At 34.3% G+C, this 72,089-nt stretch overlaps 1 protein-coding gene across 1 annotated transcript; it reads right to left on the reverse strand.

Moving 5' to 3' along the window:
- Positions 1–39,953: 39,953 nt before the first annotated feature.
- Positions 39,954–48,155, reverse strand: LOC120068038 (WAT1-related protein At1g25270-like). Its single transcript, XM_039019709.2, has 7 exons — positions 47,870–48,155; positions 47,715–47,777; positions 47,065–47,181; positions 42,598–42,841; positions 41,621–41,779; positions 41,321–41,472; positions 39,954–40,342 (listed from the first exon to the last, which is right to left on the reverse strand). Exons 1-7 carry the CDS (start codon positions 48,070–48,072, stop codon positions 40,129–40,131), a joined length of 1,152 nt encoding a protein of 383 aa, XP_038875637.2. The 5' UTR covers positions 48,073–48,155; the 3' UTR covers positions 39,954–40,128.
- Between the last annotated feature and the right edge of the window lie 23,934 nt (positions 48,156–72,089).

Consider the following 72,089-nt stretch of genomic DNA (forward strand, 5'->3'; position numbering starts at 1 on the left):
TCTTGATTTCATCAACACTTTACTCGAATCTGTCGCATAGGAATTTTTCTTAAACAAAACAACATCCAACTTATTTATTTGTGTCACCGCAAAGGAATCAATTTTACTGTCGCATAGTAACTCAGTAGTCTCTATGTTCGACTCTTGACTTACCAGGAAACCTCGTGAAATTTATACTTGGGTTTTATTAGGAAAACTTGCATGTGCAATGCAAAAATCATCATCGCAATTTCATACCATTATTTCTCACATTTACAATGCATCATATGGATCTAGGGATTTGATTCTTATTGGATACACGGATTCTGACATTCAGACTGGTAGAGACTCTCGCAAGTCCACTTCAGGGTCAGTCTTTACTCTTAACAAAGGAGCTGTAGTATGGCAAAGCAATAAGCAGAGGTGCATCACCGAGTTCACTATGAAGGCGGAGTACATAGCGGCTTGTGAAGCTGCTAAGGAGGTCGTCTGGCTCAGAAAGTTTTTGACAGAACTGGAAGTTGTTCCAGATATGTTTAGGCCCATTACCCTCTATTGTGATAATAGTGGGACAATGGTGAACTCCAAGGAGCCTAGGAGTCACAAGCACAACAAACAATAGAAAAGAAGTATCATCTGATCCGCGAGATAGTGCGTCGAGGGGACGTGATCGTCACGAAGATCGATTCAGAGCACAATGTTGTTGACCCGTTTATGAAGACTCTCACGGCTACAGTTTTTAAGAGTCACCTTCAAAGCATGGGTCTACAGGATTGCCCGCGGATGGACTAAGGCAAGTGGGAGATTTTCTTGTACTGGACTTTTATGTCATAGTTTATTATTTTGTACACCCCACTTCGCTTTAGGACAAATGGGAGATTGTTGGGTTTGATGTCCTAAAGTCTCGTGTCCTGTAGTTTGTAAAAAGTTTGTACGAACGCATGTGATGTACAATATGTAGAAATGTAAGCAACAACGGAAACACAAGGATCATCTAAGCATTCAAATTCATTAATTTTGGCAAAATATAAAGCATGCTCTTGCAGAAAACAAGTGAGTTTCAAGACATACCTCTTATAGAACTTCTTCAAAGCTCCTTCTCCAGATGCTATCTTCTCCAAATCTTATTGCAGACACCTCAAGATCTTCCTCACTATTCTCTTGATGCTCTAGATTGAGTTATGGGACTCAAAACAAACTTGAATCAAGGGATGAAGGACAAATGCTCACTGCAGCAACCTTGTTGAATAACCCTTTCTTCAACCCGAATTTTCTCTAAAATTCTTTATAAATTGCATGCCCAATTTTCACTTTAATCTCTTCATTTTATTGCAGATCAATATACAAAGGAGAGAGTTGCATGAGTTGCAGCTCATGCTTGGAGAAGACAGGGCAAAGTTGGATGCATTCTTGTGTGAGCTAGTGAAGAGATGGATAATGGAAAATCAACATTTTCCATTTTAGTGTTTTTTTTTCTTCTTTTCAATTTTATCATAAAATCAAATTTTGATTTTAAAACTGAAAAAATAAAATTAATTTCATAAATTAATTTTAAATAAAATTTAATTAATTTAATATAAAATAATAAATTAATTTTAACACATATCCATCTTTATATATTTAAATCATATTTAAATATATAAATTCTCCCATTTTGTTTAATTCTCAAATTAAACATGTAATTATATCTCATATAATTACTAATTTCCTTAATTCTAATTTGAACAATTCAAATTAACTTATCACGCTATTCTAGAGCTAGTCCATTACGAGGTAGTAGGGGGACCTCGTGGACCTACAGATCATGGGCTCTAACGATCCGAGATTAATTTGCTAAACTCATTAGACCAGATTAATCCCCATTCATTAACTAATGAGTCACTCCACTAAAGGCCATAGTTGCATTCCTCTCACTGTAGATATATTATGTCCACATGATTTAACCATAATCAACAAGTCGACCATTCACAGGTTGTTCGTAATAACAACTGGGTCAAATATCTTGTTTTACTCCCGAGATTACGTCTTATTCCTCAAGTCCCTACTGATCCTCTAATGAACAACTGGTTATCACTAAACCAAACTCTCTCAGCCTAGTGAAAGGGTGGGGCCCCTTGTTCAAGACCTGGATTCAGTACTTGAGAGAACAACCTTTCTCCTATCTCTAAATCGGGTAGGCATGAACTTCATCTTGTACTTTATGTCCCCAACTATCTATCCGGTCTTACCCCTGAAATAGGAGTCTTATTAAGCTGGCGTCATTGAGCCAACCCTCACCTATGCAAATCTAAGGGTAATCTCGAATAAACAGGAGTTCATAGTTAGCTTAGGATTAAAATCGAGTTACTTAGGTCATCTAGGTGAAATAGTAAGTCTTATACAGTAAACAACATTATAAAGTAAGAGTGACTTATTTCTTGGTCCTGATCTTATGCAAATTCATTGTATAGGACACCCCCACTCCTCATGTCATAACACGTACGAATTAAGATCACATCATATGAAGCACTGTAAAATTCTTTGTAACAACTATAGAGTAGGCCGCATCCAATGGTGTTACCAGAATAAGGTACCTAACTTTATTGACGTACCATAGATCATTTTGACTATTTACTCGAACTTGATCCACTCTTATGTCTCCACATAAAGTTCAAGTACTCATACAATAGTCATGGGTCTTAGTTTATTGGATTTAAACTTTCATACAATTTATGAAATCAATAACAAATGTATTGATTACAGAAAATGTTTATCATTTTACAAACTGTAAGTTTTTAGGACATAAAACCCATCAATACTTCTATTTGGACTAAAACTCCAGTGGATCAATATATACAAATATATACAATGTTGAGTTTACGTAGAGAGAATAAAATGTACAAATACAATAAACTAAGGCATAAATTTTCCCACTTATCCTAGTGATACAAACTCGTAGACCTAGTCCTGCTTCAGGGAAGGAGTGAGTTTCGTCTTGTGTAGCTAAATTCCCAACCCTCCAATAAAAAAAATCCCCAAAAAGGTAGGCTTATTAAGTTGGCAATCTGGCCACTCTTACCCATACTAATTAAAGAACCGCCCTCACAGACAGGAGTTTCCAACTCACTCAGGATTAAGGTCATGTCACCTATGGTCATTTTAGTGAAATGTAAGTCTTAATTATTGACGCCGTTATATAAAGAGACTAATCATCTCGTGATCCGGTCTTATACAAACTCTTTGTATAGGACACCCACGCTCACATGTCTCTACATGAATGGTCAGGATCAGACCATTTGTAGCACTTTACAACACTTGTAAATATCTACAAAGTGGGTCGTATCCATAGTGTTACCAGGATACCTCCTTTATTCTTATACTACAGACCATTTAGGTTATTACTTAAGGCATGATCCACTTGTGTGCCTCACATACATGCTTAAGTTACATGAAATAACCACGGATCTTCATTTATTAGATATGAGTAAATGCAAATAAAATAACACTTATTTTATTAATAACAATGTGTGTACAAACTGTTTACAAACTACGAGACTACTGGGAGAATTAGGACACCAATCCCAACAAAGGGTGCTCAAGAAATTGAGGACAAGGAGGCTGAAGAGAATGACCGGTAGAAATAAGATAATAAAAATGTAGATTGTAAGATGAAGAGAAAGATCTTGAAGATGAAAAAAATGCTCAAGAAGAAAAAAAAAGGATAAAGATAAAGAAGAGGAAGAGAATGTAGATAAATAACATTTAACCAAAAAGAAGGCAATTATTGATTGATTGATATTTTGAAGTGTAGGATTAACATGCCATCAGTGATATCTAACATCATTGATAATATACTATTAGGGATAACATACTATCAATGATAGCATCTATCACTGATATTATAAATGATAGGAAGGTTTATTTACTTTACTAATAGCATATTAATAGATGTCATGTGATTTTTTATTTCATGATTTCAGGTTGTTGAAAAGACTTTTAAAAAGAGTCCAAAAAAATATGGACCAAAGGCTGCAGTTGAAAATATAGACGAAGAGACAAGCAAAATCAACCAAGAAAATTTTAAAGAATGCAAAAACTCTAAAAAAGACAAAAAGAAGGTCTCTCCCAAGGTGTCTCCAAGCAAAGCTACAAGACATTTTCCAAGGTGGAAGGATGACGCTCCAAGCTTTGATCTCAAAATATCATTAATATGATTGTTATTTCTTTGACAATAGATATACTTTTGTTTGACAATGATTTTTATGCTTATGATTTTCTTCGAAATTAGATTGTTATTTTACAAGACATTTTTATTTCAAAATGCATATGAATCTTTCAGAAATGAGATTGATATAGTTACAACTTTCAATTTATTTTAAGGTCTTCAACAGGTTATTCGGTTGTTCAGACTTTAAACACAACTTCTATCATTGATAGCATGGTATCAGTGATAGAAGCTATCACTGATAGCTTTTGTTTATCACTAATGCCAAAATGCTTATCTTTTAGTATAGTTACTTTTATTGAAATAAATTCTTATCAAGAGAAGACATTTATTTCATTTAGATATTCAGATAGCTAATGTGGATGAAATAAATTCTTCACTTCAGATTCGTTCTCATTAAACACTTAAGATCATTGATAGAAGGTACCACTGACAACATGATATCAGTAATAGAAGCTATCACTAATAGCCTGATATCAGTGACAGAAGCTATCATTGATATATATCAGTATAGAAAAATATCACAAGTTTCTTTCTTTCCTGGGGATAAAGGAAAACAAAATCGGCATAAAAGCTATCACTGGTATATATTAGTATAGAAAAATATCACAAGTTTCTTTCTTTTCTGCGGCTAAAGCAAAACAAAATCATCATATTGGCTAAAGAATATAGATATATCAACAACAACAAAAAAAAAGTCTATTTCACTAGCTATCATTAATAGATTAACTAACATTAGTAAGAAAATAAGTTGTCTCACTATCTAATGGATAAATTGACAAACATCATTAATAAGCTATCTCACTAACTATCATCGACAAACATCATTAACAAGCTATCTCACTAACTATCATCGACAAACATCAGTAACAAAATAAGCTTCTTCATTAAACAATTGGTGGCAATTTGCATGTCCTACAATTATGGCCACAACGATGATATTGACTGCATTTTGAGCTGTTTTTCTTTTACCTTGACAATATATTTTTTTTTTTTGTGTGTGGTCGTCCAGCTAAACATTTAACTATTAAAGGTAATATATTCACACATACATCAATAGAGCTCCAATTAGAATGATTTTCAATAGGATAAACTGATCCTTTATAGGTTGATAACATTGTATTGGAAAAATAGTAGTCCGCCAACATAAAATCATATCTATCTAAATTTAGCCCACAAATAATAACAAACATGAGCACATGGAATCTTCACCAAATCCCAACACGAAAATTGCACGATATAGATGCCAAATTTACCACAAAATGATTGTCTCCATCAACTACTTTATGTTCTTTATTGTTAATAGAATCAACATGAAAAACAAAATATAATCAACAAAATCTAATCAATTAGGTGAACTAATGGCATGTCATTGAAAACTAAAATATAAATGAAAATGTATGTGATACTATCCCTACCTGATGAAATGTTTTCAAGTTATTAGTGAAAACAAAAAATATCAGTGACTTTAAGCTATCAGTGATTGTTCTATCACTGATAACGTATTATCAATGACATAAGCTATCACTGATAAATGTTATCAATGACAGAAGCTATCGATGATGAATTGAAATTAGTGATATCTTCTACGTTGATGGCTAATTTTGTACCTTGAAGCTTCTTGACTGACTGTGTTGCTCTCGCAACTCAGACTCCGCCCAACTAGTCAAAACGGTCTTCATGGATAATGTTAATTGACCTTTTTCATAAAACCAAATTTGAAGTATTTCTTTAATAAATCAAGTAAAGATGCAACATGGAACTCCCTAGGCTTTTTTCAAGATATTATTCAAGCACTCTGAAAATATTTGTAGTCATCATATTGTACCTTCTTTTCCGAGAATATACATGTGCCCACTTCTCAAAACCAACTTTATTGAGATATTCCCAAATAGTAGGATATATCGATTCCATCCATTTCATATAAACTCAAACTTATCAATTGTATAAACTTTTGCACAACTATAATATATTTCATAAAGAATCCTAATAAGTCAACTTCATATTTTGAAAAAGGTGTCTTAAACAAACACAATACTCAACAGTTGAAAAAACATTCATCACACCTTTTGGAATGCTAAAATGCTGATAAAAAATAATCATTAATCCTTCTTGTTCACCAAAACCTTTCTTTAGATTCTCAAAAAATCATCTCCATGATGAATCATTTTCTGAGTGAAGTCATCAAAAGAGTCCCAACATATTTACATTTCAAGAATGTGCCATCAACCGATACATTAGGTCTATAATGCTAACCCTCACTTGACGCTCCAATAGCCATGTAACAATACTTAAAATGCCCATTTATGTAAGCTTCATAGGTAGTGAATGTACCTAAAACAAGAAAAACATGAAAATAAACAAGTAAGCTAGATTACAAAAGCTATATAATTGATTGATGCCTATCAGTGATAGCTTCTATCATTAGTTGGAGTCCATCACCAATAGCTTCTAACATTTTCATGTTATCAGTGATGGAAACTATTAGTGATGACTGCTACCAGTGATAGAAGCTCACTGATAGATCAGACAACCCGTTAATAAGTTGGAAACAAGAAAATAAACTTGGATTCCTTTCTTCTAACTTCATAAAAAACTTTAGAATAACAGCATATGATTCATGTGCATCGCCTTTCAAAGACTGCATTATTTTCACTTTTGCCCTCCATGCTTTATAGTAGCTAATATTTACTTCAAATTCTTTACGGACTTTATTTACAATATCACTACGTGTTGAGTTATGAAAAGAACTAAATCTAAAATCATTTTTCAAACATTCAACTATTAAGGACGAGGAAGCTTGCCTATGAGAAGTTTGAACACTTTTTATAGAACAATCATGAATATCAATAGACTTTCTAAGCATCCAAAAAACATTACACTTGTAGCTGGATGCCTTAAAGTATCATTGACAACCATCTTGAACAACAGTCTTAAAATCAAATTCTTTTTTACTGCTATCAAGTAAAAATAATTTGATAAAATATCTTTACTTACAAATACATCCTTTTCTTTAAAAATAATTTGATAAAATATCTTTACTAACAAACACATCCTTTTCTTTCAAATCACGAGCAATATGTATATCCATAATCACTTGAAAATCACTATCATCAATCATAGGCATAGAAGAAGGAACGATAGATAAATAATTTTCAGCTCCACTAGAAGCTCCACTAGAAACAACATTCGAAAACACTTCCAAATACGAACTAGTGACATGAGCAACCAAAGGATGTCTTATATTGTGTTCCTTAACTAAAGCCAAAAATCAAGCTACATCCTTATCTTCACGAATTTGAACTATATTTTGAACTTCATTCATAACAAAATCTATTAAAGTTGAAAGTTCTATAGAAGAAGTAAATGCATTTAAACAAATCTCCTTCACTATTAAACCCACAAAATCTTCAGAAATCATTATATCATCTACTAATACTCTAGTAGATTTGTAATTCACATAACAATGTTTTTCATTCCATATTTCATTATGAAAAAAACTATTGGAATAACCATGTTTTAAAATTCCTGCGAAATTAAAACAAAAAATCGTTATCACTGATACCGGTCTATAACAAGGCATGTAAATATCAAAGAAAATATTAATAACGATATCAATAAGTTCTAATATCTATCAAAAGCAAATATAAATCTATCTTTATCACTGATACCGGTCTATAACAAAGCATGTCTTTCAACGGATATCAATAAGAAACATATCAATAAGAAACAATGAACACATAAAATATGATAACAGTCACATATATTCGATCAGTGATAGTCACTATCAATGATAGCCAATTGATATGTTCCGATCGATGACAAAAATTTCTAAACCCAAAGTTAATATAATGAAAATTTCAGAAAATCATAAACGGCAAATAAAAAGGCAAGGTAGTTATAATATCAAACATTAAAATACACTATATGTGTCTAGAAATATTATACAATATCAAAGAAAAAGAGTGAAAATTGCAGAAAATCATAAATGACAAATAAAAAGGCAAGGTAGCTGTAATATCAAACCTAAAAAATATCAAACATCAAAATACACTAATATGTTTCTAGAAATAGTATACAATAACAAAGAAAATAACAAAGAAAATATCAAAGAAAAAGTGTGAAGAACGCAGACCTCTAATTAATTAAAGAAAAGAGTGAAGAATGCAGACCCTAACTTAATGAATCGATCAAACCTCAAAATATCAAAGAAAAGGTGAAGAAGGCAATGAAGAAAGCAAAACTTATCAATCAAACCTCAAAATATCAAAGAAAAATTGAAGAACACAATGAAGAAAGCAAAACTTCATGAAAGCACAACAAACTCCACTCATAATCTACTCTATTTACAACGAGAGGAAGATATTATTAGGTTCTTGAGAAAAAGAGAAAGAAATGAGTTAATGAGCCGAAGAAATTGAAAAAAAATGAAAAACAAAATTCTAAAAAAAAAGCAAAAAGAAAACAAACTCATAATCAAAGATGCAATAGAAAAAGAATACGAACTCACAAATTGGAATTCGCTGTAGTATCACGGAGAGACTGAATAGGAGAGCGTCATGAATTGGAATTGGTCGTAGTATCACCGAGACACCAGATTTTTGTTGTGAAAAGAAGGAAAACGGGAAAGTAAAAAGGGAAAGTTAATAATGGGAAAGAGAGGGTAAATTTGGAATTTTTAAATATTTAATAGCTTGACCGGTCAATACTTACTATATTATTAAATATTTTAAATGTGAAATATATTTTTTTTCTATTTGTATTATTTGGTACAACTTTGAGCAAATTGGGCTGCTTTGAGCAATGAAGAAAGCAAAACTTATCAATCAAACCTCAAAATATATTTTTTTTTTGTATTATTTCCAAAAAAAAAATCTATATGGCGTCACTAATTTGCAAATTGGGCTGCTTTGAGCAATTCCAAATTCCAATTCCGCGAATGTGGCTGGAAAATAATTATTTTGTTGGTATAATTTTAATATCTTTAGAAGATTTTGTGTGAAATTATAGGAAATAAGTAATATGAAAAGGCAGAAATTTGAAAATAATAGATTTGTATTTCATGTTTTCAGATATGTGTTAGATAGTAGATTCAGAATTTAAAATCCAATTTAAACAATTTTTCAAAATGTCTTTCATGATATATTTATGAATCATAAGACTAATTATAATTATTCACTAAATATTAAGTTAAATATAAACTATCACTAATTCATTTATGAATTTGTTCATGTTTAAAAATTTTGTATAATTATTATTTTATAATATCATATAATATATAATGCATTACATATTTTAATTGAATAAAATTATTGAATTTATAAAATCGATAACAGAATTAAGACGGTCTACTAAACGCATATTCGCTAAACTTGAATCTAAAAAAATAAAACATAATATAAATTACCTACCAAACCGCCTTTATTTTTCTGATCCCAACTATCCTACTATCCTAACCATTTAGAAATTTTTTAAAAACGATATTATTTTTTCTAAATATTATTCGATAGACTGCATTTTTTTTTGGTGGGAAAGGACAGTTTTCTAACCTTATGTCCTAAGTATTAGGATAAATTTTTAAAAAATAGATGGTTCCATTGTCATATGACGTGATAGGATCTCTTGAGAACTAATTTAACATGTTTTCTTAATTAAGGATCTGAGCAAATGAAAAAGATATGGTTTCTCATAATATTAATTTAAAAAGAAGAGAAAAATATATTTTCGGTCTTTGAAATTTTAAGAATAGATATTGTTGAATGAGAAATTTTGGACCAATCACAAGTCACCACGCCGTTTGCTACGACGAATTTCTAAATCATTGACTTTGGGTCCAATTAGAAGTTGACACATGTCCCGAATTGAATTGAAGATAAGTTTTGATGACGTCACGCGGATGAATATTAAATTGGTCTAATTTGATATTACTATTTGGGCTTAAAGTCCAAACTACAAAAAAAGTTGAATTGGACCCAAATTCCAGATCAGACCTAAAACCAACTAATTGGGCCTAAGGGTCAGGCCCATGGACCAACCAAGCCCACTTGAGAACTCTATAAATAGAGAAGTTATCTTCATTTGTAAGGGTAGCATTTTCTACACTCAGAAGACCTAGAGAGAATTCACTAACAAGCAGAGGACTCCCAAGACTCCTGAAGCTCCACTCCTATAAGGCAGAAGACATTTGAAGACACAAATACTCTTCTAAGACTTCTACTTCAAGCTTCCAAGACTCTTGAAGCTGCACTCCTATAAGGCAGAAGACATTTGAAGATACAAATACTCATCCAAAAATTCTACTTCAAGCTTCTAAGACTCCTGAAGCTGCACTCCTATAAGGTAGAAGACCTTTAAAGATATAAATACTCTTCCAAGAATTCTATTTCAAGCTTCCAAGACTCCTGAAGTTGCACTCCTATAAGGCAGAAAACCTTTGAAGATATAAATACTCTTCCAAGACTTCTACTTCAAGCTTCCAAGACTCCTAAAGCTGTACTCTTATAAGATAGAAGACCTTTGAAGATACAAATACTCTTCCAAGACTTCTACTTCAAGTTTCCAAGACTCCTGAAGCTGCACTCCTATAAGGCAGAAGACCTTTGAAGACACAAATACTCTTTCTAGACTTCTACTTCAAGCTTCCAAGACTCTTGAAGTTGCACTCCTATAAGGCAGAAGACCTTTGAAGACACAAATACTCTTCCAAGATTTCTACTCCAAGCTTCCAAGACTTCTACTTCAAGAACCTTCGGTGCCTTCCTTCTCTAAGTCAAGCATATTCACCCAACTGAGAGAGAATCAGAGGATCAAATATTAGAGATCGAACCACATCGCATCAAATTAACTCTAACATCAACACCAACTCAAGTTCAACTTCACGAAACATGTTTCTCCGGAAACCTCGTGTGAACAAATTGGCACGCCCAGTGGGACATCTTTACCTCTCATCTCTCTCTTGTCATCCGAGTCAAGAATTCTACAGATGGCACCAAAGAAAGTTACATCCAAAGCTACCATCGCAAACAACACTTACATAAGCTCTGTCATCACGGAGGAAACCTGGGGCCAGTTGATGGAATTTCCTAAAGGTGGGATCGTCATCAGAGAAAATCCCTTGTTTGAAAACTATGCTTCTATTACTGATCTATCAGAGAAAGAATCACATTTTGATGTAGTGTCTATCATGATGACTGACGTAACGACTAAGTCGACCATGACAGAGATGGAGGTAAAGATAAATCTCCTAATGAAGGCTGTAGAGGAGCGAGATCATGAACTCGCTGCTTTAAGAGATCAGATACAGGCTCGAGATACTACTGAATCAAGTCAATCCCCAGCTACAATAGCAAATGACAAAGGAAAGACTATCTTGTAGGAAAGTCAGCCACCACAATCCACCTCTGTTGCCTCCCTGTCAGTTCAACAACTTCAAGATATGATCACAAACTCCATAAGAGCTCAGTACGAAGAACCGTTGCAAAGCTCCTTTATGTACTCCAAGCCACACGAAGAGAATCGACAACCTCAGAATGCCAGCTGGGTATCAACCTCCAAAGTTCCAGCAGTTCATGGAAAGGTCAATCCAAAACAACATGTTGCACACTTCATTGAAACCTGTGAAAATGCAGGAACCAGAGGAGGCCAGCTCGTCAAGCAGTTCGTCCGTACCTTGAAAGGAAATGTTTTTTATTGGTATACTGATTTGAAGCCAGAAGTGATTGACGGTTGGGAACAACTAGAAAGGGAGTTCCTGAACCGCTTCTACAGTACAAGGCGTATTGTTAGCATGATGAAGCTGACAAACACCAAACAATGAAAGGGAGAGAAAATCATCGATTACATCAACCGATGGAGAGCTTTAAGTCTAGATTGCAAAGATAGACTTACTGAATTATCTGCAGTGGAGATGTGCACTCAAGGCATGCACTGGGAGCTTCTCTACATCCTACAAGGGATAAAACCTCATACATTTGAGGAACTGGCAACACCGCTCATGATATGGAGCTGAGCATTGCCTTGGAGAACAAAGTCAGTTGGACAAAAAAATAGGGTACGTGATTCAACCAGGTGAAATCTCAGTTGAGCCTAGAGTGAGGTGGATGCATAGTAGGGCATGCAATAGACTGGAGTGACATCTAAAGGAGGCCTATGTGTTGGACATTGCATGGAGAGGATACCTCAAGCTCTTATGTAAGTATGAGGTGTCATGGACCTTGTGCTGGACATTGCATGGTGCTGACACTTAGGTTTTTCATGCAACTTATGTGTCATGCATTGGAGACTTGACTAGGGTGACAAGGATGCTTCTGAACGCCTATAAATACCTCAGGAGTGGTTAAAGAAAAATTAGGGTTTCGAGGTAGGGCCATACGTAGACCAAGAAGGAATGCGTTGACCAGAAGCAGTCCAGGCGTCCAGAATAGTCCATACATTGGTCAGGTGTTTTCCAAGGGTCCAGAAGGTGTTGACCATGCATCCAACTGACTAAAGAAGGTCTGTTTGCGTCCAACTACTGCCCAAAGGTGTTTAGGGGCCTAGTTTCATATCAGTACGAGTTGGTAAGCTAAGTTTAGGGCTAATAAGGTATTTTAAGGTTACTTTAGCCCTAAACATGAGATTCTGAGCTGATTAATGAACTAGTACAGGCCCAGGAGTTAAGAAGGAACCAAGGGGAAACAAGGAACTTGCGAGGAGAAGAAGATTCATGCAATTAAACTGTGAGTGATATTCTTTGTAAATTCTTAAGCATATTTTTATAAACTATATGCTTGTATGAACTTGTGAGTAGCCTGAATGAGGACGAGAACATGAGGCCCAAGATGGTTAGAGGGTCGAAAGACCTAGTTTCTGAGCCTATGGTAAGAATCTCATGGGATGGTCAAGGGGCTATGAGGTCTAGTTCCTGAGCCTGTGGGAGGAACCTCGTATGGGATGGTCAGAGGACCAACAGGCCTAGCTTCTGAGCCCATAATAGGGTGATCTATGTGCACATAGGAGACAGAGTAGATATGACAGATTTTTGAGGAATATGTTTAACTATCTACCATGTGTAGGTAGGGAAGAGAAGGGACTCGTTCGAGCATGAGGCTTGAGTATTAATCTCGTTATGTTGATATGTTGATTGAGTTGTTTAGCTCTAAGGGTTGAAAGAGACTCTGTGTATACCACCCACTGAGCTTTAAGCTCACTCTTTTCTCTTATGTTTTCTCTTTGAAGGTAGCAGAAGAGTCCAAGTTGTTGTGAGAAGTCGAGGTCTGCCACAAGCTAAAATGTTATTTGCTTTAGTTGTAGAAAAGGGTTAGGCAAATGTTTGTAAAACCATTAAGGAGTTGTATAAACTATTTTTAAAATAAATTATACTTACAGTTGTTTTCCTAATACTGGCCCAAGATGAGTTAGAGAAAGTACCATATAGACAGTAGGTATCACAGAGTGGTATCTACCGTCTTCACGCCTCCTTCTGAGTTCAGAAGGTGAGCTCATGAGGGGGAGTGATATGCCCATTATATATATATATGAAATATGCCTCGTTAAAACCCTACTAGGAAGAAACCCATTGGGAAAAAATTCCTAATGAAGGAAAAAGAGTACATATTTCATATATTCTAATATTCTTAAAACGAATACAGTATATTTACTCCCTCTCATTGATACATTACTTGAGATCTCTGAGTCGCCGCATTCCAATATTGTGCACCAATTTTTCAAAAGTTGCGGTAGGTAATGCTTTTGTAAATAAGCCTGTCAGGTTATCTTTCGAACAAATTTGTTGTACACATTCTCGACTTGCCTCATGAATTGCAAGAATTTCAACATGATTTGAGGAAGTAGCCATTATGGTCTGTTTCACTGACTGCCACGATATAGCAGTTCCTCCACATGTGAATAGATAACCTGTTTGAGATCTAGCTTTGTGTAGATCAAATAAATATCCAAAATCTGTAAAACCAACTAGATCAAGATTTGATTTATTTGAATAAAACAAACCTATATCAATTATTCCTCGAAGATAACGGAGTAGATGCTTAATTCTGTTCCAAAGTCTTTTTGTTAGAGAAGAACTATATCTTACTAATAAATTTACTGAAAATGCAATATCTGGTCTTATATTATTAGCAAGATACATAAGTGCACCAATTGCACTAAGATGTGGTACTTCAAGACCAAGAAGTTCTTCATTATCATCTCGAGGTCTAAATATATCTTTCTTCGCATCTAGTGAACGAACTTCCATTGAAATGTTCAATGGATGTGCTTTGTTCATATAGAACCTTTTCAAAACTTTTCTTGTATAAGTTTACTGATGAAAAAATATCTCATATGCTAAATGCTTAATTTTTAAGTCAAGGAAAAATTTTGTTCTTCCAATATCTTTCATCTCAAATTCTTTCTTAAGATATTCTCTTGCCTTTGAAAGCTCTTCAGGAGTTCCAATTATATTTAACTCGTCAATATATGCAGTTATAATAGCAAATCCTAACTGTGATTTCTTTATAAAAGTACATGAGCATATTGGATTATTTTGATATCCTTCTTTCAATAAATATTCACTCAAAAGATTATACCACATTCGTCCTGATTTTTTCAATCCATATAGCGATCTCTATAATTTTGTTGAATGCAATGCCCGAGAATTTGATTTATATGTTTCAGGTACCTTAAATCCTTCTGGGATTCTCATATAAATATCATTATCAAGATATTTATATAAATATGCTATGAATACATCAATAAGATGCATGTCCAGATTTTCATATACAGTCAGAACAATTAAATATCTTAATATAATTGTATTCACCACTGGAGAATACGTCTCCTCAAATCAATACCAAGTCTTTGTGAAGAACCTTGTGCAACTAGTCTTGCTTTATATCTTGTGACCTCATTATTTTCATTTCTTTTCCTCACAAATACCCATTTGTATCCCACATATGTAATACCTTCGGATGTTTGGACTACTAGTCCAAAAACTTGACGCTTTAAAAGTGAGTTTAATTCTGCTTTGATTGCTTCTTTCTACTGAAGCCAATCTTTTCTATGTCAACATTCTTCAATAGATTTTGGTTCAGAATCCTCATTTTCAGATATAATATAAAGAGCAATATAATACGCAAAAATGTTATTAATAACTACATGAGTTTGGTTCAATTTTTTTCTATCATGACATAGTTTATTGAAATATCATTATTATCTTTAGGTATTTCACCTTCCTCATTAGTCATGTCGAGGATTTTTTTCATGGTTATTTACATCCTCAACAAGGTCTTCGTGACTATTTATTGTCTTTCTTTTTCGACGATTTTTATCTTTAGAACCCATTAGTCTACCATGCTTCTGGCATGTTCCAGACTCATGAGTGACAACTAGCTGTGTTAGGATATCAATTTTCGATGGAACATTTGCAGCTGGTATATGTTGGGATTGGTGTCTTAATTCTCCTAGAGTCTCGTTGTGTGTAATGATACACATTGTTTGATGAATAAAATAATTGTTACTTCATTCTGGTATTTACTCATATCCAATAATCAAAGCTCCATGGTTATCTTATGTGAACTTAAGCATGTATATGTGATATACAAATGGATCATGCCTTAAGTGATAACCTAAATAGGTCTATAGTATAAGGATTAAGGTGGGATACCTGATCCTAATGACACTACGGATACGAATCGCTTTGTAGAGGTTTGTAAGTGTTGTAAACTACTACAGATGGTAGATCCTGACCATTCATGTGGAGACGTGCAAAGAGTTTTTATAAGACCAGACCAGGAGATAACTAGACTCTATATATAACGTCGTTGATACTAGAGACTTACATCTCACCTAAACGACCATAGGTGACACGACTTCAATCCTGAGTGTTTTAGGAACTCCTGCCTTTGAGGGCGGTCCTTTGATTAGTATGGGTGAGAGTAGCCAGATTGCTAACTCAATATGCCTACCTATTTCAGGATTTGTCTGACTTGGGAACTGGGAACTCAATCCACAAGATGGAATTCACTCATTTCCCGAAGTAGGGATAAGTAGAGAGATTGCTCCCTTAAGAGCTGATTCCAGGGCTTGAACATAGTGGCCTCAGCTTCTCTTTGGAAGAGAGGACTCAGTCATAGTAGGAGTATGACTTATGTTCATTAGAGGGACCAGTGGTACTTAAGGAGTTAGATGTAACTACAGGGGCATAATGGTTATTGGCCGAGCTGTACTTACGAGCGATCTGTGAAGGGTTATCGCACTTCTGATTGGTTAAGATGGATACATAATATATCTGCAGTAGGGAGAGTTCAATTGTCGATCTTTAGTTGAGTGTATGACAGTTAATGGATGGTGGATCCCGTGACTAAAGAGTTTAGTCAGTTATTCACGTACCGTTGGAACTTCAAGCTACAGGTCCATAAGGTCCCCTTGGTAGCTCAATGGATTCAGTTGAGGATCAGTTCTTGGTGTTGATTTGAAATATTCAAATTGACAAGAGGTATTTTGATTATATATGATATAATCGGTATGATGTATGACATACATCTAGTAGAGGATTAATGTAAATGAGATTTACATTAAATACCATGGAATAGAAAAAGAGCTATGGTTTATATGTTTCATGAGATGAAATATTAAAACAATAGGTTATAAATGTAGTATGATAAGTTGGTTGTCATTTATATTTATAATAATATTAATTATTGGATAATTAAATCTTTTTCTCTAATAACCAATTAAGTGAGAGATTATTGGTGGTTTTCATGGTAACCGTGAGATAAAAGAAAAATTGTTTTCTTAATTTTAGTAAGTTTTTGTCAAAATTGATTTTGAGATTTTCTCTCTAAAAAAAAAAAAAAAGAATCTCATGGAACTTGTCAAGTAAATAAGATTTACTAAGCGACAGCTTGACAAAGGTAAAGGATCGTGTAGTGTTTTGTAAGCGACAGACATGAAACTAAGCGATGAGCTAAACAATCCCTTAGCTTTTTCTAAACAATTGGGCATCGACCTATACAATAGGTTTAGCCTTCTTCCACTTGCTCAATCATTTACACAATTGTTGATTCCTCCTTCTTCTGCCTCAAACCAAGTCCAAACAGAGCCCACCCTCTGGATTCTCACATCGAGAATACAAAGGTAGCCTTCTTGTTGGTGTCATACTCAACTTGATGCCATTGAGGTTCTGTGGAGGTCGTGTGTGTTGTTGGGGTGTTCATGACCGAGGCGGTCGTTGAGTTCGAGGGTATGGTGTTCGTATTGTGTAGCGGTCGTGTTGGACAAGTCTTCAAGATTGCTGTGTTTGAGCATTCGTGAGCAAGGAGCATGGAGATGAATCGACAAATGTTCGTAGCATTTCTCCTTATTCATTTGTATTTTCATGCTGTAATTTCTGTATTGATTGCATAATCGTATGTTTCGGGTTTTAACTGTAATTGTAATATTCATACATGATTGTAATTTGGAATGATCTTTCTGCTGCTCATGGAAATCCTCTTGATCGATTTCCTTCAGTATATGTGATTTAGTTAATGTCTTTGCATCTATAAATGCATTTGGTAATTGATTTGCTATATTTTACAAATCAATTATCTTTTGAACTTCAAGTTCACATCAATCTGTATGAAGATTTAAATGAGACAATAACGATGCATTCCATGTAATTTTTTTTTTCAACTTCTTAATTCCTCCCCCTAATGTTGAAAAGTTTGTCTTATTAAAATGGAAATTAGCAAATCGTGCAGTAAATACATCACCCGTCAGGGTTCAAGATATTTGATAATTGATGGGGAGTCATATCCAATATATATTCTTAACCTTCTTTGAGGACCCATCTTAGTGCGCTGTGGTAGAGCAATTGGAATATATACTGCACATCCAAAAATTCTCAAATAGAAAATATTTGGCCCATGGCCATAAGCTAATTGTAATGATGAGTACTTATGATAAGATACTGGCCTAATGCGTACAAGTGACGTTGCATGCAACATAGCATGTCCCCATGTAGATGTAGGAAGCTCAGCTCTCATAAGAAATGGTCTAGCAATTAACTGCAAACATTTTATGAATGATTCTACTAAACCATTTTGTGTATGAAGATGAAATACAGGATGTTCAACAGTTATTCCAATTGACATACAATAATTATCAAAAGCTTGGGATGTAAATTCACCAGTATTATCAAAATGAATGGTCTTAATTGTATAATCAGAAAATTATGCTCTTAACTTAATTATTTGAGCAAGTAATCTAGCAAATGCAAGATCTCGACTTGATAATAAGCACACGTGTGACCATCTGTTGGATGCGTCTATTAATTCCATAAAATATCTTACTAGTCCATTTGGTGGGTTAATAGATCCACATATATCATTATGTATTCGTTCTAAAAATGTAGGTGATTCAATCCCCACTTAGTTGGTGATAGTCTAATTATCAATTTTCTTTGAGAACAAGCATCCGTGATAATTCATTAGATTGAAGAATCTTTTGGCTCTTCAATGGATGTTCATTTGAATTCTCAATAATTCTCCTCATCATTATAGACCCTGGATGACCTAATATGTCATGCCAAATTGTAAATATGTATGAATTCATGAACTTCGGGTTCATTGTTGCATATATTTCAATTACTCGTATATGAGTATAATATAATCCAAAAAAAAAAAACAGGAAAAGTTTCCAATATAAGTTTTTCATTTGAGATAGTGGATCTGATATGTAGATATTACATATTATTCCTATTATCAGTCTCAATATGATAACCATTACAATGTATATCTTTAAAACTAAGTAGATTTCTCTTTAATTGACTACAGAACAATGCATTATCAAGTATAAATTTTGTTCTTCTAGGTAAAATAATATTTGTTTTCCAAAGCCTTCAATCAGGTTTACAGAACCTGATATCGTATTGACTTTTGCTTCCAACATTGTCAATTTGGAAAAATATTTTCTACTAGTAAGTATTGTATGTGTAACTGCATTGTCTGCCAAACATAGATCTTCTTTACTCATTTTTTAGTCACCCAACATATGAAAATGACCCAGGTTTCTTCATTAAGATAATAAAAAAAATAACATTTGGAATGTACAAAGGTTAATATCTACCAAGAGAAAAAAAACATGGAGATGAATAAATGACTTAAATATTTTCAAAGTCAAATGAAACACTTGATGTTCCATCAATTCTGCCAATTTTTTCTTCAGAAGATTCAAAGAAGTTCTTCACATCCAAATTTGTCATATTGGATGGGTCAAATATGTCACTATCATGGTATACAAAATTTTCTTCCGCATTTTTCTCTTTTTCCTTCAGAGATGCTTGATAGAGGTCAACTAAGTATTGTGACGTACGACAGATATGTGACCAATGCTCAGTCATTCCACATCAGAAACATTTATTTTCAACACTTTTTGAACTCTTATCTTGTGGAGCTTTTTCTTTGTGATAATCATTTTATGTGGTTCTTTTGAAATTTGAATGATTAGAACGACCACCACAAAAATAATAATTATTTCTTTCTCTGCCATGGTCACGACCTCGACTGCGACCACGATCTCGACCACAATTATTACTAAAATTCACAACATTCACTTCAGGGAATGGTGTCGTTCCGGTTGGATGAGATCCATGATTTTTCATCAATAACTCATTATTTTGTTTGGCCACGAGAAGATATGAAATTAGTTCAGAATATTGTTTAAAACCTTTCTCTCGATATTGCTGCTGCAGAAGCATATTTGAGACATGAAATGTAGAAAATGTCTTCTCTAACATATCAACATAAGTAATTTTCTCTCCGCATAATAACAATTTAGAACTGATTTTAAATAATGCGGAGTTGTAAGCCCTTACTGATTTGAAATTTTGTAGCTTCAAGTGCATCCACTCATAACAGGCTTTAGGAAGAATAACTGTCTTTTGATGATCATACATCTCATTCAAATTTTTTCATAAGATACGATGATCTTTTATTGTAAGATACTCAATTTTCAATCCCTCGTGGAGATGATGACGAAGGAAAATCGTAGCTTTCACTTTGTCCTGTCCGGATGTCATATTTCCTTCTTTAATAGTCTCTCCAAGATTCATAGCATCCAGGTGGATTTCAGCATCAAGTACCCATGAAAAATAATTATTACTATCGGTAATATCAAGGGTGACAAATTCTAACTTTTTTGGGATTTTTCATGACAGCACTATCATAAAATCTTGTAGTTAGAAATTTAATAAATATTAAATATGCAAAATACATGAAATTTATTAATTAAGACGAAAAGAAAAAAACCGATATACCTTTAGGACCTACCTTTAGCAAGAAAAATGAAAGGAGTTGTGCTAATAACGTGTTGTGAACTTCAGGAGCACAATGGGAGCACAGATACCAATAAAATATAATACTAAAACAAAAATAATATAATAATAAAATAAATTATGATAGGATACATAAGCATGCAACGGAAGCAAACATAATCAATAAGCACTCTAATTACATTTAATTTGAGTTCTAAAGCATGCATATTCAAGTGGGTTTCAAGTTACATACCATTTGTGATGAAATCTCTAAATCCAAGCTGCTCTTTACTCAGCTCCAAATCAGTCCGTGAACCACCAAAAGATCTTCTCTACTATTCTCAACTTTAATTTGAGTGGTGGAACTTAGATTTTGAGTGAATTTGATGAGTGTTTTGTGGATTTGAAGAGAAAAGAAGATGAAATGCAAAAACTGACTTTTTGCATCCAAAATCTCAGTCAATTCCCCTTCTCTCACCAAAATTGGAAGCGTTTTATCACTTTTTACCATGCAGACTCATTCAGTCAAAGCTATGGCCAATAGCTACTTCGGAATTAGGTGGGATTAAGCATGAAGTACACCTCATGCTAAGAGGTTTTGTGGGAAAAACCCACTTTCTCTTCAAATTTTCAAGTTTCCTATTTTCCAATTATACTTTTAATTAATTCCAAATTAATTAAAACCCTAATTTAGTTAATTCATAATTTAATTAAATCAAAATCCAATTTCTTAAATTGAATTTAACATTGGAACTAATTTGAATTTATAATTAATTAAATATATTTAATTGATTAATTAATTTAATATCAAATATTAAATTAATCACACACCTAATTTTAAACATGAATTTAATTCATGTAATCAGTATTTAAATCAATATTTAAATATTATATGCTCTCAAATTTTGTTTAATTTCAATAAATTAAACTTTAATTATATCGAATTTAATTACACAAACCCTAACTTCAATTTGAACATTTTCAAATTTGAAATTCAATTTGAACAATTCCAATTGATATAATTCCAAATTTACTCAATTTAATAATTCAAGGTGTTCATATTTTACGAGCTAGTAGAGGGATCTTATGGACCTACAAATCATGAGCCCCAACGATTAAGATTAATTGACTAAACTCTTTAGACCAAATTAATCAGTATTCGTTAACTATCGAGTCACACCATTATAGCTCGACAGTTGCACTCTCATCACTGTAGATATATTTTTGACCACACGATATAACCATAACTAGTAAGTCGATCTTTCACATGTTGTTCGTAATATCGACTGGGTCAATGTGCTGTTTTACCCTCGATATTATGTCTTGTTCCTTAAGTTACAATTGATTCTCTAATGAACAATTGGTTTATGATCAAATCACTAAATCGGATCCCTCTTGAGCCAGTGAGAGGATGGGGCCCCTTGTTCAAGATCTGGATTCAGTACTTAAGAGAACAACCTTTCTCCTACCCTTAAATCGAGTAGGCATAAATTCTGTCTTGCACCATATGTCCCCAACTATCTACCCGATCTTACCCCTGAAATGGGAGATTTATTGAGTCGGCGCTATTGAGCCAACCCTCACCTATGCAAATCTAAGGATAATCTCAAATAAACAGATGTTCATAGTTAGCTCATGATTGAGATCTAGTTACCTAGGTCATCTAAGCGAAATAGTCAGACTTAAACAGTAAACATCATTAAAAAGTAAGAGTGACTTATTTCTTGGTCCGATCTTATGCAAACTCATTATATAGGACGTCCCCACTCCTCATGTCATTACATGAACGAATCTAGATCACTTCGTTTGCAGTATCTTTACAACAACTTGTAACAGCTACAGAGTAGGCCGCATTTAATAGTCTTACCAGAATAAGGTACCCAACCTTAATCATGTACTATAGACCATTTTGGCTATTTACTCGAACTTGATCCATCTTTATGTCTCCACATAATTTCAAGTAATCATGTAATAGCCATGGGTCTTAGTTTATTAGATTTAGACTCTATCAATACAATTAATAGATTCAATAACTTTATTGAAGAATATTAAGTAACATCTTATATTGATAATAGAATATGTTTAACTTTTATAAACTGTGAGTTTTAGGACATAAAACCCAAAAAATTAAACATAATATATATATATATATAAATGTATAAAATAAAATAAATAACAAAAGTAAATAAAATAACAAATTATGGATTTCTCCACTTTCTCCAAACTTTTTGGAATTTGTCCAATGTGTATCTTTCAAAACCCACAAAATGCTACTATTTATAGGCAATTTGACAAGTAGAAAGTGGATTACATGGACACTAAGAATGAGTATTTACAAGACACATAGATAACATTTCGGAAAATGGAGGCGTGACACATGCTCAATGGACACTAAGCATGAGCATCTAATGGACATCTATTTTCTATAATATTTATAATAATAACACAGATGTAAAATAATCACATAGTTTAACAATCCTCAAACCTTTTTTTTTATTTCCCTTATTATTTATTCAGATCCTCGTTGATTATCTGTGTAGAAAAACTGAAACAAGAAACTAGATCCTTGACTAAAATTAAGAGAATAAAAATAAAATTTAATTGAGGGCACATTCATGGAAATCATGGGATTTTCTTGAATATTCTAAGAAAAATCATTAATTTGGATTTCTTTATTCTAATTGAGATTGATAAAAACCCAATCCATAAAAGGTGTATTTTAAAAAGAAACATGCTTTGAAAACTTATTTCAAACTTATATTAACTTTAAAGAAATTGTTAGCATCGACATTGTGCTAATTTCCTTAGTTTAGTACGAGCTCATTCTAGGATTTTATACGTTTATTGTATGATTTTGTAGATATTGAGCGACTAAAACATAGAATTAACCATTGGAGCTTAAACGAGATGAAAGCAAACTAAAATAGAGCTTTGGAGCATCAACCATGAAGAAAGAGAAGAAAATTGACGATATTGTCATCAGTGTCTGGCACAACGGCGCTTGCGTTGCACTATGCCCGATGCATTTTCCAGTAGTGAGCATTTTGGAGCAGCATCGCGCTCTAGACTTTGATGAAAATGGGAAGATGCGTGCGTTGTTAAGCATCGTTGTACCTTTCAACCCCACCCCTCTGCACTTCGACAACAGTGGCCAGCACCAGGGCTCTGCCCTTAGGCATCGTGGCATCACCCCTTTTTATAAATTGAAAATTTGCCCAATTAGGTTATTCTAACTTCGATTTTCCAGCCTCCAACTCCAATTCTCTGTATTTTCTTCATTCCCAACATTTACTTCTAGTAGTTTTTAATTTCTTAACATTAAAGCTGACTTACCACATTATGAGTGGCTAATGTAAGCTTTCTCTGGCTTAGGGTTAGGATGAAATTCATTTTGACTTGGTTGTGTGAGACTTTGTAACTTATGGTTTGCTGCTGATTTTCTATAGATTTTTGATACATTTTGTCTTCTTTGCTTAGAAATCATGTATGGCTTGATCACCCATTGTCTTTTTTTTTTTTTTTTTTTTTTTTACTATAGAGAAATGCATCTAAGTGTTTTAATATCAATAGAGCGTAGATTAGAACATGCTTGTATGTGAATTTTAGGCCATCTAGGATAACTCTCTTGTTATATTGCATGACTAATCGTTTAAAGATTAAATCGTTAGTAATTTAAGGCTACCTGAGATTGCTAATGAATTTGGCTAGATTATAAAAACTTAATGCAATGTTTAATTGACTAGGTCTCTATCGAAACCGGTTAGTTAAGCATTAGACTATTGAGCAATTGATTAGTTCAATAGAGTATTAGTTTTGATCTCAAACTCAAGCAAACAAGCTAAGAATATAATCAAGCATGAATAATCCTTTGAGTTTGATGAGCAACCAAGTAAATGAATGAATTTTGAATCCCTAAGATAGCTCTTTTAATCGAATTGGATTTTCTCTTAAATTACGCTTTTACATTCATGCTATTTAAATTCCATTGCAATCAAACAATCTAGAAAAACCCCTCTTCTTACCCATCGAATTTATTAATTAGCTTTAATATCTCAATATTTCCTATAGAAATATGTTCTCACTAACCTGCAAGCTCTTAAGAACGGTTTATAAATTCATTTGTCTGGGTCCCAGCAGGCCTTGAATAGAAATTATTGTAGGAAAAACCCCAAATAATAATTATTATAATTCCACAAAATTTTATATGGGTCCCAAATTACAAAAACACTATAAAAAACAATGTTTTAAATGTTTATGATTGGGATGATTTAGATCCAAAGTCATATGCTCCTTTTTATAGTGCTTGATGCTCATCATATCTATTATGAAATCAACAAATAAAGTAAGTGTAAACCATAAAGAAGACACACGGATTTACATGGTTCACTAATAATGTGTTAGCTACATCAACAAGGAGAGAGAAAATCATTTATATATAGTAGCTTTTTAAACCCTAGCCCAAAATAATAAATTACATATAATAATTATACAAGAGATCTCCGCTTGTCATCCAAAGCGTCAGATAACATATTCAAGACATTCTAATAGCATCCCTGTAACTTTTTTAAGATGAAGCCGCCATCCTTGTAACTTTTGGATGTGGAAGTAATGCTCTTTTTAATATTTTGTTACTTGTACAGTTACTTTTTAATTAAGGAATTGAGCAAACGAAAATTAATATGATTTTCTATAATATTAGTTTTCAAAAGAAGGGAAAAATACTTTTTTTTTTTTTTTGTTCTTGAGTTTTCAAGAATAGGTATATTTGGTCCTTAGCTATTTTGGTTTTTGAGTTTTTAAGAATAGGTTTAAAAGGCCCCTCTAACAATAACACCATTAGATTTATACATGAAATTGACTAGATGAATGATGTGGCAAAGATGACTTTTAAAATATATATACTTTTAATATAGGGTTGTTTTTAAATATAAAAAAAATGAATCAAAATATTTACATAACATAGCAAAATTTTAGAACTATCAATGATAGATACTGATAGATACTGATAGACTTCTATCTTTGTATATCAGTGACATTGTTAGATATTGATGGAAGTCTATCAGTGTCTATCAACATATATCATTTATAGTTCCAAAATTTTACTATATTTTGTAAATATTTTTAGCAGTTTTACCATATGAAATAATTTTTCTTTAATATATTTCTTTTCTCTTTTTTTTCCTCTCCTCTTTCTCCCTTCTCTCATGCATTCTCGACCTTGTCCATCCTCATCTCTTTAACTTGTCCTACCATTTCTGCTTTAATTTCTTCTCTCTCTACACCCTAACCTTCTTTCTTCACGTTAACCTTGCTCCCGTCCACTCGCACTCTCTGTCTCTCATATACATAAATATGTAGATTTGCAAAACACCATCTTCTTTCTTTCTTGCAAACATTTCCAACCCAAAACAGACTCAATTGTAGCATAGTTTCCAAGTCATCACTACCAAACAAATTATAGTTTACATCAAAGGCATCAAAGTAATCTACATAATATCCAACAACTTTAGTATAAATACGAAGAAACCTACAAAGCAGTCAATAAATTGGATTCAAAAGAGAAATCCATTGTTGGAGGTGTAATTGGCTATATACTTGTTTAAGGTTTCTGCTATTTGCTGCTTGGGTCGTTTCGGTGTTGTCTTAGAACATGTCTTAGAGGTTGTCTCACAGGATGTTATTCCTATAGAATATTTCACATTTCTTTCCTTATTTGAAATATTCTATGCTTTATTTTTCTCTGGGCTACTTACCTTGTTGATGATCTGCCGATTTTAAATGGGGATTATTTCCAATCTTTTCGTTGTGCTATTTAAGGGTAAGAAATTGTCTTGTTAGGGTTGCTACTGTCCGCACCAGATTTCGAAGAAATATGTTTAATGGAGTTGAACTTGTGTTTATGTTGATTTGATGCGATATGGTTCAGTCGCTACTACTTGATTCTCTCTTGGTTGAATGCGTACACTTTACTTGAGGAAGTGGGACGCGTGATGTTCCTGGAGTTGAAGTCTTGGAATAAACTTTGTATCTTCAGCATTTGAGCTTCAAGGAGTGGTTCAGTTTTCAGGAGTAATGGAGTCTTCTAATTATAGAAAATTCTCTCTAGGCTCTCTAGAGTCTAAAATTTCTGACCTCCACAAATGAAGAGATCTCCTCTATTTGTAGAGTTCTCTAGTAGACTTTGTGGACTTAGGCTTGGCTAGTACATGGACCTGGCCCTTGGGGTCAATTAATTGGATTTTGGTGTTATTTGGCATTTGGACTAAATTAAACTTATTTTTGGGATCAATTGGACTTTAACACAAAGAATAATACCAAATCAGACCAATTAATTTTATTCAATTCAACGACCATGATGAAAACACATGACATCATCGAATTTGCCAATTTATCTTTTCAATTTTAATGTGGGACACGTGTCACCCTTTAATTAGTCCCAAATTTGATTATTTCTATTTTCGTCATTAATTTGAGAAATGATGTGGTAATTTGTGATTGGTTCAAAATTTCTCTCCTTCAACAGTTGCATATATATATATATATATATATATATTGGAAGAGAAGGATTATTGTGGTTTGATAGAAGAATATAACTCTCTATGTTTATTTATTTGTTCATAAAAGTATTATTGGTTTTCAGTGGAAAGTGCTATAGATGTTCTAGCATGATTGATTCATTCTAAGAAGTATTCTTAATTCTTAGGAAGAGCCTAAGACAGTGTTGATTGAAGAGAGATTCTCATCTTTAAGGGGATCCTAAGGCAACACCCATAGAGAAGGAGTTCTCAAACTTGGGGGAGCCTAAGTTCTTCAAGTGACAGGGAGTTCACAAGAAGAAGGAAAGATACCTTCATGGTGAGAGGGAGTCTCATGCACTTAGGCGAAGCCTAAGTGTTTCTTCACTAATATTCACGTACTTTGGGGGAGTCTAAGTTCTATTAAGAAGAAGTCCCACATATAGGGAAAACCTAGGTGATCAAATAAGTTAGGCTCCACGTGTGTCAATGTAATTATCATTATTTATAGATAAGTACAACATCATCATTTTTCATATTAGTGAATTATCTTTCCTGGCACACTGTCCCCTGACGTAGGTAGTTTATCACCGAACTGGTTACCAAACTCTACATGTTCGTTTCTTGATTTCCTATTTGCTATTTACTTGTTGTCAATATGATTTTGCTAGGACGTCTTGTTTAACATATGTGTTCTATGTGACCGATCACCTTAAAATTTCACCCATTTTTCATAATTTAAATATAGACAATCAATCAAAATGGATTATATGCAATTCTCTATACTCTCCTTTATAAGCTGTTAGATTTGTAGATGGGTTGAAGTTTAGAAAAATGAGTTTTTGGTATAAAAAATAGTTAAAGAAGGAATGGTATTCTCTCATTTATAAGAAGGAATAGTGTTATTCAAAAACCAGAGAGAGAAGATGAAAGAAGAAAGAGAGAGAAAGGATTGATATTAAAGATATGTATTTATTTTCTAAGTCATCTTTGCCACATCATCCATTTAGTCAATTTCATGTATAAATTTAATGGTGTTATTGGTAGATGAACCTTTTAAACCCATTCTTAAAAACTCAATGATTAAAATGACTAATTTGATACATTAGGAACTAAATATGTCTGTTCACACGAGGTTTCTGGAGAAACGTATTTCGTGGAGTTGAACTTGAGTTGGTGTTGATGTTGGAGTTGATTTGATACGATGTGGTTCGATCTCTAATATTTGATCCTCTGATTCTCTCTCAGTTGGGTGAATATGCTTGACTTGGAGAAAGAAAGCACTGAACGTTCTTGAAGTAGAAGTCTTGGAAGCTTGAAGTAGAAGTCTTGGAAGAGTATTTGTGTCTTCAAAGGTCTTCTGCCTTATAGGAGTACAACTTCAGAAGTCTTGGAAGTTTGAAGTAGAAGTCTTGGAAGAGTATTTGTGTCTTCAAAGGTCTTCTGCCTTATAGGAGTGCAGCTTCAGAAGTCTTGGAAACTTGAAGTAGAAGTCTTGAAAGAGTATTTGTATCTTCAAAGGTCTTTTTCCTTATAGGAGTACAGCTTTAGGAGTCTTGGAAGCTTGAAGTAGAAGTCTCGGAAGAGTATTTATATCTTCAAAGGTTTTCTGCCTTATAGGAGTGCAGCTTCAGGTGTCTTAGAAGCTTGAAATAAAAGTCTTGGAAGAGTATTTGTATCTTCAAAGGTCTTCTGCCTTGTAGGAGTGCAGTTTCAGGAGTCTTGGAAGCTTGAAGTAGAAGTCTTGAAAGAGTATTTGTATCTTTAAAGGTCTTCTGCCTTATAGGAGTGCGGCTTCAGAAGTCTTGAAAGCTTGAAGTAGAAGTTTTGGAAGAGTATTTGTGTCTTCAAAGGTCTTCTGTCTTATAAGAGTGTAGCTTCAAGAGTCTTGGGAGTCCTCTGCTTGTTAGTGAATTCTCTCTAGGTCTTTTGAGTGTAGAAAATGTCGTCCTTACTAATGAAGAGAACTTCTCTATTTATAGAGTTCTCAGGTGGGCTTCGTGGGCTTGGTTGGTCCATGGGTCTGACCCTTGGGCCCAATTAGTTGGTTTTGGGCCTGATCTGGAATTTGGGTCAAATTCAACTTTTTTTGTAGTTTGGACTTTAAGCCCAAATAGTAATATCAAATTGGACCAATTTAATCTCTTCTGATTCATCCGCGTGATGTTATTGAAACTTGTCTTCAATTCAATTCGGGACATGTGTCAACTTCTAATTGGACCCAAAGTCAATGATTTAGAAATTCATCGTTAATTTAGCAAACGACGTGGTGAATTGTGATTGGTCCAAAATTTCTCATTCAACAAATGCCCCTTTTTTGAGATTTATGCACGTATATAGGTGGATGAATCTCGAAAAAAATGTAATTTGAGATCAAAGTATGATTTTTTGACTCTTTCAATTTGATGCATCATCATGATCAAAATATGAGAATTTAGCTCAAAATTTTGATTTGAAATCTTGTTCGTTTGATACACTTTCGCTAAGTAAACTTTAATTTGAACTAAAGTTGAATTTATGTTCCACTTTAATTGCAAATTTAATTTAATTCGAATTCGGAATAGAATTTTGGGTGAAATTGAATCTTTATCAATTTTGGTTTGAGATAAAAATTTGGGATATGCTCAATTTTACTTAGAAATGAGTATAGAAACTAAGGTTGATTTAAATTTGAGATAAAATTTGGAATATAGCCAAATTTTGACTCGACATTTTATTCACAACTCAATATCAAGGTTAACCATTCGAATATTGATAAAATTTGGGATATGGCAAAATTTTAATTTGGGACGGATTTGACATTTATCTCACCTGATTTGGATGGCTTGAATTTAGAATAAAAATTTGGATTAGAAGCTTTAGACTGAGATTTGGAATAACAGTTGATTTTAATTCCAATTTGAATGGAATATGAATTTGAACTTAAATGGAAGAGATTTTGGAGAGCCAATGTATTGGAAGACAGCCTTACTAGCGAGATCAGGCCATTACCAGCAATATCAAACCATTATCAGCGAGATCAGGCCATTACCAGTGATACCAAATCATTACCAGCGAGATTAGGCCATTACTAGCGAGATCAGGCCATTACCAGTGATACCAAACCATTACCAGCGAGACCAGGCCATTACAAGCGATACCAAGCCATTACTAGCGAGATCAGGCCATTACCAGCGTTACTAAACCATTACCAGCGAGATTAGGCTATTACCAGCGATACCAAGCCATTACTAGCGATACTAGGCCATTACCAGCGATACCAAGCCATCACCAGCGATACCCTACCAACTTTATGGTGATACCCTACCAACTTCACCAGGAACTTAATTTGAGAATCGAATTCGATTCGTTTAACAGTTGAAGAAGGAATGATACTCTGCTGCCGGAGACAAGAAAAAGAAGAGGACAAAGAAGAGTGTAGAAACATAGAAGATCTACATCTTCAAGATGCTAAAGCAAGTTCATCTAAACATCGGTATTTCCAGCAAGGCCATGAGTATCATGAACAGCTTCATCAATGATATCTTTGAGAATTGGCCAAACATGTTGTCTCTAAAGGCACCAAGGCGGTGACTAAGTTCACAAGTTCCTCTCCTTTCATAATCTTCTGTTTGCAGTGCTTGCAATTAGCACGTGAAGTTTGTTGGAGAGAGCGAGATTTTGAGCGAGAAAATGGGAGAGAGCGAGAGTGGAGAGAGCGAGATTTTAGGAGAGAGTGACACTAGAGAGAGCGACACTAGAGAGAGCGAGATTGTGGGAAAGAGCGAGATCAGCGAGAGCATTTCGAGCAAGATTGTGGGAGAGAGTGAGATCAACGAGAGCATTTTGAGCGAGATTGTGGGAGAGAGTGAGATCAACGAGAGCATTTTGAGCGAGATTGTGGGAGAGAGCGACACCGGAGAGAGCGAGATCGTGGGAGAGAGCAAGATCAGCGAGAGCATTTCGAGCGAGATTATAGGAGAGAGCGACACAAGCGAGATTATTATTATTATTATTATTAATTTTTTTTTAATCTCAGGCAGCCGTCTGCTTTGTGGCTAGCGATACCAGTCTTAGCTAGATTTCCTTCTCCATACTGTTGGCTTATGCCAGATTCTCTCAAGTCTTAAGCTCAAAACTCCTTACCATTGAATCTGGGGATTCAAAACTCCACCGTGACCCCTAATTCAGGCAGCCTCCAATCGAGCATGATCTTTTTTGTTGACTCTTAACTAATTGCAGCAAGAATCGGAGTTCCACAACAAAATAAACAGTATTCAATTCAAGTAACCCGTGATTTTATCAGATTTCAACTGATTAGTAGAAAAAAATTCCATCGAACTTAGCTATATAAATACTGGCAGGACGCATGCTCTTCTTCATCTTATAGTGTGATCTCCTTCGTTCTTATGTCCCTTGCAGTTTGAATTGTGATTCTCTTTCAATCTTACGTTCTTTACATCCTTTGTCAATCGGACTCGGATTGCAAATCAGCCTTGAATTGCAGTAGGAAGCTGAGGAGAAGGGAGAAAGAAGGAAAGATGGGGAATTAGGGTTCCCTCCCTTTTTTGTTTTCATATATATTTTATTCTCTTTTTTAAAAAAAAAATCTTTTTTTTTCCACATGTTTTTTTTTATTTCTTCTCTCTGTTTTTTTAGAAGTTTCTTTTTTTCTCTCTCTTTATTATTATTATTATTATTATTTTTTACTAACTTGCCCACATACTATTTTTTTGTAGGAGTTACAGTGTAACCAAAAGAGCACAACGAAACAAGTTTTTTTTTAATCTCATCGACTCATTTTTGGTGCGCTCGTGTATCCTAATTGTCATGGGAGGGGCCCCGCAAAGGCTTACAACTCTCCCATTCGATCACCTTAGGTGGATCCCGAAAAGGTCTACTCTGTAGCACCGTCCATACATTCCTAATCGTCATGGGAGGGGCCCTGTAAAGGCTTACAACTCTCCCATTCGATCACCTGAGGGAGGATCTCAGAAAGGTCTACCTTGTAGTGTCGCTCGTGTATCCTGATCGTCATGAGAGGAGCCCTGCAAAGGCTTACAACTCTCCCATTCGATCACCCTAGGGAGGATCTCGGAAAGGTCTACCTTGTAGTGCCGCTCGTGTATCCTGATCGTCATGGGAAAGGGCCCTGCAAAGGCATACAACTCTCCCATTCGATCACCCTAGGGAGAATCCTCAAAAGGTTTGCCTTGTTATGTTACTCCTTGATCAAAATTTGAAGATAAGGGAAATATGCCATTGAATATTTGAAGATGAGGCGAATATGCCATCAAACCTTGAAGATGAGAAGAATATGCCATCAAGATTTTGAACAGAGTCAGGTTGGCTAGATTCGATCTCGCGTACAAGGCAGAGCCAGATGGATCGGAGTTGTCCTCGCATATGAGGTGGAGCCGGATGGACTAGAGTCGTCCTCGCATATGAGGTAGAGCTAGACAAACCAAACTTGATTTCGCATATGAGGTGGAACCACATCCACATTTTTGGAGAGGAAGCGAAGCTACACAAATTTTGGAGAAAAGGTGAAGTTGTACCAATATTTTGGAGAGGAAACGAAACCGCACCACGACTTTGAAGATGGAGCGAAGTCGCGTCATCAGTTTGGAGATGAAACGAAGCCACGCCACGACTTGGAGATGAAGCAAAGCCGCATCATTAGTTTGGAGATGAAATGAAGCCACACCACGACTTTGAAGATGAAGTGAAGCCACGTCATTAGTTTGGAGATGAAACGAAGCCATGCCACGACTTAGAGATGAAGCGAAGCCATGTCATTAGTTTGGAGATGAAACGAAGCCAGCCACGAATTTGAAGATGAAGTAAAGCCGCATCATTAGTTTAGAGATGAAGCGAAGCTGCGTCATGATTTTGTAGACCGAGTCATTGAAGATGGAGCCGAGCCATGCACACCGACCTTGAACTTGAAGATGAAGCGGAGTCATGCATACCGACCTTTAACTTAAAGATGGAAGTGGGGCCATGCATGCCAATCTTTGAACTTAAAGATGGAAAAGCATCAATGAAGCCTTTAAACTTAAATATAGAGAAGCATCGATGAGACCTTCACACTTGAGTTTGATGAAACATGAAGCTTTGGCAGTAGGCTTGACTTTGTGACTTTGAGCATGAAGATGAAGCATCGATGGAGGCTTTAAACTTGAAGATGGAGGAGCGTATAAGTTTATTTTTAAAGAGTAAGCGAAGCGCATTCTGCGTGTGTGCCTTTTATTTATTATGTTGGCTCCTTACGAGGGATGAACATCTTCAACCCATTGTGTTGCCCTCAATAGGGATGAACATCTTCAATCTGAAGTATCATTCTTTGACGGGGATGATCAACATCAATCTTGTAGTATTATACTTAGGTGGTTATGGTACCTCTTCTGATGGACTAAACTTAAATTTCTTTAAGTTTTCTTCGTACCTTTAAAGAAAGGGATCGAATCATGACGTAGTTCAAGTTTTTTTTTTTTTTTTAACTGGACTGAACTTGAAGTTTCTTTCAAGCTGCCTACATACCCTTCTTAATGATAAGGATCAAGTCATAATGTAGTTCAAAGAGAATTTTTTTTCTTTTTATGCGCGATTGAACTTAAATTTATTTAAGTTGCCTATGTATCTTTATAATGAAAGGGATCAAGTCGTAACGTAGTTCATATAATTTTTTTTGGCACCGTTCACATTTTAAACTCATGTGGGCTAGGAACATCATGCAGTTTAGGCTCTTGCGATGAGGAGCTTCTTCATTTAAACTTCAGAAGCTCTTATTTCATCATGGTTTTGATTATCCTCTTCATTTGTAGGATTTGTCAATATGATGAGTTTTGGCTTCACTATCAAGGAACCTTTTGTACTTATGTCAACAGAAAATTTCCTCTTCATGCGTGAAGGGACACGACTGTGAATCTTTTCGTCGTTATTTTCTTCATGGAATGACGTTGGCTTCAAGATTTTCATCCTTTCTTTACGTTGATCGCTTGTTGTATTGAAACGATCAAAAGCAGATGCTGGAGGTTGATCTTTCTTTGATGTGGATATACTTAGCCTTTTGAAGGCTGAAGTTCTAGTAGAAGTAGTCGTTGGACATTGGTCTTCTTCTTCTACCGTGGCCATACTCAATCTTTGAAAAACTGATGATCGAGCACTTGAAGGCTTAATACGATCGAAGACAAAAGTTCTTTGCTTCATTTCTTCTGAGTCTTTGACTTCTTCAGCAGTCACATGATTGTTGTCGACTTCCACTATGCCGACAGTGTGACATGTAATAACTTCTGATACTTTCTCTGGATGATTATTGAGAAAGCTTCTAGGGAGAAATTCTGCCAAAGTTGTCGGCCATCAGAATTGAGGGAAGTCTTTGTCTTCTTTCTTAGCAGGCTTAGGCTTCCGTGTCATCTTTTTGTCTTTCTTTTTATGAGTCTTATTTATTCTCCTGCTTCGATAAGAACGCGAATCTTTTTGGGTGGAGTTTGGTTTTCTTCTCTTTCGATGAGTCACTACTATCCACCCTTCGTTGTCATCTTCAAAAATCTCATCTTTCTTTTCAGAATTTGCTGTTTGAATCTCTTGTTGGAATCGAACAACTATAGGCTCGAATTCTCCAAACTGGATCGGACTTTGTCTTTGAGCATGGGACACAGACAATATTGGAACATTTGAAATCACCGCTACTGTAGCGTGATTTGTCTGAGCTACTTCATCCAAATCTAACTCAATCTTCTTTTCACGAGCCAACTTCATAATTCGTTCCTTCAGCACGAAGCACCTTTCAACTGAGTGATTAATGACCCGATGATACTTGCAGTAGTTAGGATCATCTATTTTTCCTTCTTGTTCCGGTCGCTTACATTCCGGTAGCTGAATAAGTTGCTTCTCTAGTAGTTGCTCCAACATATCTGGCACATCAGAGTCAAGGAATGGATAAACCTTCTTTTGTCGTTCTTTAAGAGTTGGACGACGCTTCTCGCCCTCATTGTGCCTTCTTTCAAATTTTGTTTGTTTTCTTTTGGAGGAAAATTTCAACGGGGTCACATGAATGACCATAGATTCTTTTATGGCACTACCCATGATCTTTTCAGTGCCCTTGGCATCATTTTTGTATTTTCTCCCTTCAGAGACTAGGAAATCTTTAGTTCCCCCAAAATTTCAACGGGGTCACATGAATAACCTAAGTTGGGTGCATGGTTGCTTCAACAACCAACCTCCATGCGTCCAACATCTCCTCTATGCGTCCATGATGGTACTTCCAACGCATGCTCACTTAGGTTTGGACGTATGGTTCCTCAACTCAACCCTTAATTTAACTCATAGCTTTTTTTAAGCCTCAAGCACAACTGTGCGCCCATCTTCCCCCAAACATGCATCTAACTAGGGTTTTAGGCTTCCTTGGTGCAACTCTCTCCCAAGGGTTTGTCTTATACTTCCATTTTTCTCCTCTTAGAGTCCTAATGGAATGCATGAGTCCTCCCTTGTGCCAACCCTAGCCTCTATGTGCCTGTCATCTCTCTATGTGCCAACTCTTCTTCTTCTTTCCTCTTCCAATGCATAGTCTATCTTTCAACCTCAAGGACTTAGCCATGTGTCCTCTTCGTCTTACTTTTTCCCTCCAAGTATGCGTTTATATGGCCCTTGGTGCTCCTAAGGCTCCACCTATGTGTCCAACCCTTCCCTTTTTTAGGGTTTCTCCACTTGTGGTGCCTTATGTTCTCCAACACTTAGCCAATTTTCTCCTTCCAAGTGCCCTATACATCCATCAAGCTTTCCCTATGCGTCCATGAAGGTATCCTATGCGTCCATCTAGTTGTTCAACGCATGATTCACTCAAATCCCCTCATAGTATAGCTTCCTTCATCCCTTAAACATCCAAGGTTGTCCAAAACTCCCTTTAGGATGCGTTCACTATGCTCCTATGCGTCCAAGGCCTTCATCCTCTCCTATGCTATGATCTCAACTCTTACTCTCATAGCATAGTTTGGACACTTAGCCAAATTTAGCTCCCAAACTATTATGCCTCCAACACTTAGAAAGTTTTCTTCTTCTAAAGCATAGTTTAGAGACTTAGCAAAATTTCTCCTCCCAAGGCTTGTACTCCTAGCTACTTTCTACTTTAAGGGAATCCTGTAAGGATGAAGGTGTTACATGGCATCTAAGGGGGAGTATTACAAATATTATAGAAAATAGATGCCCATTAGATGCTCATGCTTAGTGTCCATCGACCATGTGTCATGCCCTCATTTTCAAAATGTTATCAATGTGTTGTAAATATTCTTAGTGTCCATCTTATCCACCTTCTACTTGTCAAATTGCTTATAAATAGTAGCATTTGGTGGTGTTTGAAAGATATACACACATTGGGCAAATTCCAAAAAGTTTGAAGAAAGTAGAGAAATCCATAATTTGTTATTTTATTTACGTTTATTATTTCTTTTATTTTATATGTTTATATATATCATGTTTAATTTATTTTATTATTATATTATATTTATTTTAATATTATATTTTATTGGTATCCGTATTTTCGTTGTACTCCTCAAATTCACAACAGTTATCAACTTTAACAATATATATATATAATATATATATATATATTATATTATATATATATATTTTAAGTACGACGTACAGTAACTAAAACATCTAACCTTTACAAATCGACTAAATTAATGAGTCTTTAAATTTTTATAATGTTAATATAAGTCAATTTCATTTTTTATTTTAAACTCTACAATATTTTTGGATGTAAAACATCATTCTTCATCTAAAATGTTTCTCTCAAGTGGATGGCGAGGTGATAATCAAATCACCTATACTCTCAAGTGGATGGCGAGGTGATAATCAAATCACCTATAACTTTTGGATAAGAATAAACGATACCTTTATCTCAAATTTCTAAAACATAATCATTCAAACGATCAATTTGGGCATAGTGTTTTTTCATGTGTGGTTGGTTCCACTGTGATTTTTGTTCCCATGCGTTTTTCAAGCACAAATACTACAAGTTGGCGCTAATAGCTTTTTTTTTTTTTTTTTTTTTTTTTTTTTTAAGCAATATTTAGGTACAAACTTAAGTTGCATCTAATTTCATTCTTCCATATTTAAAAAAAAAATGCCACATATGACAGTTTTTTATTGAATAGCTACTTCAACGGCATAAATATAAGTACGGCTCAAACTAGGAGTGTCCAAAAAATTTGATGACCCAAAAACATCGTTCAACCCAATCCAGCATGTGTGGTTTGGGTTTAGTTATCAATTCATGTGGGTTGGATTGGGTTCAAATAAATGAAACTTTTATGGGTTGGGTTTGTTTATGGGTCACCTAAAATAACTCAAAACAAACCTGAACTAACCCGAACTTATTATTAGCTTTAATATTTATATATTGTTTTTACATATAAGGCAATTATATATACATATATTTATTTTAGTTTGATTTAATTTCATTATTTTTTTAATAATTTATAATGCAAAAAAACTCCTAAAAATAGTTTTTAAATCACTTTGTAAAAAAAAAAATCATTATATAAATTGAAATTGAGATATTAATCTTAATTCAATATATAAAAATAATTAAATTAAATTTTTACGTACCAACAATTTACTTCTTTCTAGAATAAATTTTTAAATAAATTATCCAATTAACCTGGACCAACCCAACCTGAATGTTTTATGGGTTGGGTTGGATTGGGTTGATTTTCTAATAAGAGTTATTTGGGTTGAAGAAATTTACAACCCGAACAATTAGGTTGGATCTAAAAAGTTCTTTAACCCAATCTAATTCAACCCAACCCACCAACATTTTTAGCCTAGAGCTGAGTAAGTGTTTTACTAATAAAATAGATAAAATGAAGAATATTGTTCCTTACGTTCACCAAGTACAACCCCCATGGTTGTAACACATCAACCATGGTTGGATATGTCAATTTGCTCAAAGTAAAGAAATTTAATTTGTTTATTTTGTATATGTTTGTAGTAACTACCATCTCTAATATTAATTATTTATTTAATTCTTTTATCTCATATATAAATTTGACTGAGAGTTTAAAAACTTGTTCTCAAGATTAAAATCATCCACTTTCATAAATTGAAAAGTCAATTATTCTTGAGGTAATTAATGAAAGTTCTAATCGTGGAAGTTCTCTTTTGAATTTTGAATTTTTTGAATGAGCAAATTGAGGCTAAACTTATCTAGTTATAGAACCTTTTTTGGGAAATTGCATTATATGGCCAATTTGGAGATCACATTTTAAAAATATAGACAAGAAAAAAAAAATAAAAAAACATAAGAATTATGGTCACACCTAGTTCTGTCTAAAAAATTTATAATATTCCCAAACTACCCCTAAAGCTTAATCTTATGTTAGATTACCAATTAAAATATTAGTGGATCTAAATTTATGTCTATATCTTTTGTTCAATTGTACTATCAAATCTAAAAGTTTGTTATCCTTCTAACATTTTAAAATTTTAAATTTTTTTAAAAATCCGGGACCATTAACATTATTTTCGTGGGAGAGCATGTGAGACGGAGTCTTTGAAGGTCATATTTCCCACAAGAAAAGTTCACACTCTCGTAGATTGTCTATAATATTCAACTATTGTCTCTCACCATTTGAAGGTAATTTCAGTCAAACTAATTGAAGTACAACAAAGCCTTCACGTTTAGAGTTTATATATATATATATGTAAGAACTAGCCGACTTTTCTTGAAATTACTTATCCCAACTAACATCAAACATTCAAATTTCTTTTAGGTGCCCTCAATAGGGTGTGAATTTATTGTTTAAAAACATATTGTCAACAATTGGATGATTACCAAAACTTTTTCTTGTTCACATGACCAAAATTACACCCATACCGAGAATGTGAGTTATAAAGGGATGGTAGAAAATTTGTTTGATTCAATAATGAGTTGGTTCCAATTTCTCAAACTGAAAACATTGGTTTGATTTGGGTCATGGAAACCATCTTAGCATGATGATAAACGTGACAAGGTTGAAATTGTTGAAGATTGGAACACATTTATATTTGACAACACTATTAAACATCTTTCGAACAACACATTTTTTCATAATTTCAATAATTATTTCTAAGAGTATGCTCCATAAGAAGTTGTTCTGGTTTCTAAAATATAGTATTCGCATCAAAAGATTTAGTTTATTGTTACAAAGTATTTGTATGATCATTGATTTTATTTTTGTTTATTTGCATATTCAAACTACATAATTTTAGTTGTTACAAGGAAGCTCATATTTTTTTAATACTAGATGTGTAGCAAAATATGATTAAGATATATTTGTAGTGAAGATTTAATCTATAGTTATTATGTATATACAGTGTATACGTTTAGACCATGCCTAAATTACTCACTTCAATTATTGTTTAATTATGTTTTTTTCAGCTCTTGTTCCCATACCTCTAGCAGCTATTATGGACACTAAATCTTTCCAGTTTTCTTTTTCAAAAATATTATTTGTTTGTTTGTTAAATTAGAATGAATATCATTGTAAATTTAGCTATTCTACGATTTGGTAGGGTAGTTAAGATTATTGGATATTATTCTTAATTTATAAGATTTGTTTAAAATACACTACAATTGTAGGATCTGGACAACAAGGATATATTTGTCCATCTTTAGATTTTAAAAAGTAGTAGATTCATCAGTTTGGTCAATTTTCCAAACTAAAATCGTTTTCGTTGTTTTTCAAAAACACTATTTTATTTTGGCCGTTTCTCCAATCAACCCATTTTTTTGTTTCTATAGACTCTAAGTGGGCTTGGGCCTATCTAACTTTGAACCCATTGTAGATTGGATCAAATTATGTCATTAGATAGTTGTAGCAAACTCTCATTGGACCAATTTGGTTAGATTAACATATATCATCATGCGACATAGCAAAAATCTAATCAAGCCAAATCTATGATCTAATTAATGAATTGTGATCTTAGTGTTTCTAAACTACATATCAAACTGCAACACATGTTTATATGAACTTTGGAAATATATGTATAAATCCCTTAACTATGCTACACAAGATAAATAGAGAACAGTAAACACGTAAGTTTTGAAATAGAATTTAGAGATGAAAACGGATTAATATCTATGAAAAATAAAACTTAAACATGATAGGAGAGAGAATATATTAAAACTACATAATTTAAGTGATGATAATGCTCTTATTGTTGTTGTTGATATCTTGAATTTGGGTTTCATTTTGATGCTTTGGAGTAGTAACCACTGCAATGTCTTTCAATTGATCAAGTTGTTGTAGGCTTTGAGATGGTATCAATTGAAGGCACTTGTTCATCTCTTTGCTTTTGCCCCACAATACCATGTATAAACCACATACAATCAGCACTGCTCCAACTACACTATAATTTACTCAACAACAACAACACAAATATAAATTAGGTCAACAAAATTTTCATTAATAATGTATATTTTCACATGATAATACATGCAAATTATTGTATATATGCTGTATACTTAATCAAATAATGCTAGGTATATGTCAATGCATAGTTTAGGCTTTTTTTTTTTTAATGACCATTTTAATCTCGTTTGATAACGATTTCATTTTTAGTTTTTAAAATTTATATTTCTTTTCCCTGTCTACCAATGATTTCACTATGGTTTTTCAGATGTTTTAAAAAATAACATTTAAAGTCTTAGTAAAATTTTCTGAACACAATAGAGAATTTTGAATGTTTAGGGTGACTTTTTAAAACATGAGTAGAATAGGAATAATATATATAAATATTTACTTTTATGAAAATGAAAACAAAAAACAAAAATTGATTTACCAAATGGAATATTAATTTTTAGTTTTTGAAAATTGTGTTCAAATTTTTTGAAGCTTCTTTATAATGTCTTTTATCAAGAAAATAAAATATATGTTAATGTCCAAATTTCAAAAATAAAAACAAGTTTTTAAAAACATTTTTCAAACTTAATTTAGATTTGGAAAACATCACAACATGTAGACAACAGAAATGAAGAAACTAAAAGTATTGCTTATAAAATTAATTCTAAAAAATAAAATGATTATAAAATCAAAAGTTATATCAACCTATAGTTGTAAATGAAGATGGCACACATTACACAAGTGATCATTTGGATCTAGCTAAAGAGAATAGTTGCATGATGTTACCTTAATTTAGAAAAGAAAACTTATGCACCCATCTCTTGTATAGTTGACTTAATTCAGTTATCCTAATAGCAATGTGCTATGTGACATTTTTTTAAAAAATTGATTATTTTTAATTCTATTTTTAGTATGTAAAAAAAAAAAAAAAAAGAAGTATTGAATTAAGCTACACCTAATTATTGTCCTTTAATAAAGGAGTTACCTGCCAAGGTGCAATTTTTCATCGAGACAAAGAGATCCAGCAATGGCTACGAGGAGAAGCATAAGAGGGCTGAAAATAGATACATACAACGGCCCTCTCATACGTACGCACCATGCCATTACCGTCACCACAGCTCCCGTACCCACGATCCCCTACACCCATCAACTTTTAACTTAATTTCTCCATTTTCAAAATAAATATTGTTCTTGTCATTTTTTGGACTGTGTTCAAATATAGAAAAATGAGCCAAAATATTAAAAAAATATGACAAAATTTTAGAACTATCGATAATAGACGTACGGCAAATGCGACGGTGAGAAGCCTAATATTCCAACCTAATTTCCATTGCTTCCCATCCCTCTCCACACAAATTGATATCACTATCCCTTGAATTGCTCCCATTACACACATCACTGCGGTGCTCGAGTACTGGCATGGATATATTTTCGTCATTTTTGTCTGCACCAAAAACAAAACTTATACACCATTGACCAAATACTATTCTAATTTCTTTCAACTGCCTCTTAAATTAATTACCTCAAATTTATTTATAACATACTTTAATAGATATACACATTCTTTTTCCCTTTTAAAGAGTGGGAAATCAACTTATCTACTAAACTATACATTTAAATTTGATTCATATGTGTTCTTCATTGTACCGAGTTTCACATTTTATTAATTTTCAATTCAACATTTTATATCGATAGTCCTTAAAATTGGCTAATGACAATATATGACAACCTGTTAAAAAAATATAGATAATTTAAAAGAAGAAAAAAAGTTATATTCAAACACAAAGAGACTCTCTTCTTGTCTTTTTTTAAAAGAAATTAACTCTTGACCTTAAATTTGTCAAATTATATCAATTTTGACCTTAAAATTAGATAAGTGTTGTAAATTATAATTTTGATCTAAAACTTTAAAAGATATTATAATTTTAACTTTCTAATAAGTCTTGCTCTAAATATCATTAAATGAATTATAGAATATATACATAAAACATGGCATCGACGAAAAAAAAGTAGAGCTATATATTTTATTAAAATTAATGAATTTTGATAATTTGTACTTTGATAAATGTAAAACTTTATTTCATTTAAATTAATAAATTTATATAAAAAAAATTTACAATCTAGTTCTATTAAAATTTGTGAGTGAATCAGCGACAATTCAATTTAAAATAAAAGATTTTTTGAGAAATTTTGATTTTTTTTCCTTAAAAAAAAATAATATAGAAGTAGATAGAGAATAAAGAAAGAATTTATTTAGTTAACCTGAAGGATGAGCCAAAAAGAATAAGAGAGGCAGCTAGCGAGGGCGAGCAAACTTCCCATCACAAAATTCTGAGAAGGAAGATTTTGTGCCACGTGTCGTCCATGTAGAAGGTCAACGTGGGTTGTCCAAATGTTAATCTCTAAGCCTTTGTAGAAAGTGAGAATCATGGCCCCACCAATCCCCACTAATGTTCCTGCCACTTTCGCCATCCCTTCCTTCTTCTTTATGTTCAACTTTTCCATCCTACACATGTAAATCTTTCTATATATATCATCCATTTTTTACTAAATACTACGTACTAATAAGAATAGTAAATTATTACCGTTTATTTGTAATAGACAGTAATAGACTACTATTTGTATTATCATGATAAACACAGAGAGTAACATATCGAAGTTTATTGTAGATATATTGTAATATTTTACTATTATTTGTAAATATTTTCAATAGTTTTGTCATTTAAAATAACTTCTCATTAATTAATTAAAAATATTATTATTAGTTAATTAAATTTCACTATTTTTTATTACTGTTAAAATTAAATTTAAAATTTTATTTCTATTTAGTTAATTAATAGGACATTAAGAGACTGAATATTTACTGAAAAATTGAGATTAAAAGTATAAATCTTGAAACACGTTGACCAAATTGAAGCAAAACTCAAATTTCAAAGGTAAGATTATAACATTTTGAAACTTAAGAACTAAATTGAAACAAAACTAAATATGTAACATTTTCAAACTTTTAGACTAAAATAGAAACTATATAGGGTTGTTTTCCAGTATTACAAAATGAATTAAAATATTTACATGATATAATAAAATTTCACTGTCTACTATTTTGTGTCTATTTGTGTCATGATAGACAAATTTCACTGTCTACTATTTTGTGTCTATTTGTGTCACGGTAGACACAGATAATAGTCTATACCAGTCTATTGTAAATAAACCGTGATATTTTTCTATATTTGTAAATATTTTCAACAATTTTGTCATTTAAAATAAATTTTCAAGTATTATTATTTATTATATTCAAATGAATGAATATTTTTTTTCCTATTTTATGTTTATTTATTTATTTATTTTTGTCTCTCATGATCTTTCTTCCTCCTCCCAAAGTTCTCACCTCTCCACTTGTATGGCTGCCATCTCCCCCACTTCCTCTAACCTTCTTTCTCCACTTTTTTCTTTTTCTTTTCTTTCATCTCCCTTTTTTCTTTACTCCTTTGTTCACATAAAAAAAAAAATATTGTTTTATTTTTCTGACCTGAAGAAAGGAAGGAGAGAAAAAGTAGGGGAAGAGGAAAATAAGAGAAGAGGAAGTGACAGAGGGAGAAAATGCACATAATAAAAAGAATACAAATTTATTTTCAAATATTTTAAAATATTTTCTTAAAATAAAGATGTGTTACATCAACTTTATTCTTTTATTATTTTTTTTTTAAAAAAAATGGCAGGGAGAATGAATTCTACCAAACTCAAATATTATAGACATTCAAAAAAAAAAAAAAAGAAGATAATTTTCCCAATTTTAATTAAATAAACTAAAATAAACAAAATCTCACCATTTATAATAAATTTACTGTTTAAACTTTCGGTTATTTCCAAATAAAGGAAAATGATCGAAATTATTTACAAATATAGTAAAATGTTACTATCAATAAGTGATAGAAGTCTATTGCAGTGTATCACAGTCTATCATTAATAGATAGTGACATTTGTTATATTTAAAAAAAAAGTTAAGTAATTTTAACATTTAAAACAATTACCACAAATTTTCACTAACTAATGAAAACCAAATAAAAATATAAAAATTGTGTTGAGTTGGATGGAATTAAATTAAATTACATAGAAATGCTTTAATAATAAAGAATATAACTAATATCAAATAAGTTTTCTTAAAATGCTAATGTAATCACTGAAGTTTTAATTTAGGATAAATGTCAATACCTCTAAATTTTGGGGTTGTATCAATTTAAACTCTAAAGTAAGAATCATTCATTTTAAACTCTAAGTTTTGGGGTTGTATGAACTTAAACCTCAAATTTTAGGAATTGTATCAATTATTAGTCTACCCCAAAATTGAGGATTTAAATTGATACAGTTATTAGTTTAAGGTTTAAATTGATACAACAGCCAAATTTTAAAGATATAAATTGATATCGACCCTTTAATTTATTTGAATTAACATTGACCAGTCATTAATTCATGTTTATTATTACATCAAATTCATACTCTTAGAGTAATTACACAAAACAAAAAGATAAATAATTTATTACTACGAAAATTTATTTTCATGCATAATTAAATACAGTCATTTTTGTTTTTAAACTAAGACATTTGTATATAGTGCTTTTCTTCCCCTTTCCAATATCCAAAGTTGAATTGATTTCTTATGTTAGGCTTTGTGGATGTTTACATCACTTGCAAAAACTTTGGGTCTATTTTTACTTCTCTTTGGCCTCCAATTCCATGGTATGAAACCAAATGAAAGTCTCTCTTTTCCTAAAAAAAAAAGGGTTTTGGTGGCTTGTCCAAAAGTAGAAAGACTTGTACTAATATAGTGGACTTTGAGATCAAATAAACTAATTTTAAATTTTTAATAAAGTGATAGTGATACATCATACGTAGTTATACATTTTGTCTTTTTATTGTTTTCTTTTGTCAAATTTTATCCTTTATAGTTAGTTTAAAGGACGGTTTTTAAATATAGAAAAATTAATCAAAATATTTACAAAATATAACAAAATTTTATAACTATCAATGATAGATGTGATAAACACTGATAAAAGTCTATAAGTGTCTATCAACGTCTATCATTGTTAGTTCTAAAATTTTGTTATATCTTATAAATATTTTCAACAATTTTACCCTTTGAAATAATTTACCTAACTTCAACTTAAAAACCATATAAAATTTTTGCTCTAAATTTTAAATTTCAACCAAAGTTATGTTTTAAGACTTTGACAAGTATCAATAAGTGTATTTAATCTTCAATAGACACTCATTTTTAAGTATTGCCGATATTTATTTAATGAATATAAAACATATATCTAGTGAGGAATCAATGAAGTTTCCAAAGAAACTAGACAACATAGTTGGGAATTTGTTGGAAGTTTGTGAATTTTGAAATATTTATTCAATTACCAATCTTGTGTGTTAATCATACCTAAATATGAGCAAAAAGTGTTATTTTTTTTAGTCTCTAACAATCAACAGTACTACCGAAAACCTTTCTAAATTAACTTTTAGTGACAATACGAAATTTATTAAGATAATTCCGTGAAGAAAATAATAGAAGATTTCAAAATATTAGAGAAAAATTGAAGAAACAATATATATTTTTTTAATTTTATATCTAGCATAACCATTTAAGTTAACATTTATAAGATTTAAAACATTACTATAATTTATAAATATGTAAATCACACTATTCCATCCATTTAAACTCTAAAGAAATTGATATAAAGTGACACAGAATATATTAGGTATGCAACTTTTGTTAAAGTATTTTCTTATGTCAAACTTTTATGAATTTGTGATTTGTATCATTATACTATGAATCCAAATTGAACCAGATGTGACCAATCAAATCTGGTTAAATTGTTTTAGAAAACAAAAGTTTATAATTTATGGAGTGGACAAATCACTCGCTTAGTTTGTTACTATCTCATATAAAATTATAAAAGAAACTTAGTATAAATTAAAGGGCATGACATAGTTTTATTTCAACACTTTTTTATTTTAAAATTTGTGACTGTACAATTTTTTATTTTTTTATTACAAATATTTGGTTCAGCAAAAAGATTCAATAAATGTGAAATTAACTTTCAAGCTTTAAATTTGAAAACAGGTTTGTGATTTTTAGCACTCTTTGTTGTCTTGCGATTTGTGGAACTTTTTAATGTGATTATTAACCCAAATATTTCAGTCTTATAAAGATGGTTTAGATTGGAAAGTGTTACCACTTAATTAAAAAATTGAATTGGGTCTACATTAAAAAGTATCTCAAACATAACTCGATTTCTTGTCTATAATTATTTTATCCAACACTCTTAACTTAAAAAAAAATTACTTTTTCTCTCTAGACATTTAGAAAGTTAATCCAAACACGTAAAAATTAGGATAATTATAATGGTTAACAATTTTAGGAATAATAACTAAGTGTATAGTAACATTTTAAAAAAATTGTAAATATAGCAAAGTTTATTCCTATTATTGATAGACTTGTAAGGTCTAATGATAATAGATTTCTATTGTTGATAAACATGTATAGTCTATCAGTGATAGACCACCAATGTTATTGTCTATCATTGATAAACCATGAGAGTCTATCAGCGATCGAAGTTTACTTTATTATATTTATAAATTTTTTAAAAATATTACCATATGTATTAATATTTGGAATATAATTGCTATATTTGCAACCTTCTAAAGACAGAAAAAGAGATTGCATTTGTTTGTCACCTGAAGGAGAGGGCGAGAAGGAAAGTAATGGCTGGAGAGAGATTTTGCATGGCCGAAACAAATGTTGCTGACGTCATTGCCAGACTCTGAACGTATAGATTTTGACTTAATGTTCCTCTGTCCAAATAAATTGCAATTCAAATCAAACTAATAACTCTTTCCCTTTAAAAATTCAAAAAAAAAAAAAAAAAAAAAAAAACACTTTTATCCTAAAAGTTTGAGTTTATAAAAATTTAGATTATCGGCTTTCAAACTTACGTTTTAATTAACTCTTCGTTTGGAAAAATAGTTTATTTGGTTTAGTTAGCTTTCCATGGATAACAAAATACTAGCATTGACATTTCTTTATTAAAAATTATATTTTGTAATCTTTTTAAATACAAATATACAATATCATTTTTTTTTTTATTTTACTTCTTTCTTTTTTCTTCTCTTTAAATTTTATAGCATTGGGAAGTTGCATGTGACAATATGGAAAAAAAAGAGGAAGAAGAAAGGAGAAAAAAATAATGTTATCAATAAGAAGATGTATTAGATACAATAACAAAAAAATTTAATGTAAAAAAAAAAACTTCTAAATTTCGGATTTAAATGCTTCTAAACCCTAAACCTCACACACCAAAAAGCGATAGTTAATCGAAATTACTCACCCAAATAATCCACAAAGAAATCCATAGAAGAGTATCGACCATGTCATTTTTGGCCTTTTATTTCTGCGATGAACAATGTAAAGAGAAACTCACATTATATCAAATCAACGACAACCATTTCCATATAAACGAAGAAGAGAAAAAAAAAAAAATACCTTTCGAGAAAAAAAGCAAGGGGAAGCATGAAAATGGATGCAAATATAAAACGAAAAGCAATGAGAATCATCAAATTCATTCCATCGTTAACAGCTAATTTGTAGAGAACATTAACTCCTGCATAAATCGATTGAACCAAAGCCATGAGAATAGCGGGTTTGGCAGCATGCAAGCTATTGCATATTCTCCACCCCGACTCCATTGCCAAACAAAAACCTTAACAATTTGATTTTATTAATTATTAAGAATATGAAAAGGCTGTTTTTAATTAATATATATAGTTCCAAGTCTTCAAGTTTATGTGTGTATTTATTGACAAGAATTATGGAAGAAGAAACATTGAACACTTACTAAAATGTATGACATCATTGCTTTTGCAATGGATGACATGTAATAAAGTGTTGTTTGAGGTGCCCTTTCCCAGCCTTTTCTTCTAGATTTCTCCCTTTCATAATTTTAATACATTACCAAATTATGAATCCCTTCCCAACCCTTACCAATAAAATTATTATTAATAATTGGGAATAAAAGTTTGTATCCATGTTATAATCAATATACATTTATTTGGGTTTAAAAAATATTTTCTCTTTATTTTATTTTTATAATAAGGTGTGAAATGTTGTTATTTTAGGTTATAAAACGTATTTTTCGTCTACTATTAATTAGAAATAAATGGTGTTGCTAGTTTAAGTGGTTGGAAATTAGTGAAAATTAGTTTTAAATTTTTTTAAATTAATTAAGAGATATTGATATTAAGGATGAAAAGTGAGCATTTAGTAAAAAATCAAAGATAAAAATTGTAATTTTCAAGTCTTAATAATCAAATTGAAACCATATTGAAAACATGGTAAAAATCTAACATTTTAAAATATAGAGACCAAATATAAATTAAACTCAAAATTCACAGGTAAAAGTATTATATTTTGAAATTTAGAGATCAAACGAAAATCAAAACCTAAAATTTTAGGAAAAAAAACTTGAAAAAATGTAAAAATTGACACGTGGTACCATACGAATGAGTCTCGTAGTTGGTCAACCAGATCAAAGGTAGCCCAAATCCACCCCAATTTAAATTCTACTTATATAAATGGGTTAAAAATTACTTTAGGTCTCTCAATTTTCATAAAGTAACAACTAGTCTCTTAACTTTATATTATAATGATTTAATTTATATACTTTTTATTAATTAATTTAATCCCTACTTTTAGGATATAACAACTTCGCTTTTGTATTTTTGAATTTTTTATAAACTATAATAAGGGATCTAAGAAACGGTAAAGTTTAAAATTTAAATCGTTAACTAATAAAAATTGACATTTAATTTTAATAAAAAAATTACAATAGAGATAAAAATGTTACAAATTTAATGATACATGAGTCAATTGTTATAAAAGTGCAAAGCTTAAATTGTTCCAAATTTAATAGTATATGACTAAATTATTACAAAAGTGAAAGTGAAACTAACTAAATTGTTACTTAGAAGAGTATAGAAACTAAATTGTTACTTTTGTCAAAATTTATGGATCAAAAGTGTTATTTTAACTAAATATATAATTTTGATCCTAACGAGTTATGTACATTACCAACCTAATCATATACATTTCTAATTTCAAATAGTTTTGACAAAAAGATGAGATTCTAATTTTTCATCCATTCTTTTTTTTTTTTTTTTTGAAGTATTGTAATTAAAGTGTGGTGTGGGGGAATCGAACCTCAAATTTTGAGGTCAATAGTACAAAAGTTGAACTATGCTCTTGTTGACAAAATTCAATTTTATGCTTAACCAATATATATATTTTTCTTTTTTTATTCAAAAGTAATTAAAGTGTGAGATGTGAGAATCGAACCTCAAACCTCAAGGTTAATAGTACATGTGACAAAAAGATTAGAGATTCTAATTTTTCATCCAGTCTTTTAATACAAATGAGATATGAGTATTTAAACTTTGACCTCGAAGAAGTTATTGTATTTAATGTTTATCATTTTCAAATCTCAAAATTGAATCTTATAATGGTATGTATATTACTCTCTCTCTCTTTAACCATACGTGAGGACATGACAATAAAATATTGTTGATAATAATAGAAGCATGATTAAAATTTTGAACTAAGATATTTGTATGTTTTCTTATTATATCTTTTTATTCTGATTTTTAGTCAAGGAAGGCAAGGACAAATAGCACAAAAATCTTCGAAACATATTGTCAGAACTAGAAAGTAGAAATTCTAGATATTCATTAATTTAGTTTGTAAAACTTACTGATACGGCTACTACTTCGTATGAACTTTAAATTGATAAATGGTACACAACTACTTCATCAATAAAATTAAACAATATTGAACTCAAAATACTTTTTAGGAGCTTAAGCAATCAAGCGAATATTTATAGGGGTAAAGCACCTGAAAAGTGCTCTATATGTTTTTAATTTAGAGTTGGCAGACTACTGCTTCGTACGGTTTGTACTTTAACCTGATAAATTGTCAGACAACTGTTTCACGAATCAAATTTAACATTATTTAACACTTTATTTTCCTTTAAACAATGCTTCGTACTGTTTGCACTTTAAACTGATGGTTGGTAGACAACTGCTCTATGAATCAAATTCTACGATATTTAGCTTGATCTAAAATACTTTTAGGAGCTAAAGCAATCAAGCACATATTTATAAGGTGTAAATCACTTGGAAAGTACTTTATTTATCTCTAATTTAAAGGTTTTTTTTTTTTTACTTAATATTGTTAGATTTGACGTTGTTTGTTAGTGATTTTTAGAAGATGAGCAAAAGAATGAAATTGGGAGTTCAATAGAGTGAAAATTGTCCATTTTTTCCTAATAAAGACAAGAAAGCTAATTTTCCATAGAATGGATGAAAAGAAGCATAAAAGTGCTAAAAAAGGGGCACAACACTCTATGGTACTATGCATGGTGCCCAAACCCAAAAGCAAGTTTCTAGGCAGCACCACAACACTACGATCGAAATCCGTGGGTGAACACACGAAGGCATCGCAGCACCACAAAGAAGTGTCATGACACTGCATAAAATCTCTATTTATTCTAGGGCTATGCAGCCATTTTATCGTATTTTGGAGGCTTAACTGTTAGTTGATTACAAGGTACAAATCAAGGAGTTACTGATGGTTTTCATCGATGGGGCTTACTTCGATAGTAGTTTTCCCCCTATCCTTTTCACTTCTTTCTCTTGGAATAGTTGTTAAAGTGTATGAAAGCACGTTTTCAATAATGATGAGTGACTAGACTTTTTGTTCTTGGGTGTTGATGAACTTGTTTATCGATTCGAGTATTGCTTAAACCTTTTAAGGCTATTGTTTTTCAATGTTATTGTACTTTCTCTTATGTTGATGGCCATCAATTCATGCTAAATTAAATATTCAATTTGATAGATTATAGGTTTAATTGGACCTATAACATTGGACCATTGTTAATCTTTCATGAAAATAGTTCGGTTCAAAATAAAAATTGATTATGACTTTACTTAATGCCATGTTTCTTAACTTGGTTTGAAGATATTAGTAATCAATTAAGATTGCATGAGAAAATATTGTTTTCAAGAGTTAATAATCGGGACTGTAGTTTCTAGATTTAAACATATCAATGACACAAGATTCCATATAACTTATGTATGACTTGATGAATTGAACAATGGAATCAACACCTTGAAACATTTTTATTCTTTGGGATTCAATTTTTGTCTTTGAGTTTTTTTCCATCAGTTTGCAAATTTCACCATCATGCTTCTATTCTTTAAATAAAGTCTACACAATTCTAGAATAACTAAATTAACACATTTGATCTCCTAAGGGCGATATTCGATCTCTCAATGTCGTTTTACTATATTATAACTTGACGCGTATATTTGCACATATCATAGGATTAATTTAAAATTTAAATCGATGAGCATGCAATTCTAAAGATTCTATAGGTTTTGTCATATGCCTAGAGTAAAAAATGAAATCCTATGCTAAGTTTTTTTATCCTATATTGCTTTTTCGAAGACCATATATTACTCTATGAATCCTTATATTGTAGAATGTGACTTAGTATGCTAACCTATGTGGTCAATTTAGATAGACAATAAAAATGCATTAAATCCAAATAAACAAATGAAGCTAAACGTAAGTGGTGCTTTTATCCATTTCTTAGAGCATCCACATATAGGAATTCCAATGAAAAAATAGCTCATAATGAAAGGAAAGAAAGAATATGATGAATGTAAACTTAAACTTATTAAACGAAACTTGATGTTATACAAAATTATTTCAATGAAAATAAAACTTAATCATAATGTAAATAACATAAAAGTTCAAGCTAGACTAAAGAAAAGTACAAGGTAAAGCTAAGAAAACGAAAGACTCAAAATCTCCCTAGAACTCCCTCCTTTGTCTAGCTTGATTCAATCTTTTTGTAGATAAATGAATAACCCCCCTTAGGTGAGCTATTTAGTCTTAAGATGCCTTGAGTAAAATGTATGTGTTTAATGCGGTATTTGATAGCTTTATAAGTGATTTTATGGAAAAACAAGTCAAACATGTGTCTTAATCATGAATATTGAAAGAATGTAAAATATGTACAAAAAGAGTCTGACACACTCTTTCTAGATGACACAATCCCAATATAACATCAATAGTTTCAAAGCTAAAAAAAAGGAAGAGAGAATCACTTGAGTCCCTCTTTCTGGATGACACAATCCCAATATAACATCAATATATTTCTATCGATCAAATATAAAAAATCCTTTAATATATTACTAAAATACAATTTTGAAATTCATTGAATTTGTTCACTACTTATGTAATAAATTGAAAAAAAATGTTTTGATAAACCGGGAAAAATTGAAACTAAGAATAGGGATCTTTGACGAATGGGATAAAGAATAATTAATTAGTTTATTATTTCGACACAAAAATAAGAAAAAGAATTTTTCTGGTATCGAATACTAGAAGATGAATAATTTTTTCTAGAATCCTTTGTTCCCTTCATTTTTGTTTTCTATTCTCCATTTACTTATCTTATTTTTAATGTCTAATCCATTTTTATTCTATTAAAAAAAAATAGATACATTCAATGACATTTTAATCTAGCACCAGTGACAAAATAATACCGCTCCTATTTGTATTAAAAAAAAAAGAAATAAAGAAGAGGTAAAATAGTCTTCCTCACAATACCCCTACTGTAATATCCCGAGTTGTAGGAAGTTTTAAGTTATTTATCGAAAATTATTGAGTTTTAATTTCTCTAATCTTTGAAATTTGGAATCAAATTGTTATAGTTGAAGAAGTTTTATTGGTTAATGTGGATTCTTTTGAGTACAATTTTAAATTAATTGGAAGGGATAATTGAATTATTTGGATAAGAAATTTTGAGTTTTTGTGGAACTTGGAGTTTTTGAAGGAATTGAAATTTAAGAGGGAAAAGGAAAAATTTTGGTTTTAAAATTTAAGGACCATACTAATGAATTTTAGGTGAGAATCAAATTTTAGAATCTTTCTGGGCCTTGATATAATCACTGTGATGTGGGTTTTAATGCCTATTATTGATTGTGTAAATGACTAAATTATCGTTCCAAGCTTTGGAGTGAGTTTAGGTCAAGCTACTATTTGGTTAAGTAGTTTGGAGACGTTTTAAGGTGAATTTGTGTTTTAGGATTAAATTTTACGTGTTGAAGAAATTTTAGTTTATGCATAGGGTTTAGTTCAAGAATTTGCATTGGCGAGGATAGATCGGTTTGTTTGTTATTTGGAATTGCTATTTAAGGTAAGTAATCTTTACTACTAGAACCGCCTATGTGCAAAGTTTAAGTTTTATTGAGGTTTTGAGGTTTTTTACTTAAAATGATGTTTATGTATGACTCTATTTGAGATTCTAAGAAACTGATTACGTATGAAAGATGTTTGAATGCTAGCATGACTTCAATATTTTTGTTATATGAAATTTTGGTTGATCTATGAGTATGATGTGAATTGCTAGATGAACATTGGCATGATGTTATGTATTTACATATTATGAGACTATGTTTTATGATGCATGTTATGATTATGATAGTGGTAGTTAACCCCACCCGTAGTTAGTTACTCACAAGAGGTTTGTGTTTCTTTCGGGAATCACCAGAGGTTTGTGTCCCCTTTAGGATTCAGGTTTGTGTCCCCTTGATAGCATTGGAAATGTGTTATCTTCTTCTACTTAACTTAGAGTTGTTTAGCTACTTAATTTGGTTAAATTGATTATTTTGTAGGATTCAAGTGTACAAGCAGTCAAATTAAGCGTTTGGGACAAAAAGGTGTTAAAATGATTAAGTAAATAGCCAAATTTAATAAATGAAGAAGGAATGAAGTGAGCTACCTTGCCGAGCGTCACAACACTCTTCCTATGCTTAAGTCTAACGCTGCTTAATGCTGGAAGACAAAATGCTCGGATGTAGGGCAACCTTGCAATGCTCCGGAGATGTCACAACGCCACCTCCAACCGCTCGCTCAATGCTACACTTCAACGCTTTTGGATAGAATAGGCAGCATTGCAACGCTCTTCCAGAGTGTTGCGACGCTACATAGTTTGACAGACGATCAGCATTAGCGCGCAACCCAACATCAAGGCAGCACTATGATGCTTCCTTGACGCTCAGCACAATTGCATTGTAGTGTTACAACGCTCTCCCTAGCGTTCCGACGCTACGAAAAATCTATAAAAGGATCGTTAGAGGTTCAGCCGAGGAGATCACAACTCACACATCCGATTTAGAGCGCCACTGTTCTAATTTTCTATCGTGTGGTGCATTAAGAGTGCTTAGAGTAAAACAGATTGAAAAAATAAATTCTAGGTATGAGTGCTATATTTTGCCTTGATGCATCCAAATATGTGCAATGCGTCGGGGCGTTAGAGTTATACACAGAGGGCACAAAAATTCTAAAATGGCATTCAAGTTTTCCTAGATTAAACCCAAGTATAAATCTAATCTAGGTTCCTGGCAAGTCCAGGGTCGAACACAGGGATTCAGTTTACTAAACACAAAGAATGCGTTGTACTTGCAGTAGGGTTTTTCCTAAATAAATGCAAAAGATGTGTTGTTTATACTAACATGCTATGCCTGTGCAGTGTGATACAAAAGAGTTGAGTGGAAAATGATGGTTATGTGAGAATGGAATTTTTCTGTAAGTGGACGTGCCGGTTAAGGATACTTGTACACAACTTATGTAGTGTAGATGAAATGAGATGGTTTGCTTATCTCTCTATTCATGCGTTAGACTCCATTCAATATTTCTCAATGAAAATGACATACAAGTCTATCTCTAGGTTATATGTGTTTAACTTAGAATGCAAGAAACTCCAGTAAGTCTATCTTTAGCTGTACTAGGCGTTCTGCTTCATGCGACTTAGCTATTCTTTCAAATAACTAAGTTGAAGATGCTTTCACCAAGTTGTCAAGTTGGGTTAGGCGTTGAAACAGAGTTATGCATGAAGTACTAATGCTTTCAACATAAACAGAAGAAAAACAGTAGCAAAAGTGATGATAAAATATATGAACTTAACAAAGGATCAATGAGTCTTTACAAAGAACTATATTCGATCAAAATGATATGAAAATGATATTAAGAGAGAGAATGAGTCAAGCCAAAGAACACAATCTCTTGTAGTTCTTTGCTCAATCTTGTTGTGTACAATCACTTTAAAGAGTCGAGGACAAAGTATCTTTCTCAATAATAACTTTCTCCACTCCTTAGCCGACGGTGGTGATGGTTCTCAGTTCCTTCGATCGTCTTACACCTCGGCACAGCTTGTATAGCTAAAGCTAAGTCTAAAAATTTACAGAGAGTATAGAGTTTATAATTGTCTCTTTTTTTTTTTTTTTTTTTTTTAATTCTGGAGGGTCTTCAAGTATTTATAGGTGCTGGTCTCGTCCACTTGGAGGATGGGCTGCATTTAAATCCATGCCCTGGACAACATTAAATTCCATATCCTGGTTGGCCGCCTGACCGCTTGGAAGCTTTTCAGACACTGCTTGTTGCAGATGCCCATGCTTGCAAGTGGTGATGTGACACAATTAGTCCAGAATAACGAATCTTCTATGCGTTGAATTCCCCCGACGCATGGTTCATGCGTCGGCACTTGTCTAATGTGTTTTTGTCAATTCTTGCGTTGAAATCCTGCAAAGTAGTGCGTTAGCGCCAGAATAATCAATGATAAAACTTCTTTTACATGAATTTTCTATTGTTCAAGTAAATCCATGCGTTTCTATTAAAAATGAGGAGAATTTATCATTAAAAACTCTAATTGTTCTAACTTAAGAGCAAAGATAACTTGTATTTTTTACAAGTTATCAATCACCCCCAAATTTGAACAATGCTTGTCCTCAAGCATTCTAAAGTAATTCCTTGCTATTTCCCCAGCCTTAGATACTCAAGTTTCACCTCTGATCATATTCAATTACATTCTCGTCTCTTAGAAAGAGTCGCTAAACGATCGGACCAGACAGGTGCACATCCGTCGCCTACCTACCGTTTAGGTGGAACCAACGAGATCCAGCTAAGGTAGCTAAGTAAGAGTTTGAGAAAATATACTTAGCTTGACGCGTTTCTTAAAAAGACTAATATTTTGTTTCTAGCACAACAGGCTTCTTATCGCAATTCCCTTCATTTCTCAAAACATTTCAATCTTTTCTAAACCAGCAATGCGTAAGATGCTTTTTTTTTTTTAGAAAAAAAAACTGGATAAAAAGAAAATGATTGCATACTTATTTACCCATTCATTGCTCCAGGTATCCCACTTTCTTTTTGGCTTGCCCCCACGGGTGTCATGCGAGCATCCAACTACGGGTGAGAACCCTTTACAACTAAACTCATATCTAATATTCATTCCTTTTTCAAGGTATAGTTTCTTTCTTTTGACTAGATAGAGGAGTTTTATGGGACGCGTTGGTCTAGGTGACTTAAGTTCGTTTTGGCTTACCCCCACGGGTGTCATACGAATATCCAACTATGGCAAGTGCCTGTTCCAACTAAGCTCATGCCAATTAAGATTCTTTTCTTTTGAGGAAATGACAGAGGAGTTGCGTTTGAATTTATCTCTTTTAGAAAAATGGTATATTCGTTGATGCATCTACACTCGAATTTACCCCATCCCTAAATTTGGAAATGAGCTAGACTCATCCCAAATTTGGAAACGAGCCAAATCCTTATTGCTAAAAGAGAAACAAAGTTTTAAAAAACTTTGAGAAATTGAAAGGAGTTTAAGATCTAAAGCTTGCACACGTTAGAAAGTAATAAATCTTTTAAGAGAAGTTCAAGCCTTGTCTATTTTTCTCACTCTTATCTTATGCTTATGAGTTCATATAGTTGATATCATTGAGGTTATGCTAGGCATAAGACTAAAAAAAATAATCAAAGAACAAAAATAAAGTATGCTGAAGACAAACGCAAAGATTCGAAATGATAACTTTTCATTCATTCTTCATATTTAAACATAGATTTCATTAACATAACAAAAAGATGTAAAAGAACAAATAAACTCAATATTACAGAAGTTTTTCTTTAACCGAACGCCCTAAAATATTACTGCGCTGGCGCATCATCTCTGCATCCTTCTTCTACAGGGTTCTCATCCATGAAATGCAGGGGATTCCTGAGATGTGTTGGTAATGGAGGAAAGGCAAACATACCCACCAAGACTTGGTTGATGTACTGCGTTGTGTACATGAACTGGTCTTGCATGTATCTTGTTTGCTGCCTCAGGTAATCCCTTAGTACCTTGTTCTATTGTTGAAGTTCTTCAATTGATGCGGCCAACGGTCGGAGTTGATCACTAATGAATGTTTTCAACTCTTCCAAGTCTATTCTGCAGTGTTGGGGCGCTGGCTCTTCTTGTCCAACTGGGCCTTCGAATGCTGCCGCGTTACTGTTTCCTAATCCAGTTGGCTCGAAAATTACTAGAGGTGGCACAAAAGTGTGAATTGGACTTTGGTGGGGCGAAGGAAATGATTGAGAAAAGTCTTGATCTATGAAAGTAGGTTCTTGCTGCGTTTGCTCAGGGCTCCTTGTTGGCTGGGCTGTTGGCGAATCATGGATAAACTCTAAAGCAGGTTGCACTTCCTCAACTAAGATTGCTGGCTCAGCTTCAACTTCTTCATTTTCTGAAGCCTCATCGCTGTGTTCAACTATTATGATGCATTGCTTCTTGGGGGTGCGTTCTGATGGTCAAGGTCTTCGTGTTGCTTCCTTGGCTGGTAAGGTTGGCTGATGTTGTGATCCTCGAAGTAGACATCGTACTGCCTTTATATCTATTAAACCATCGACTGCTTCATACTCATCCCCTAGAGGGATGCCCTCGCGTTCACATAATGCGCAGATCAACCATGGAAAGTATAATTGCCCTCTAGGCTTGTTCTTGATGGCCTTGATCTGATCCTTAATGATCCTTCCAATGTCCAAGGGGATACATTGCATTATGTAGTAGGTGGCCAAGACATTCTCTTTGGTTAATGTTTCATCATGCGTTGTAGGCATGATGTTGTGCTTAATAAGATAACACCAAATATTTGCGTCCGGATTCAAATTCCTGGAAGCAAGCATCTTGAATCCGTTTCTTGATGTCTGCCACTTGCTTCCAGGTTTAGCCACCACTTTCAATGCATCTTCTAATTCACTGAGCGTTGGCTGTTCCAAGATGTGGTTCCCTTCCACACCAGGATTGTTGTTTAGGTTGAACACTTCATTAATTCTTTCTACTGAGAAGCGAACTAACACCCCTTCAACAAAAACAGTGTTTTTCTCCATGTCGAATTCGCTAGTGTAGAATGTGCAGACAAGGTTGGGCCAGATGCGATCATGCCCAACGCAAAATTGATTCCACCTTAATGCGTTGATGGTATCCTTGATATAAACTGGCAAAGGGTGGCGTTCAGGGAAGAAGCCCTTTTCTACTAAGATGTCGTTGAACTGACACTTCCTTCCCTTGGTTCTTTTAGGTAACGCCTCCATTACTTTGCGTTTCCTAGTCGCATGTTCTTTGGCCTCTCTAGACAATTCTCTCAACTCATTCTCCAATTCCTTTTGGAGGTTAGTTTTCTTCTGCTCGTGTTTCGCAGGCATGTAATTTTCCAACTCTTGTTCTAACGCAGAACTATCAGAAGCTGGGATAGGTGGAGTGTATGGCGGGGTGCCCACTGGGGTGTGAGGCGTCCCTGGAGAGGATATTAAGATGGGTGAAGGTGATGGCTGGTTGGATGTGTCTGATTCCACTGGGTAAATTGTGGCCAAGGGTTCAATGGATAGAGGGGGAAGTGGACGCACCGCTGGAGATGGTGTGGTATGGTTATAGGTAAGAAGGGGTTCATGCGTTGCACCCACCAAGGTTATGTTCGGGATAAATGGTGGCAGGGCAGGCTTGGTATAAGGTTTGGATGCGACCATAGATGACGGACACATCCTGATCTTAGCTACTGTTTTTACCCTTGGTTTAGGGGCAGACTTTGGTTTTTATGGGGTTTTAGCCCTAGGCAGAGAAGTTTTGGCCGGATGGTTTACAGGTTTCTTGGAGCTCTTGGCCAAAGCTTTCTCGGAGGTGGAGGGAGGTGTAGGGACGTCCAGACACTGAGCAGAGGTAGCGCCGCCATAAGAGGCTGTCAGTTGGGTAGAAGTGGGGGTTGATTTCCTAGGGTTAGGTGGTGTAAACTCAAAAGGAAGAAGAGGAGAAGGAACTTATCGGCGAATCGTTGCCTAGGCAGTAGCTTTTGTTCTGAGAATCTGAGCCAGATGACATTATTCACCGAAGATGCGTAGCGAGAAAGGGAAGATGGAGGTTTGGTAAATCTGAGGTGCTAGGTTTTCTGAAGAAATAGGGGTTCGTAGGGATGCTAAGCAAGAAAGAAAGAAAACTTGTTCGTAGGGAGTGGAGATATATATATATATATATATATATATATATATATATATATATATATATTTTATAAGAGAGGAGGATGATCGCGGCTGACATAAGGTGGCACCTGAATTCTGCAATTAATGTAAAGTGGAAGGGTCGCCTTGTTTAGCCAAAACACTCGAGTGTTTTATGTTTTCGAGACGCGTCCCATCACTGCCCCCTACGTTAGACTTGTGTCTAACGCATCCAAAGTCTTAATTATACACTTCTAAAAGAAAAACAATCAAATTTCCAAATTTTGTAAAGGCAAATCAATCAATTTATACCCTTCAAATAACTAAACTAACAAGCTCAAACATAACTTAAAATACAGAATGGAAAAGATTAAGGTTGAGAGGCGTCTTTGGAGGATGTGACATTACAACCCAGAGATGCCTCGATGCAAGCTTCAACTTGTCTCACGTAGCGCAAGAGACGACTTTTGGCATTCCACTTCGTCATCAAAGTACGGCTTAACCCTTTGGCCGTTTACTTTGAATGCATCAGTGCCATCTTCTCGCATTAATTCCACAGTACCGTAAGGAAATATCGTTTTAATTATGAAGGGCCCGGACCATCTAGATTTCAATTTCCCTGGAAACAAACGCAAGCGTGAGTTGAACAATAAAACTTTCTGACCAACAACAAGTACTTTCTTGCTGATGCATTGGTTGTGCCAACGCTTTGTCTTTTCCTTGTAGATCTTGTTGTTTTCATATGCATTCATTCGCAATTCTTCGAGCTCGTTGAGCTGAAGCTTGCGTTGAACGCCCACCGCATCTGGATTCATGTTCAACTTCTTTACTGCCTAAAATGCCTTATGCTCCAACTCTATGGGAAGATGACATGTTTTACCAAATACAAGTGAGTAAGGAGACATATCTATAGGCATTTTGTATGCAATCCTGTAGGCCCAGAGTGCTTCATCCAGCCTCTGCGCACAATCTTTCCGCGTTGTACTAACGACTTTTTCCAAAATTGATTTGACTTCTCGATTTGAAATTTCTGCCTGACTGTTTATCTGAGGGTGGTAAGCGGTAGCAATCTTGTGCCTGACATTATATTTTGCAAGTAATTTTGAAATGATGCGATTGATAAAGTACGTACCTTCATCGCTTATCAGAGCTCTCGGCGTTCCATAGCGTGTGAAAATATTCCTGATAAGAAATTTAAATACAGTAGACGTGTCATTTCTAGCATAGGCTACTGCCTGTACCCACTTAGATACATAGTCTACAACCAACAGGATATATTGCTGACCACAAGACAGAAGGAACGGGCCCATAAAATCTATGCCCCAGACATCAAACAAATCCACTTCAAGAATATTATTCAAGGGCATTGCGTCCCTTGAAGAAATATTCCCTGTGCATTGGCAGGGGTCACAATTTTGAACAAACTCTCGTGCATCCTTAAAAAGGTTGGGCCAAAAGTAACCACATTGCAGGACTTTCGCCGTGGTCCTTTGCCCACCAAAGTGCCCACCATAAGAATTATGACACTCGACTAGGATGCATTGTGACTCCTCTTCTAGGATGCATCGACGTAGTATAGAGTCTGGGCCTTGTTTTTATAGAAACGGTTCGTCCCAGAAATAAAACTTACTGTCATGGACTAGCCATTTCTTCTATTGGGAATTGAAGTTTTCAGGGAACTGCTTGGTGGTAAAGTAATTAACTATATCAGCATACCAAGGTTCCCTGCCTTCAGTTCTAAATAGACTCTCATCAGGGAATGCGTCCTTGATGTCGTTTTCCTGGACCTGCATTTCTTGATTTTCTAGCCTAGACAGGTGGTCAGCCACCTGATTTTCTGTTCCCTTTCTATCTTGGATGTCAATGTCAAATTCCTGTAGTAGTAGAACCCATCTTATCAGTCTCGACTTTGCGTCCTTTTTGCTCATCAGGAACTTGATGGCTGAGTGGTCGGTATATATAGTGGCTGATGCACCAAGTAAGTAAGAACGAAATTTTTCAATACCGAATACTATAGGCAACATCTCTTTCTTAGTAGTTGTATAGTGTTCTTGAGAGTCGTTTAATGTTTTGGATGCATAGGAGATGGGATGTATCAAGTTTCCCCTCTTTTGCCCCAACATAGTTCCTTTTGTGACATTACTCGTGTCACACATAAGAATGAAATGCTGCGTCCAGTCTGGTGCTATCAATACTGGGGCTGTTGTTAACGCATACTTCAAGGTTTCAAACGCGTCAGCGCAGTCTTTGTTAAAAACATAGGGCCGGTTCGCCTCTAATAATGCGCTCTGAGGTCGTGCAATCTGAGAAAAGCTTCTGACGAACCGTCTATAGAAGCCGGCATGTCCTAGAAAACTTTTTAATGTTTTGACATTCCCTGGTGGTGGAAGTTTTTCTATTACATCAATCTTGGCTTCATCCACTTCCAAGCCAGCCTTGGATACTTTATACTCCAAAACAATTCCTTCTGTCACCATGAAGTGACATTTTTTCCAATTCAGTACTAAGTTTGTTTCCTCGCACCGAGCGAGGACAGCTTCTAAGTTATCTAGGCATGACTGGAATGAGTTTCCAAAGACTGAAAAGTCGTCCATGAAGACTTCCACGGTCTTCTCCAGGAAATCAGAGAAAATGGCCATCATACAACGTTGAAATGTCCTTGGTGCGTTGCATTGCCCAAAGGGCATACGTCTGAATGCGAAAGTGCCAAAGGGACATGTGAACATGGTTTTCTCTTGATCTTCCGGATTTATTAAAATCTGGTTGTACCTAGAATAACCATCAAGAAAACAATAAAATTATTTACCTGCAAGTCTATCGAGCATCTGATCGATGAAAGGGAGAGTTAAATGGTCTTTTTTAGTTGCTGCATTGAGTTTCTAATAATCCATACAAATTCGCCAGCCTGCGATAGTTCTTGAAGGAATGAGTTCATTGTTGTTGTTTACTATCATGGTCGTTGCCCCTTTTTTGGGAACGCATTGAACTGGACTGACCCAACTGCTGTCGAATATCGGATAAATAACTCCCGCGTTTAGCCATTTCAGAATCTCTTTTTTGACCACTTCTTTCATAATGGGGTTAAGCCTTCGTTGAGGTTCGATTGACCCTATCTTCCCTTCCTCCAGCCTAATTTTGTGCATACAATAGGATGGACTTATGCCACGAATATTTGCAAGCGTCCACCCTATTGCGTGTGTATGTTTCTTCAACATCTGCAAGAGTAAATCTTCATTAGGCTTTGTGAGATTAGTGGAAATGATAACAGGCAATGTATTATTAGTTCCAAGAAAAGTGTATTTCAAATGTCTGGGTAACTGTTTTAATTCGAGTTCAGGTGGTTGTTCGAGTGAAGGACGTGTTGGCTTTATCTGCCGTTCACTCAGACTTGGCGGCTCGAATTCCTTCAGGGTTCCCTCCAGCGCGAGAACTTCACATACTCGAGTCTCTTCTTCAGTCAATTCAATATTGTTTAGTGGAAAATCATCAGTGTCTGGGAATTTTAATGCGTTGAGCACATTAAATTTCACTTCTTCATTATCCACGCGCATGGTTAACTCACTTTTATGCATGTCAATCAGAACTTTCCCAGTAGCCAAGAAAGGGCGTCCAAGGATGATTGGAACCTCCCTATCTGCTTCATAATCCAGAATAACAAAGTCTGCTGGGAATATGAGATTGTCAACCTTTACCAAAGCATCTTCAATCTTCCCTTTCAGGTACTTAATTGTCCTGTCAGCAAGTTGATGGGTGACAGAAGTAGCTTGTGCCTCGCCAATCCTCAATTTCTTAAAAACTGAAAGGGGCATGAGATTGATGCTTGCTCTTGGGTCACACAACGCATGACCCACATCTAATCCTCCAATTGAACAAGGAACTGTGAAGCTCCTTGGGTTCTTCTGCTTCTATGGTAACTTGTTGCTTACTAATGCGTTGCATTTTTGCGTAAGTGCTATTACTTCTTTCTCACTGACTTTTCTCTTTTTCATCAAAATGTCTTTCAAAAAGTTCATGTATGTTGGCATCTGCTCCAAAGCTTCTATTAATGGAATGTTGATGTGTTGCTGCTTTAGGAGCTCGAGAAAGCGCTTAAACTGATGTTCATCATTCTTCTTCATCAGATGCCTGGGGAATGGTGTGTTTAGAAGCACTTCCGACTTTCCCATGTTAGACGTGTCGGTTTCCAAATGGCTTGTATTTTCTGGTGTTCTCTCTTCCTAATCCATTGTACATGTAATGCGTTCTTTCGAAGGACTATTATTTCTTGGATTCATCTTTCTTTTTGCAAGAGTTCTTCCACTCCGCAACGTTACTGCGTGACATTGCTCTTTCCCATTATTATTCCCAGGTGTCTCTGTATTGCTGGGTAGAACACCTGGCTGCCTGCTTTTCAACTCGCTTGTAATTTGCCCCACCTAGAGTTTCAGGTTTCTGATTGATGACGCCTAGTTCTTCAGCATTGTGTCGTTCTGGGCTATATACTCCTTCAATAGGTTTTCCAGCGGATTTCCAGAACTCGATGCATGGCCGCCTCTATTGAAGGGTTGTTGATGCTGTTGATGCATTTATTGAAAGACAGGTGGCGGTCCATTTCTTTGCTGATGGCTCGCGCCTGGGTGGTGCTCTTACTGATTTCCTCCTGTCCAAGAAAAATTCGGATGGTTTCTCCATCCAGGGTTATAAGTATTAGAAAATGGGTTATTCTTGACGAAACATACTGACTGAGGGTTCTGAGGACACTCAGCATATGAGTGAAAATCTCCGCATCCCACACAGGTTACCCCGGGTTGCCCTAACGCCTCCATTTGATTCACCTTCTGTTGGTTTGGTGCGTTACCTAGTGTTAAGTTCTATAGAAGGTTGGTCATGGTAGCCACTTGAGCGGAGAGCGTGGCTATTGTGTTGGCATCAACAGAGTTAATGTCCTGAGATCTTCTTCGTCTGTCATATCTTCCATCGTATGTGTCATCTACCCACTTCATGTTATGTTTAGCAATGCGATCTAATATTTCTTTAGCTTCAGTATAGGATTTTTCCATCAGTCCTCCGGCTGCTGCAACATCTGCTGCCATATGTGATGCCCTGTTTAGTCCGCCATAAAACGTCTCCATCTGAATAGTCAAAGGTAGTCCGTGGTTCGGATAGTTCTTGAACAAGCCCTTGAAACACTCCCATGCAGCGCTCAAAGTCTCAGTGTCTTCCTGTTCAAAGTTCATGATTTCCCGACGCCTCCTCGTGTTGGTGGTAGGTGGGAAGTATTTCTGCATAAACTTTTCCATCAACTTTTCCCATGTGGTGATTTCCCCAGGCTCTAATGAACTTACCCAATGCTTTGCATCATCTTGCAAAGAATAGGGAAACAATGAGAGCCTGATTGCCTCTGGTGTGATTCCAGGAATCACAAAGGAATTGCATGTTTCCAGGAAACGCTTCATATGGGCATGAGGATCTTCGCCACGGCTACCCCCAAATTGCCCAGCAGTCTGGAGCATTTGAAGCATAACAGATTTCATTTCAAACCTGGTTCCATCAGACGTAGGATATATGATTCCTGGAGAGAAATCATATAGCACAGGGGACGCGTACTCTCTCATAGGATGCGTATTGTTGTTTGCCATCAGGATTGGGTTCTGTGCAGCGTGTGCCAGTTGCAGATTTTGTTGTTTTTCCGCCATTGCTCTTTCCCTTTTTTTCTATCTGAGTAACTGTTGCCTCAACCTTCGACGACGGTTGGATCTATTCCTATGCCAGAAGGTCCGTTCAATCTCAGGGTCGTATCTGAACTCAGAAGTGTTCTCTCTGTTCATACACGTTGACAAGCCTAGGCGTAGCTTGTAATACTTCCCTTAATTGAAGTGTCCCTACAACAAATACAAACGGAATTCCTCGTTAGTTCTTATTGCTAAATTCCCCAGCAACGACGCTAAAAACTTGTTCCAATTTTCTATCGTGTGGTGTGTTAGGAGTGCTTAGTGTAAAACAAATTGGAAAAATAAATTCTAAGTATGAGTGCTGTATTGTGCCTTGATGCGTCCAAATATGTGCAATGCGTCGAGGCGTTAGAATTATACACAGAGGGCACACAACTTCTTAAAATGGCGTTCAAGTATTCCTAGATTAAACCCAAGTATAAATCTAATCTAGGTTCTTGGCAAGTCCAGGGTCGAACACAGGGATGCAGTTTACTAAACACAGAGAATACGTTGTACTCGCAGTAGGGGTTTTCCTAAATAAATACAAAAGATGGGTTGTTTATACTAACATGCTATGCCTGTGCAGTGTGATACAAAAGAGCTGAGTGGAAAATGATGGTTCATGTGAGAATGGATTTTTTCTTTAAGTGGATGTGCCGGTTAAGGATACTTGTACACAACTTATGTAGTGTAGATGAAATGGGATGGTTTGCTTATCTCTCTGTTCATTCATTACACTCCATTCAACATTTCTTAATGAAAATGACATATAAGTCTATCTCTAGGTTATATGTGTCTAACTTAGAATGCAAGAAACTCCAGTAAGTCTATCTCTAGCTGTACTAGGCGTTCTGCTTCATGCGACTTAGCTATTCTTTCAAATAACTAAGTTAAAGATGCTTTCACCAAGTTGTCAAGTTGGGTTAGGCGTTGAAACAGAGTTATGCATGAAGTACTAATGCTTTCAAGATAAATAGAAGACAAACAGTAGCAAAAGTGATGATAAAATATATGAACTTAACAAAGGATCAATGAGTCTTTACAAAGAACTATATTCAATCAAAATGATATGAAAATGATATTAAGAGAGAGAATGAGTCAAGCCAAAGAACACAATCTCTTGTAGTTCTTTGGCTCAATCTTGTTGTGTATAATCACTTTAAAGAGTCGAGGACAGAGTATCTTTCTCAAGAATAACTTTCTCCACTCCTTGGCCGTCGGTGGTGATGGTTCTCAGTTCCTTTGATCGTCTTACACCTCGGCACAACTTGTATAGCTAAAACTAAGTCTAAAAATTTACAGAGAGTATAGAGTTTCTAATTGTCTTTTTTTTTTAAAAAAAAAAAAAAATTATGGAGGATGGTGATGCTGGACTCGTCCACTTGGAGGATGGGCTGCATTTAAATCCATGCCCTGGACAACATTAAATTCCATGTCCCGGTTGGCCGCCTGACCTCTTGAAAGCTTTTCAGACACCGCCTGTTGCAGGTGCTCATGCTTGCAAGTGGTGATGTGACACAATCATTCTAGAGTAACGAATCTTCTATGCGTTGAATTCCCTCCGACGCATGGTTCATGCGTCGGCACTTGTCTAATGCGTTTTTTTCAGTTCTTACGTTGAAATCTTGCAAAGTAGTGCGTTAGCGCCACAATAATCAGTGATAAAACTTCTTTTACATGAATTTGCTATTGTTCAAGTAAATCCATGCGTTTTTATTAAAAATGAGGAGAATTTACAAGTTATCAGCCACCACTCTGCTCCAGCTCGGTTTTCGCCTCCTTTTTTCACCAGAATTGTGTAGTCTCTTCCCCTTTGAGCATTGTATTTATTTTGAAGATGATTCATGGCTAAGGGGTGAGAACTTAACTTGGGTCTCGTAGTTTAGTTTCGTTCCAATTCAATTCTTGAGAGTCTGTTATGTAATTCTGTGAGATTGTTCTGAATTTAGAAGAATTTATCTTGTGCTTATTCTTTAATTGTCTTGTATGGGATAATCTGACAAATTAACTATGTATGTATATTTGATTGCTTTAATTGGCCCTAATTTATAATCATTAGGTAGTCGTCACCTAGAAGCAAGGTTTAAGTAAGTTTGTTGTGTTAAATTGGGATTCTATTTAACAATCATTTACTTTCTAACTTATATAATTCTCGCTCAATTAATTGGTTAGACGATGGAAATCAATTATTTGGCTTAGTTTTGCCTTAGATCTTAATGCCTGTTGATTGATTAATTGGTTGAGGATTCTCGCTTTTCCTTCAATTAACTTGATTTTATTGACTACCGGTCAGGATTTTAATCGAGTAGGCTAAGTTGTAATTTGAATTTTATGCATATCTTTTGAATAGTCTATGATAGAATTGAGAAGGAATGAATTAAACTATCATTACCCAAGCTAAGTATTTTGTTCAATTGATAAATTTTCACAATCTTTCACATCGTGCACTTTTTTTTTTTCTTGCAATTTCAATTCACAATTTTCACAACCCCCTATCCCCCTTCCCTACCCTTGGTTACTTCCTACAAGTGTCAATTTTTGAGGAATTCAATTCGACTCTCTGTGGTTCGACCTCTGACTTGCCGCTTGTACTACTAGTTAGTATAAGTTGTTAGTTCGGTGCATATAAATATTATTTGTGTAGCATGGGTTCATGGGCAATGATGAATCCGACGACTTACCAAATTGGCGCCATTGCCAGGGAGCCAACGAATTTCTTGATTTTTGAGACTTGTAGTGTTATCCTTGCTAATCAATTTTCTCTTTTGGTGCATGACCCACACTACCAAAAGTTCTAAACAGTTGTATTTTGCAGAGATTTCCAAGAAAGAGCGAAGAATTATAAGAGAGAAAAGACAACAAGCTACGTTCGATAGAGATATTCGTGTTAAAGACACATCCGGAGAAGAAAGCGTTCATGAAAATTTACTAGTAATGGCTGAACTTGAAAAGACTCTAAAGGAGCTCGCAACACCAGACTTCAGTGAGCAGCCCCTATGCATTGTCTATCTTGAAATGACAGGTAATTTCGACCTTAAATCTGACTTAATTCACTTACCTTCTGCAATTTCTGATCTATAGGGCGAGGACCCGCACAAACACTTTAAAGAATTCTATGTGGTATGCAATGGGATGAGACTAAATAGGGTGACTTAGAAGCAAATAAATATGAGAGCATTCCCCTTTTTGTTGAAGTGAGATGCCAAGGAATGACTTTATATTCTTCTGCCTGGGAGCATCACATCCTTGGAAGAGTTGTAGAGGCAGTTCTTGGAAAAGTTCTTCCCAACATCTCAAGCTGATAGTATCAGAAAGAAGATCTATAGCATTATGCAGTTCGATGGGGAGACCCTTCACGAGTATTGGGAACGCTTCAAAAAGACCTGTGCCAAGTTTCCCCACCATCAGATCTCAGACTAGCTATTGATCTGGTACTTTTATGAGGGACTGATGCAGACTGACAAGAGTAGCATAGATGCAGATACAGAAGAAGCCTTAATCAATAAAACTCCGACTAAGGCAATGAACCTGATAGCTACTATGGTCGCAAATTCTCAACAGTTTGGAACTAGAGCTACAGTTAGATTCAAGTCCACCAACGAGGTAAGTGAACATAAGAAATAAATATCTGACTTGGTTTCGATTGTGAAATAGCTGGCAAAAGTGGAAATTGGATAGCCCGCTACTATTTGCCAAATGTGTCATGGAGTTGGCCATACAGCTGACGTTTGCCCAAGTGCTCTGCAAGGAGCAATATCTGAGGTAAATACTGTGGGAGGCTATAATTTCAATGGTTAAAACAGATGGCGGGACCCATTCAGTCAGACTTACAACCCTAGGTGGAGGGATCACCCAAACTTCAAATGGGGAGGACAAGACGAGCAGGCTCAGCCTAGTTGATAGCACCGAAAATCTGCTATTTTCCTCTTCTTAATTCTAGGACATTACTATGTTTAATGTGTTTATTTAGTAATTTTATAGGTATTGCGCATCTTGGAGGTAGAATCAGTTGTTACGAGCTATTTGGGGTTAATTTGGAGCAATTAGAAGCTAATTTGAGTAATCAGACTTCAAAAGGACGTGAACGGACAAAAACACCCCTGGACGGAGCGCTATAATGCTCAAACGAGCGTTGCGCAATCCTATAAGGCAGTAGCTACCTATTTCGTGAAAATAAGGCAACATTGCAATGCTACATGTAGCGTTGCAATGCTACGAGTTGAAGACGGAAGATCGCGCGAAGCAAAGTGGCGTTGTGACGCTGCTCTATAAATGTCAATTTTTCGTTTTAGGGCAGAACATTCATCAACCTATGGCGTCTAGCCGAATTTCCCCGCTCTTATCTCTTCCACTTTGTATTTTAGGTGTTTCTTTAGCAAATTATCAAGTAGATGCCGGATTGTAGCTTCTCCATCTCGATGAGAAGGTAAGATTTTGGTTTCTTAGCTTAGGAATTCGGAGGAACTTGATGTATTTTATGAGATTTTGATTTATTGATGTATACAAACTTGTCCATGGGTTTTAATCCAAATTTAATATTTATGAATTGCATGATTTTAATTGTTGATTGATGCCCAATGATTTTGTTGTGTAATTCTAATGCTTTGTGATTAACTTGTAATATGTGACATATAATTATAGGTTAATCCCAGTGGAAGCAATAGGTTAGTTAGGCAAAAAGGACTGCTCCTATCAACCTAGAGAAAAACTATATTGATTGTTTAATTAGATGTTGGAAGTTAAACATTCATCTTAGCATTATCCCTAGAACTTAATGCGATTTGTCAATTTTTATGAAGCGGAATCGTTTTCTGTTCATTTTGATTAATTAGATAATTAGGACCATTGGTTGGGATTCCAATAAATTGGGCTAGGCATAAACAAGAAGTTTAAGTCATAAATTGGTTCAATGATCTAAATTACATTGGATAAATCCATTCCTCTAAGCTAAAATATCTCGATTAATTGCGCTTCTATCTTTTATTTTCCTGCATTTTATTTTATGCAATTGCATTTATCCATCCACACCAAACCCCCCATTTATCTCTTTAATTGAAAACGAGCTTCGATGAACTAATCTTCCGCGCTGCCCTGAGGTTCGACCCTGGACTTGCCGCTTGTACTACCAGTTAGTATAAGTAGTTCGTTTGGTGATTTATAAATTTTATTTGTGCAGCAGTCTTTTGGGAGCGACACCATAAGAACACGTCTGCCAAATTGGCATCGTTGCCGGGGAAGCCAATTAGTTCTTCTTAGTTTGTTTTTAGTTAAAGTTTCTTTTGCTTTGATTTGTTTTCTTTTTGTGTCAATTAAGCATGATGGGATTTCCGAATCAATCGTGGACGTCCGAAAGCCAAGTTGCAAATTTTGATGATGAGGTAAGTGGCCTTCGCCACAAGCTTGTCGAGTTTACTTCCTTGGTTGGCCACTTGGTAAAAAAGAGGTCGCAGCAAGTAGAGGTGTGCGGGAATTTCCTACTCAAGGGGCATCCTACGCAAGCATGCCCGAAGTTGCAATGGATGCCAACACCGTGGATTCACCAAGGAGGGGTACTATAGTCCTTAGGACTATGAGCATCACCATTCTTGGGGGAGGAGTCCTTTTACCATGGATACTCAGGATAGAAACAGATCTTTGGCAACCAAGATTTCACAACACCACACCAGTTGACTCATGCTTAGTCTCCAGGTCTAGTTAAGTCTTTAGAGGCTTTGGTTATGGAGCTTGCTGACAGAGCTTTTAAGATTGAGCAGGAAAACCTCCGTAGGCAGTAAGAGTTCGAGCGCATCCAGCAGAAGAGTCTGAGTGACCTTGTTGCTCGACTTGCAACTTCAGTTGGGAGGCTGGACGAGTTGTTTCCAGACCATTCCTTTGAATTTTCAAAGACCCAATGATATGAGGTAGTCCATGTCGACACAATGGAGGAGCAGGAACCACTTCCTGGAGATTTGTGTCTAGGTATGACTTTGGAGTTTTTAATTTCTAAACTTGCTAATAGTACTTCTATTTTTCCGCATGATACAAAGAAATTTCAGCAACATTTTCAAGCTCGGCTGCAAGGATTGATCACCCATGTTGCCCAGCTGAATGAGACCATGCAGAAATTTGAAAGCACACTAGAGCAGTCCTTCGTCTATACCTTAGAGGCCGTGTTCCTTGCAGAGTGCTATTAATCTAGTGATGAGGAGGACGCCACTCCATGCTTGCTAGTTTGTTAGGTTAAGGAGAATTTAGAGCCTAAATCTGATGACATCCAGGGGATAGAGTTAGAGGTCGAAAGAACTTGCCCTATTTTAACTTCTGGTATTTTGTGTATATTCGAGTTTTGTTCCCCTAGTCCTCACGAGTTTTTTGAGTCTTTTATTTTTTTCGACTCTTTTGGATCACTTGAGTCTTTTGATTTTTTTCTTTTTACCTTTTTTCCATATACCAAAAAACCCAAATTCGACTTGTATGGTTCTCTTCAGAAGATGAGAAGCCTTATAGCCTTACTAGGCTATATTGACTCATCCAAGAAGGGACCAAAGAAATACGAGAATTTCTATGTACCTTGACAGGAGACAGGTCACGTCGAGTAATCGATGTTAAAAATTTGTCCTTCTTAGAAGGAGCCAGGTGATAAAATTTACAACTTTCCTTTATTG

Source organism: Benincasa hispida, chromosome 12, assembly GCF_027475165.1.
Source record: "Benincasa hispida cultivar pf3 chromosome 12, pf3_genome.v1.1, whole genome shotgun sequence".
NCBI classification, from domain to species: Eukaryota; Viridiplantae; Streptophyta; class Magnoliopsida; order Cucurbitales; family Cucurbitaceae; genus Benincasa; species Benincasa hispida.

Excerpts from the sequence above, each read along its gene's own strand:
- LOC120068038 (XM_039019709.2), bottom strand. The coding sequence starts at position 48,072 with ATGGAGTCGGGGTGGAGAATATGCAATAGCTTGCATGCTGCCAAACCC. Across the intron at positions 47,778-47,869 it reads CTTGCTTTTTTTCTCGAAAG|AAATAAAAGGCCAAAAATGA; the intron begins GTATTTTTTTTT and ends TGTTCATCGCAG. Across the intron at positions 41,780-42,597 it reads CTTTTTGGCTCATCCTTCAG|ACAAAAATGACGAAAATATA; the intron begins GTTAACTAAATA and ends TTTTTGGTGCAG.